This window comes from Furipterus horrens, unplaced genomic scaffold (genome assembly GCF_987537825.1).
Source record: "Furipterus horrens unplaced genomic scaffold, mFurHor1.1.pri manual_scaffold_10, whole genome shotgun sequence".
Classification (NCBI taxonomy): Eukaryota; Metazoa; Chordata; class Mammalia; order Chiroptera; family Furipteridae; genus Furipterus; species Furipterus horrens.
The window spans coordinates 64,200,258-64,270,763 of NW_028327180.1; the positions used below are offsets into that span (position 1 = coordinate 64,200,258).

At 47.6% G+C, this 70,506-nt stretch overlaps 2 protein-coding genes and 1 pseudogene across 10 annotated transcripts; 2 read left to right on the forward strand and 1 right to left on the reverse strand.

Moving 5' to 3' along the window:
* Positions 1–6,778: 6,778 nt before the first annotated feature.
* TMED9 (transmembrane p24 trafficking protein 9) lies at positions 6,779–11,807 on the forward strand. Its single transcript, XM_090287992.1, has 5 exons — positions 6,779–6,966; positions 7,146–7,246; positions 8,191–8,316; positions 8,900–9,046; positions 9,980–11,807. Exons 1-5 carry the CDS (start codon positions 6,783–6,785, stop codon positions 10,127–10,129), a joined length of 708 nt encoding a protein of 235 aa, XP_090144118.1. The 5' UTR covers positions 6,779–6,782; the 3' UTR covers positions 10,130–11,807.
* Positions 11,808–13,303: 1,496 nt separating this feature from the next.
* B4GALT7 (beta-1,4-galactosyltransferase 7) lies at positions 13,304–21,666 on the forward strand. Of its 9 annotated transcripts, none has more exons than XM_090287994.1 (9): positions 13,464–13,682; positions 13,794–13,837; positions 14,509–14,598; positions 15,128–15,284; positions 16,993–17,355; positions 18,764–18,989; positions 20,014–20,097; positions 20,358–20,462; positions 20,955–21,666. In XM_090287994.1, the coding sequence occupies exons 3-9, from the start codon at positions 14,580–14,582 to the stop codon at positions 21,108–21,110; spliced, it is 1,110 nt and encodes a 369-aa protein (XP_090144120.1). In that variant the 5' UTR covers positions 13,464–13,682; positions 13,794–13,837; positions 14,509–14,579; the 3' UTR covers positions 21,111–21,666. The 9 variants fall into 9 exon arrangements, with proteins under 9 accessions (XP_090144127.1, XP_090144124.1, XP_090144122.1 ...); XM_090287993.1 differs by having other exon boundaries at positions 14,528–14,598; XM_090287995.1 differs by having other exon boundaries at positions 13,794–13,829; positions 14,528–14,598.
* Positions 21,667–44,536: 22,870 nt separating this feature from the next.
* Positions 44,537–46,195, reverse strand: LOC150000514 (heat shock cognate 71 kDa protein pseudogene; annotated as a pseudogene).
* Between the last annotated feature and the right edge of the window lie 24,311 nt (positions 46,196–70,506).

Consider the following 70,506-nt stretch of genomic DNA (forward strand, 5'->3'; position numbering starts at 1 on the left):
ACCACTCTAGGCTGGATAGAGCGAAGCACTAGTGCACTCCTACTGGCTGAGAGCAAACCTCCCTCAAGTGGGGGTCGGGGTGGGGGACAACCTTGGAGACCAGTGACAGGTTCATTTTTGTCTAGGCTATTCAGTTACACATGAGACAGTGTGGTGAGAGGTTGTGTGCTGCTCTATATAGTGAATCACATTTTGAAGTGTAGTCCAAATTCTTGTCCGTATACAAGGAGTTAGCAGAATTTATTTTTTTATTTACATACGTACTTATTTCCTTTCCTTCAGATCATGTCTGCCTCTGCTATTTCTCATCCTAAGTGCCTAAACAACCCTGATTCATTTTGTTATATCTGTGGCAGTTTCACCGTTCCCAGTCAAAGGACAAACAGCAGCACATTTGTCAGACAAGCCTATTTTGTATATTTTAAAGTAAAACTTGGTGATCATGATAAGTCTTGGGACCCTCACAAGGTGTGTAAGCAGTGTGTTGAGAGTTGATGGATGTGGACGAAAGGAACACGTGATAAATTGCCATTTGGTATACCTATAGTTTGACGAGAGCCCAGAGATCACTCAAGTGACTGCTACTTTTGTATAGTGAAAACGTCAGGATATAACAAGAAAAATAAATGTAAAATAGAGTATCTTAGTCCCCCATCAGCTCTATGCCCAGTGCCTCATTCAGCTGAAATCCCAGTGCCAGTTTTCCTTGAACTATGCTCTTTCAAAAAACAGGAGTATGGTGAAGAACTAAGTGACAGCAACAATGAAGATTTTGAAACTGAAGATGACTCAGTTTGTAAGGGATTTGATCAGCATGAGCTGAATGATTTGGCATGAGATTTGGGACTATTCAAAAAGGTTTCAGAACTCCTAGCATCATGACTGCATGAGAAAAACTTGCTTAAAAAAGGAGCGAAGGCATCCTACTTTCGATTAAGAGAACGTGCATTTCTGCAGTACTTTTGAAGTGACAGTGGCTTTGTGTATTGCCATAACATACAAGGTTTAATGGAGGAATTGGGAATTCCAATCTATAATGCAACTGAATGGTGACCGTTCATCAATAGCTCAAAGTGGAGCTTGAAGTGTGTCCTCCTCCACAATGGCAATTTATTTGGTGCAGTCCTAATTGGCCATTCAGTTTGTTTTTGTGAAGTATATGAAGATATAAAGAGAGTCGTTGATTTGTTGCAATATCACAAGCACAATGGGATCATCTGTTTTGATCTTAAAATGGTCTGCTTCCTTCTTGGTCAGCAATGCGGATACACCAACTATCCCTGTTTTCTGTGTATTTGGGACAGCAGAGCTCGTGAGAAGCATTGGGTGGAGTCGAATTGGCCTCCAACATCTGACCTCAAACCTGGAGATCAAAACATTCTATATGAGCCACTCGTTGACAGAAAGAACATTATATTCCAACCTCTGCACATAAAACTGGGTCTCATGAAGCAATTTGTTAAAGCTTTGCCAACTGAAGGAGACTGTTTTAAGTATCTCATTTTGGCATTTCCTAGTCTGCCATTTGAAAAGATAAAAATACCTTAATATCTATGTTTGGTAGCAGAACTTTACTACTTGTACACAATTTGACTTACAGTAACAATATATAGCCTTTATATGAATCAGATAACTCTTAATAAACAGTATATTCAGGTAATTTTTTTCTTTATTTTCCTTTGTATGTACATTTTGTATGATTTTTGGGACAAAGGGAGGGTATCCTGTACCTTAAAAAAGTTCATGTGATAGAGAAAAACTGGGGTCATTTTTAGAATCAGATGCCAAAAGTTAGTCAAAAACAAGTGTCAGATCTAACCCAATGAAAATTGTGTTCCCCAGTGTAAATAAATGAATCGCTCTAATCACTCCCCCAAAAATCTATCACTTAATTTCCACAAAATTTTGAATTTCCCAACATTCTTTCTGTTACTGATGTTTGACTTCATCTCATTGTTGTCAGAGAAGATACTTGGGATGATAGCTATCTTTCAAAATTTAATGAGACTTAATTTATTTCAATATATGCCTAATATTTCATCTATTCTGTAAAATGTCCTTGTGTACAGAATGTGTATTCTGTTGTTGTTAGGTAGAGTGTTTTGTGTATGTCTATTATTGGTACATAAATTTATAATTGTTATATCTTCTTGTATTGAACCTTTTACTGATATAACATATTTTGTCTCTTGTAATATTATTTAAAAATTTAAAGTCAATTTTGTCTGATTTAGTATAGCCACTCCTACTATCTTCTGGTAACTGTTCGCATGGAATATCCTTTTTCATTCTTTTACTTTCAGATCTGTTTGTGTCTTGGATTTAAAGAGAGTCTTTTATAGACAGCATAGTTAAATCATGTTTTTTATTCATTTTACCAATCTTTGTCTTTTGATTGGAGAGTCTGACCATTTATATTTAAATTAATTACTGATAAGGAGGTACTTATGTACATCATTGTGCTATTTGTTTTTATTTGCTTTATAACTTTTTTGCCCTTCATTTCCTGTAGGTACTGTTTTCTTTTGTATTTAATTTTTTTGTAGCGAAACATTTAAATTCCTTTCTCATTTACTCATGTGTATATCCTTTAGTTGTTCTTTGTGGTTACCATGGAGATCACATTTAACATCCTAAAGTTATAACACTATAATTTGAATTTATAACAGCTTAACTTCAATAAAATACAAAATTTCTCCTTTAACAGCTATTCTCACCTCTTTCAGTTGTTGATAGTACAAAATTATTGTCAGAACATGGTGGCAGCTGGACTGCCACCTGGACTTTTGATGTATGCAAATAAACTGTATGCAAATTAACCTGGACCTAGCCCCTCTCATAGGAAATAAAAATGAACTTTTCTCATTCTCAGAAGAAATGTTGATGGACCTAGCATGACATATTGACTGGCCTGATGGGGGAAAAGCAGGGAGATGTAAATAACCTGCTGAATGTGTTGATAGGTAAACTCACTCTAACCGAAATGTGTGCTTGGCAAAGTGTGGAGACGGCACCTGCAGACACACAGGCAGGTGATTCCTATGGGCTTGCCTAGGTGACTGGGAGTCTCCACCTCCTCTTTCCTTTTTTTCTCTTCCTTTCTCATTCCTTTCCCCCCTGCTTTATGGGCCCTTGAGTTGGTCCAGGAGTTTTCTCTTATCTTTAACCTCTTTCCCTCTCTTCCTTCAATAAACCTGGTGTGAAATCCTAGACTGTTCTCTGAGTGATTTCTCAGAGCAAGGCTACCTGACAATTATATCTTTATATATTCTGTGAAATGACTTCTTTTTACTACAAAAGGAAACTAACTGTTGACACAGGCAATGAGCTTCAATCTCTAGAAAATTATGCTAAGTGAAAAAAAGCCAGTCTCAAAATGTCACATACTGTATGAATCCATTTATGTAACATTCTTGAAATGGCAAAAGTATAGAAATGGAAAATGCAGATTAGTAATGTTAGTGTAGGTAGCTAGAAATTAATAAAGGGAGAAAAGGGAATCAGATGTTAAGAAGCCTAATCTACTAGGAAGCTACAGCTTCACACATTCCTCAGAGGACTGCAGCATTGCCCCCCCCCCCCCCCCATGTAGACATAAAGGACCAGCTTTCCAATCTCCCTGGGGAATTGCTACCCTGTACTGGATTACTGAGGAGGGGAAATTCGTTTGTTGGGCACACGCCCAGCAGAAGCCAAGATGATGCAGGGGTAGGTGCTTCTACTATTAGACATGTGCAGTAGGAGCCAAGATGGCAACCATAAAGGCCTGGGAAAAGAATTGGATTGGATAAGGGACACAGAACTCCAGAAGATCTAGGAAATGGATTGGTTAGGGGGAGGACCCAATGCCAGCGTGAGAAAGCTTGGGAAGTTGATTGGTTATTTTGAAAAAGCACCTGGTCCTTCCCAAGCCCAAAATAATATAACCAGCCTAACAAAGGAGCTCTCTCTCTCTCTCTCTCTCTCTCTCTCTCTCCCTCCCTCCCAGTAACATGCGCTTGCCCTGGGCTTGTGCGTTCTCTCTCCATAGCAGCCATATGGCCCTAGCAGCTGCCTGGTGTCCAGCAGACACACAGACCCCAACCGCAGGCTCCAAGTGCAAGCCTGGGCACAGCAGCACAGCAACAGCCAAAGTGCAGCTGGGACAGACTAAGCTAGCCAGACAGGACAAAGGCTGAACTGGACTGAGCTTTAATATGGACTAAACCAAGGGCAGAGAATCTCTGGTCCTTGGCCTTTGTTCTGGGCCTGCTGAAGACAAGGCTGGACTTCTTTCACAGCGGGAGGGACAGAAATGGAACACTGGGAGCCCAGGGGCAGTCTTTTGATTTTGCTCCTACAAAAAAACAAAAAAACTAACTATTAAATCCTATCCTCCCATACGTGGGTCCCTGGAATGCTTTCCTGGCAACTCTGTGCAAGAGCCCCATTTCTACCAGCAAGAGTAGTAGTTGTTGTCTGAATATAGAGGTAGCCAGGATGCAAACTTAGTCAGAACAACAGGATATGTTTATTAACCTGGTGGTGGTGGGGCGACAAAAGGATATGTTAATCAACTGGTCAGAATGGCAACAAGAAGATGCAAGTGATCTACTGAATATGCTGATGTGACAAATTCAGCCTCACTGAAAAGTGCGGTTAACCGGCAAGTTTAAAAAGTGCGCCTGCAGAAGTCCTGGTGGGACTCCCATGTGCCCAGAAGGACTGAGAGTCTCCATTCTCATTCCCTTGTTCCCCCATTCCACTGCTCTTACAGGCCCTTGAGTCCATCTGGGAGTTGCCTCTCCCCTGCACCCCTTACCCTATTTTCCCTCAATAAACCCACTGCCTGCTTCCATAGTGGTCTCTGGGAGACTTCTTAGAGCAAGGCTGCTCTGAATTGTCTGGGGTTAAGGAGGGTTGAGGAAGTAGGGAAGTGGTGTGGCTATAATAGGACAACATGATGGATCCTTGTGATGATGTTCTATTACTTGACTGGATCAGTGTCAATATCCTGGTTGTGATATGGAGCAAGATGTTCCCATGGGGGGAAATGGGGTAATGGTACACTGGATCTCTTTGCATTATTTTTTACAACTGCATGTGAATCTATATCTCATTATAAAAAAGTTAATTTAAAATACCTGAAACTAATATCATAATGTTATCATTTATTGATTCTACAATCATTTGTTAATTCTGAATACTAATTCCATCATCAGTAATAATCTGTAGTTATAGCAGCACTATGAAAAACCAACCAGCAGTTCCTAGAAGAAAGTAAATGACCAGAAAAAAAAAGTTCACCATCTGAGGAAATAAAAATGAAAAGGATAGTAAAATGCAATTTTTTCATCCAATGATTTTGCAAAGATTAAAAAAGGCTGAGAACATGCAATAAGGGTGTGGGAAAGTAAGCATTCCAACGCATTGCTGGTGGGACCATAAATTGTTAGTTTTGTGATCTCATCAACAAAATAATGCCCAGCTGCAATGCTTTTAAGTAAATAAACAATAATTTTGAAGATTTATTTATTTGTTGATTTTAGAGAGATAAGAAGGGTAAGATTTATATATATATATATATGGAGAGAGAGAGAGAGAGAGAGAGAGAGAGAATCACTTTTGTTGTTCCACTTATTCATTCATTAGTTGATTCTTCTATTTGCCCTCACTGGGAATCGAACCTGCAATCTTGGCTACCAGGATGGCACTCTAACCAACTTAGCTACCAGGTCAGGGCAATAAGTGAACAATAATTTTTATTGTAGAATTATTTGTAGGAGCAAATAATTAGAGTAAAAAATCTTAACCACTTTCATCACAGGAATGCTTAAAACAATAAGGTACAATCATATTATGAAATATTGCTATTTTTAAGAAAAATGAGATAAAAGACTTCCCAATGAAAGGGAAATGTGAACACATTCCCACTGAACCTCCCTCCCTGGAGTCAAATGAAACAAAAACAACCTCAAATATAGGGAAAAAACCCTCCAATTTCTATGAAACTTTGAGGGAACACAGAATAAATTGCTAGCTCCTTAGAGCTTCCAAAATACACTGAAATTTGGGTAAAATTCAGGAAGGACAAGAAGGGCAGGGCCCAGACCTCTGCCGATCTCACACTTACTGCAGCTCTCCAACACTGGGCGGTTCTTCCCAAGAATCCCAATAAACAGCCCTTAACCTGCCAGCCACTGGGGCACCGAGCTCGGTCCGGCGATGAGCCTTCAAGGCTGGAATCCGGCAGCAAAGCCCGCGTGTAAGATATGAGTGGTAATGATGATGGGATGCCTGGGACCACAGAGACCAGGTTTAAGAGTGATATAGGGGTTGGGGGTGCAAAGAAGTGTTAAAGGGAGACCCTGGTTTTTCTTTTCTATTTTGAAACAATTCTGAAGATAAATCTGAGCATCCCTTGTGTCATTTTTTTAAAAGTCGAAGTTTTAAAAACAGAAGCGAATTATAATGGCAGACAGATACTATCTATGCTAGGAAAATCTGGGATCCTGGGTTCGAATGCTGTATCATTCAGACAAACTCCGTTAGTTTCACCATGTGTAAAAAGTTGATAATCAACAGTGCCGGGCCGTGGCGAGGGTCCCCGGAGAGTTTTCCCTTTTAGGCTCCAATTCGGTTCCCGGTAGAAGCCGTGCCCAATCAGGTGCTGCCGCGCCACTGCGGCGAGGCATTTCGGGACTTATATTCTCACCCGCAGAACTCGCTGTCCCGATAGGCCCCGCGGCGGCGGCAGGGCTACGTGGCACGGCTGGCTGCGGCTGCGCGGAAGGTGGGGCAAGATGGCTGCGGAGCAGGGCGCGGGGGTCTCCGGGCTCTGGCATGGAGCGGGGCTGGGCCGGGTGGTTCGGGCCCTCCTACTGCTGCTGTGGCTTGTGGCCCGCGGAGGCGCACTCTACTTCCATATCGGGGAGACGGAGAAGAAGTGCTTTATTGAGGAGATTCCGGATGAGACCATGGTTATAGGTGCGGGGGTGGGGAGGGGGGAAAGAGTTGGGAGCCAGACTTTGGTATCGGTGCTCGGGGTGGGGGAGAGCCAGAGGCGCTCTAGAGTCTGGAGCAGCTGGCCTCGCTGTGCTCTGGCTGCCATGACCCTGGGGCCACCTCGCGCTTCTCTGACCTGGTCTCGTCCGGCTTTCCTCCAGGAAACTACCGGACGCAGCTGTATGACAAGCAGCGGGAGGAATACCAGCCGGCCACCCCCGGGCTGGGCATGTTCGTGGAGGTGAAGGACCCGGAAGACAAGGTTAGCTGGCCCCTTCGCCCCGCTGAGCCCTGCGCTCTGCACTTCAGCGCCGGACCAAGCAGGCGCTGGGTACTTCCCCTTTTAGTTTCCACAGCATCTAAATTGGTAAAACACGGTGGTGTGGGAAGATGCTGGATTTTCACTCCAGGCTACCCTCTCCACTTCTTACGGAGTGCTGCGTGACTCCGCCAAGCCAGTTAGTTTTAGTTACCTTCTTCCTCTGAGACATTTCCTGGTCTGTGTAATGGAAATTCATCTCTTTCTAGGTGGGACAGGAGGATTAATTGTGGAGCTGGAAAGCAAAAATTTTGCCAACTCTAAAGCTGTGACATCTACCCTGTAGGATTTCATAGAACAATGTACGTTCCAAAAAGAATTGAACAGCTTAAAATTCTTTTTTAAAATCCTCACTTGAGGACATGTTTCCATTGAAGGGAGAGAGAAACATTGATGTAAGAGAGAAAATGGATCGGTTGCCTCCCATACACCCTGACTGGGATGGAACCTACAACTGAGGTGTGTGCCCTGACTGGGAATCACACCTTCAATCACAGGATAAGGCTCCAACCAGCTGAGCCACGTGGCCAGCAGGGCAGCAGCTTTACATTTTGACAAGTAAAGATGAAAACAAACAAACAAACAAAAAAACCAAACCCTTTAGCTGTGACCTTTCACTTAAAAGAAGACTTACACCAAGATAATGGAAAGCGCATAAGCTATGAATAAAGGAAAACTTCCCAAGAAAGGTCACATGCTAACCTAATGTCTGATTTTTCACCTCTGTTCCAAGTAGTTCTCAGACAAGCTTTTGGTAATTGCTGCTGTTCAGCTTTGGCCCATTTAGTGTTGTGGGATGTTAAAGGCTGTCAACTTTTGAGGCACTTAGAGCCTTAAGCACCATCTAGCTCCATGCGGTGACACTCACTGAAGCCCTTTGTCCCCAGGTCATTCTGGCCCGGCAATATGGCTCTGAAGGCAGGTTCATGTTCACATCCCATACGCCTGGCGAGCATCAGATCTGTCTTCACTCTAACTCCACCAAGTTCTCCCTCTTTGCTGGTGGTATGTTGGTAAGTGGACTCACGCGGGGCTGGTAGCTTTTAGTCTTTAGCTCCTGGTCAGGACTGGGGTAGTGATACTGTGGGTGTGAAATGAACATGTTGAATTTTGTGTCTCCTTATAAGACTGGGTTTCCAGTGAACACCCAGGGCATAGTTGTGTTGTGGAGCTCTCTGTATATGTTGGTCAGAGCATCAGTCAAGGCTTACTCTTTTTCTCTTTTTTTTAAAGATCCTATTTATTTGAGAGAGGGGAAGGGAGAGAGAAAGGGACAGAAACATTGTTGCAAGAGAGAAATATCTATTCGCTCCCTCTCCTAGTGGCATTGAACCTGCAACCCAGGCATGTGCCCTGACCAGGAATCGAACAGGCAGTCTTGCTTTGTGGGATGACACCCAGCCACTGAGCCACACTGGTCAGGTTGCCAAGGCTTATTCTTTCCTGTGTGCCTAGAGCCCCATAGAGCTGGACACGGAGGAGGCCTCATCAGTGTTGTTGGCTAAATGAACTAATTAAGGAAGGTGAGGGGACCAGCTGTCAGTCCCTGACAGGAAGAGCTGCCTGGCTGTCTTTATCTTCCTTGTCTGTTCGCAGAGAGTTCATCTGGACATTCAGGTGGGTGAACACGCCAATGACTATGCAGAAATTGCTGCCAAAGACAAGTTGAGTGAGTTGCAGCTACGAGTGCGACAGCTGGTGGAACAAGTGGAGCAGATCCAGAAAGAGCAGAACTACCAGCGGGTGAGTGCTTAGGCTGGGATCAGTGGGCTTCTCATAAGCCGCCCACTGGCTCAGGCAGGAGTTACACGTCAGATTCATTATGAAACCCAAGAGATTCCTGATTTGTGCTATTTGCAAGTCTAAAAGGTGGGGTAGCTATTACTAACTCTACTTTGTATTTGAGGAGACAGTCTCTTAAGAAGCTATTATTGCCCTAAGTCACACAGTTATACAAAGTGACAGGAATTGATGCTAACACCTTGGGTGCTACTTCCATGGCTCTAGATGCTTCTAGGACCACGGGTTCCAAACTCATCTGTGTCCAGAAGTCAGTTCCTTGAATGGATCTATGACCATAAGGATTAGTAGGACAATGACCTTCCTAAACAGGAACAGCTACTGTTGTCTGAGGGCAGCCTTGCAGAAATGCTAGCTAGCCCTAAGTTTTAAGAGGAGCTAGAGGGTGAGGATTTTTATGTGAAAATTTCCTGGGTTTTAAGTCTTGGCATAATACCCCGTGAGTCAAACACAACACATATTTGGGCCCGATCCAGCCCTTGGGCCAACAGTTTGCAACCTGGGCCCACAGTCTTCAAGGAGCAGTTTGGGGGACTTGGGCAGAGCGCTCAGAGCAAGTCAGCTCCTGAATGCTTCAGATCAGCTCTGTCTGATGATGGTATCGCAACTACTTCAGCTTTCTTCAGAGAACCAGGGTAGGACCAGGTAAGGGCTGTACCCTGACAGATGAGCAAACAGACTTAAGTTGCCTGAGGTCATCTTACTAGTAAGGGTGAAGACAGTCTGCATATGGGAGTGGCTCTTTGCAGGCACTTGACTGAAACCTATGCAAAACTGGTTGGCCCTGGGGCATCTTCCAGGGAGGAAACCCAGCAGTTCTAATGGCCCCAAGTGGGGCCCAGCCAACTAAGGCTCTTCCATTTTTCCCTCCCACAGTGGCGAGAGGAGCGCTTCCGGCAGACCAGCGAGAGCACCAACCAGAGGGTGCTGTGGTGGTCCATTTTGCAGACCCTCATCCTTGTAGCCATTGGAGTCTGGCAGATGCGACATCTCAAGAGCTTCTTTGAAGCCAAGAAGCTGGTGTAGCCATCCTTCTTCCCAGGCTGGGGGAGAAGGGGCCTCCTGGAACTGACTTCTCTCTGGCAGGAGGACTGGTTCCCAGCTATGGATGTTCTGGAGAGAAGAGGGGCCACAGGCACCCCACGCATAAGCTGAGGGGAGCAGCTTGGCTGGCTAATACTGAGCAGGTTGTGGTGCAAATGCCTGCCCCTCTCCCTGGGCTTTTGGCCTTTTGCAGGAATCTCCTAGGGGCTGTTGAAGCCACTGGAAGCCCCGCTGGCACCTCAGAATCAGTGTTACTGATCAGGGATGTGAGGCTGCTCTCTGGGGTGGCTGCAGGGAGGGGAGTGGGTGGTGGGCAAGCCAGTTTTCTTTTTGTCTTCCTTTGCTAACTGGGGATTTTGAGCAGGTTGGGGTGTAGCTGTGGTTTTCTGCTACCCTGAGAGCCTCCTTGGGTCTAAACCCAGCCTGCTGATCTGGGGTGTGTGTGTCAGTTGAGGGTGGGATGGAGGGAGTTCAATGTGGGAAAGTGGTCCCGAGATTGACCCCAGGTTCTTCACCTGGTTGTCCTTTTTGAGGCTTGAGGAACTGGGCTCAGGGCAAGCAGAGGTCTTGGTGCTGGCTAGGGGTGGGGCCTGCAGAGTCTTAGTTACTGATTTCATTTTCAATAAGCCTAGGTTTGTTACATTGGTTTCCCAATTAAAAAAAAAAAAATTCTTGTTCAGTGTAAAGTTACTGTACCATCAGAAGGCATAATACTTTGGGGTGCTTGAGCAATGTCAGTTCTTCCAAAGGGCAAAGCACTTAACATTCCAAGATGAACACTCACCTGTGAATTTCATTCTTTTCATCTCCATGCCTTTCTGCAGCAGGAGGAAGTGGTTTTGCCCAAGACCATCCAACACATACATTGGGTTGGTGCTTAGATCCACACCATTTCCTCTGTGCCAGCTCCCTCGTGAAGTGCCCTCCCTGCCTTTCCAGAGTGGGTAGGCACAGAATAGAATTGTCATGGTGCTGCAAGAAGTGCCTAGTTAGAATAGAGTACTTTAAACAGGAATGCTACAGGTGTGTGAAGGAAAGAAATCCCTAGGCTGGGAGGGATAGAAATATTGGTGGGCTTCACCAGTAGCATGGAATTTTAGCAAGGATCTTGAAGGAGAAGAAGGGTTTTGATGGAAGGAGGCAGGGCAGGGGTGGTTGGGGAAGTGGAGACAAATAGCTGGTATGGAAACTGATGGGTGTTGTTTCAGCTGGAGTTGGGGGTGGGGGTTTTGAGAAGGCTGGGAAGAAAGGTTTAGAATTCGAAGAGCCCCAGGTAAGAGATTTGTGGGCATTACCCACTGTTCAACAAAGCTTTGTGTGAAGAATTCCCTGAAGATAAATTTGAGCAAGGTTGGTCAGCAATGTTTGAGAAAGAGGTTGGGGAGACAATTTGGGGTACTACTTGAGTTGCTGGGAGGATGTAATCTGAGCTAATATTACCATCTATACCTCTACATTTAGAAAAAATAAATTTTAGAATTATAAAAACTTGTGAAAATAGTTTCCCCTATTAATAATGTCATGTATTAGTATGGTACATTTGTTAGAAATGAATGAATCTAGCATTACATTATTTTCAAAGTCCAGTATTTGTGACTTAATGTCCTTTTTCTGTTGCAGGATTCCATCTATGAAATAAAGTGCCCTTTTCATCCCATCATATCAAGGGTACTTATAATTAACATGATTGTTGATGTCACAGTTTAAAATTAGTTAATTTGGATTTTTATGTGAAATCTCTTTTCTTGAGATAAATCTGATCTGACACTAGTGGGACTTCATTTTGGTGTAACAATAATAAGCTGGACACCCTTTAGATGGGCTTGTGTTCTTCAGGTTACAGTCCCACCTCCCTGCTTCCATCATTGACCTTACCTGACTGTTCTCTGTAGGGGGTCAGCCTCACCTTTGTCATTACCCAAATCTAAGCTGGGTTTGCCAAGGTTCTAGTATAGGGTGCAGTGCCCAGGGAGAGTTCAGCAGGACAGGGATCAGTGGGGTTGTATGCTGCAGTGCTTAAGGAAGAAAGGGGGGTTACTGGGAATGATTAACTCTCCACCCATAGTGAAGTCCTCTTGGAAGCAGAGTGGTTGAGACCATAAATTGTGCAACCAAACTACTGGGCTTATATGATAAATTGCCTCTGTGCCTTAGTTACTCCATCTTAAAGGTGGCATTTGGGGTGATGAACACAATACAGTGTACAGATGTGGAATTGTGCACCTAACACCTGTATAATCTTGTTATCCAGTGTCACCCTAATAATTAAAAGGAAAAATAAATTTTTTAAAAAGCTGGCATAATAAGCACAGTACTCAAGGATCGAATGAGATAACAGCAGTAAAGAATTTAGAACAATGACTGCAGGCAATAAGAACACATTAGATGTTAGCTCTATTGGGAAACTTAAAATTTGCCTGGAAGAGCCGAGATCAAGTTTAATAACTGCCACACACTTTTCCCAGGTGGGAAGCTGACCCAACAGGAGCGCAGGTCCTGCTGTGACAGGGCAGATACGGGAACTCAATCTCCTTACAGGATTCCCTTTCTCAGTTCTCACCTCATTTCCACCAGAGTACACCCTCTCCTGAATGATAGCTGTCATTTATGTAGTATTGACTAGTGTGCCTATCGCTGTACCTTTAGTCCTCAGAGCAACCATGTAGGTCAGGAACCACGTATATACGCAGGCGAGGGAACAGATACAAAGAGATTGTGCCTTGCTCCAAAACACAACTGAATTGGCAGAGTCAGTTTCCAATCCAGGCATTCTGTCTTTAGTGCCTGGCTCCTAACTCCATGGGGTATCAATTTAACCCAAGCCCAAGCCCTGAGCTTGGCTTCGCCTCTTCCAAGCTCGTTGCGGAGGAAGAATGCCCCAGGGTTGAGAGCTGGAATGCCCAGATGCTTCCCGCCTTCCCTCTGGAGAAGGCGGAAGATACAGTTACCCTAGGGCGCTGGTTTGCAAGTCTGGCGTCTAAGTCCAGTCCCCAGCCCAGTGATTTGAGCCCCCTCGGGGGCCTAGTTTCTTCGGACGTTAAGAGGGAAGGGCAGTTAGCATTCCGGCGGTGGGAGTGCTCACGTGTTTCTCGACACGCGGAACCTTTGACGCCGTAGCTTCGGGGAGCAGGCGGCGCGGCCGGAGCGGACGACCCGCAGGACCGAGGGGCGGGGCGGGAGGCGGAGGCGCCGCGTAGGCCGGCGAGGCCGGCCCTCCCGGCTGGGAACTCGAGCCTCATGCACAGCCGCATCCCTCTACGATGTTCCCCTCCCGAAGGAAAGCGGCGCAGCTGCCCTGGGAGGACGGCAGGTGAGCGGTGGCGGCGGCCGGCCCGCGCCCCGTCCTCCGGGTACCCATCTTTTCCGGGCCGCGAGGCGGAATCTAGGAACCCGAGGCCGTCGCGTCTCCTCTCGTCCCGTCCCTGCGGGGCTCTCTGAGGGTCTGTGGTTCTCCTTGAGGGTCACTGGCTCTCTCAGTTTTGGGTTGGCTGTCTCTACCAGTGTACGTCACTCTGCAAGTCTCCGTCACCCGCGGGTTTGTATTTCTGCGTTGACTTCCCTTAGTGAGTTTCTGTCTCTCTCTTTGCAAGTCACTTTCTCATTATGGGTTTCTCTGTGTTTCTCCACTGGCCTCTCGTGACCTTAGGCTCCGTTGACTTCTCTAAGTGGATCTCTGTCGTTGGTATGAGGGTCTGTATTCCCCTTTTCTGGTCTTTGCCTCCCTAGCACATGCATGTAGCCTCAGACTTCCCTTTCCTTTGCTGGCCACACAGAGGAACACAGCTGGCACGCAGTAGGCACTCCTCACACAACCGTAGTTCATTTCCTCTGCAGCGGTATTTGAATGGGGCCTGCCGCATGGTAGGTACGGGCTTGGCCCAGATCTTAGCTAATGATGTTTCCCTCTAAAGCAGAAATGGGGAGTGGGAGCTTTTTGGTTGTCTACATTTGGGAGGACACTTAAGCCTTGAGCCGTGTCCCAAAAACTCTTCTCACCTAGAACACATAGTGGGTCTCTACCCAGTGAGTGACACCTCATTCCCTTTAGGTCTCTTAAGTTCGCCATGTGCCAAAAGATTCTGGAACATAGTGGGCACAACTCTTTACTTTTGGGATTTTTCAGATTTGGTGTTGAAGTAAGAAGACAGGAATCTAATAGAAAGAAATCCTGAACCGTAGAGTCAGCCTTGGGCTTCTTTAATAGCCATATGACCAGAAACAGATTACTTAATCTGTCTGACCTCAATTTCTCCATCCCTGAAACCGGCATCATAAGAAATACTTTGTAGGGTTGCATGAGGATCAGACAATACATGTAAAGCCCTTGACACTGTGCCTGATGTAGAGGTGGTCTCTTCCAGTCACCTTTCTTATTTGTAGGTGCTATAAGCAGAGCATCTGAGTATTCAAGCCTCATATCACTAAGACTTGTATGAGAGAAGAAAGGAAAGGTAATGTAGGAAAATTTCCATCTCCTGTTCCCTTTCCATAAACCTTCGGAATGTAACTGCGGCCCGAGGGAAAAAGTTACTGAGATCTATTCTTGCTTTGGCCCAGGAGTACAAAGATCCATGCAGCAGATGAAGGCTGATGTGGCAATTAAGAGTGCTGGCTCTGCAGCTAGCCTGCTGGGTCTGAATCTTGCCTTTTCTAGCTTTGGGCACAGGTTGAGGAAGGCAAACCTCATCTGGTCTGTCCCTCAGAGCAGGGTGGCCTGGGCCTGGGGCAGCTGGGACTGCAGATGTGGCTTTCGCCACCAGGTGGCATCAGGAGCCAGTGTCCTCAGAACTGTCCCTGTCCTGAGGAAATTTGAACTAGGTTGTTCAGCAGTTTGGGTCTCTCACAGCTCAGGATGAAGTGCCAGTGGGGATGTAGCCCTCGTAGGATGGGAAGGTTAGACCTGGGGACCGCATGGGAAAGTGCACAATGCCCGATTCATGCCAAACCCCTGGGTAATGGTCACTGCTTCTTCCTCTGAAGGTGGGCTAAGTGCCCCATGCTCATCTCCCCGGTCTCCATCCCACCCCCAGAAAGAGCTCAGAGGGAGGATCTGTAGAGGCTCCAGCCTACCTAGGCCATGGGCAGCATTGGGTTCTGCTCCTCCCCAGCGGAAACCCCGTCCACAGGACAATGGGGGGTAAGTCAGAAGGCCCTGCAAAGGTGTCCTCCAAGCCATCTCTGTGCTGTGTGTGGGACGCAGACCTGGCTTCAGGGCAGCTGGCTTCCAGGTGGGCAGTTGTTCTGCTACAGGCAGGCGCTGGTGTGGCTCTAGTGTGTCACTGAAAGGCGAGCCTGCTTGAACCCTCCTGTAACCCACTCGGCATGTCCTCTGCTGTGTGACTTGTGCTGGGGCCATAGACAGGTTTGCACAGTCTGATTACCTGCGGCAGAGAGAAGCAGGGACTCAGGTGATCACAAAACTCTTTAAGTGCCGCAAAGAGTGAAGTATCAGATACCGTGGGGACACAGAAGGAGGTGCACGTATCTCAGTCTGTGTATGTGGGGAGGTGGGTGATGCGGCTGTGATGTTGGAGTTGGGCCCTGAAGGGTCAGTGAGGGGCTTTCAGGAGATAAACTAGGAAGCACACCTCGGGCAGAAGCAGCAGGCTGTGTGGGGGCTGCAGCAGGAAGGAACGTGTGAGCGGAGAAGCTCAGGGTGGCCCGCCCTGTGGCGTGTGTGTGTGGTGGGAGGTAACTGGTGATGCGCCGGGCCACAGAGCGCTGTGACTGTCAGACCAAGGAATCTGGTCTTTGTCTTGCAACCAGAAGAGGGTCGTTCTTGGGACCCCAGGGGTCTGAGCTGGGCAAGGACTGAGGAGACCTGAGCTGAAGAGAGGCAGTGGGTGAGGAGGGGTCAAGGGGCACTTAGGAGGTGGAATATATGGGCTGGTAGCCACATGGCGACTCTATAGGTTGCACAGCTGGTTGCCTTGCCGATTATTTCATGGGGAGTTGAGCAGAGGGAGCCTCCCTTTCTTGGATTCCTTGGCTCCTCCTTCACTGTGCTCAGGAACTTCAGAGAGAGGGGGCGAGAGGATCAGGGGAATCCCACTTGTTCTTTGTCCTTTCCAACCCAAAGGGCAGGCTCTCAGTGCCACCCCAGTGTCGAGTGTCTCCAGCTTCTTCCCATTTTCTGCAATGAGCCCGGTGCTGGCCCAGTGCCAGTCTTCCGTTCCCTCCTTCACCTCTCAGCTCTCGTCAGATGGGTGGCCTGTGGGACTGGAGCTTTGAGACTTGCTCAGGGAATGGCCCTGTCAGTGTGGGCCTTGCATTGGATTGGGGCAGACCCGATCTTCCCAAAGTGAACAGAGGGCTTTTCACTGGGGACTGGGCCACGCAGGCACAGGTCTAAGGGAGCTTTCTGATGTGAGAAGCAGGAGGAAGCCAGCGTTTCTGCTGACGGAGAACCTGCTAGGTGTGGGAGGCAGTGGGTGCAATCTCTAAGTGGGGGCTCTTGCCATGAAATCGGGACAGGAGCCACTGCCTGGGGAGGGGCACATGCAAGAGACCAGGAGCCCCATCCCTGCCCTCGTGGTCTGACCACGGCTCACTCATAGTACCTAAGAAAGCAGCAAGGAACTGGGGAAACTCTGTGACGAGGAGTGATCAGAGGGCGTCCTGGGCGGGGGCGCGGGCGAGAGATGGGCTGGCCCTAGAACAGCAAGCAGGATTCTGACGCACAATAGCAGCATGAGCTAAAGTATTGAAGCTGCTTCTGCACTAATTCCCAGGTGCTTGGGGCAGACCAGTCATGTGTGCCCTACTTGTGGGGGAGCCGAAGAAGGGGTTTGTCACAGGGCCCTGGCTCAGCCCTGTCCTTCTGACCCTCCCCGCTCTTGTCGCAGGTCCAGGCTGCTCCGCAGCAGCCTCCCCCGGAAATGCTCCATCTTCCACTTCTTTGCTGCCTGTCTCTTACTGGGCTTCCTCTCCCTGCTCTGGCTGCAGTTCAGCTGCTCTGGTGACATGGCCTGGGCAGCCAGGGGACAAGGGCAGGAGACCTCGGGCCTACCCCGGGCCTGCCCCCCAGAGCCGCCCCAAGAGCACTGGGAAGAAGACCCGTCATGGGGGCCCCACCGCCTGGCAGTGCTGGTGCCCTTCCGCGAGCGCTTTGAGGAGCTGCTGGTCTTTGTGCCCCACATGCATCGCTTCCTGAGCAGGAAGAAGATCCCCCACCACATCTACGTGCTCAACCAAGTGGACCATTTCCGGTAGGTACAACCTGACCCAGCTCCCTGCTCTGTGGGGCTCCCCTTGCCCAAGGCGTTCAGGGCCTGCTCCCTTTCCTGGCAGCAGCCCATGCTGGTGGGCCACAGGCCTATGAAGGGCCACCTGGGTCAGTGGCAGGAGAATGTGAGGTGAGACCTCTGTCACTGGGGGTGACGGAAACCTTTGGGGAGAGTTTGGGGCTGGGGAGAGCTCTGATCTGATTTCCATGTAAAATGTGGGTGCTGTGGGTGGAGTAGATTACCCCAGGACAAGAGGAGGATCAGGGAGAACGGTGGGTGTTCACCAGCATCTGAGCAGACGGGGACGTGGCCTGCATGGTGGAAGGAGTGGAGGAAGCACAGGCAGGGCTGGCCAGTGGAATGGTCGTGAGGATTGGGGAAAGGGAGGGTCAAGGCTGCAGCTTTAAAGTTGTTCACAGCCTGGCCTTATCCTGAGACTCTTGCCCTCACCAAAATCTGCTTTCCTCCACGATCGCCATCCAAGCATCTCACCCTCATCCCCACCTTTCCGTCCAGTTTGCTCCCTCCAGAGACGTCAGCAGTTCTTGGGCCCCATCAGGCCCGTTAGTCCAAGATGCTCCGACCTCCCTGAGCTAAGTCATCACATTCTGCTGCCTGAATATCGTTAGCCTCTCACTCACCTCCCTGCTTCCAACTCAGCCCTCCAGCCTCTTCTCAACACCCCAACTTGAGTGATCCTGTTGTGCCCTAAGTCATGGCACATCATGTCTTTGCTCTAAGCCCTCCAGTGGCTGCCATCTCATCCAAGGCCAAAGCTGAGCCTGTCAGGGGCCTGTCACCCTTGGACCTCATCCTCTACGCCCCCCTCACTCCCTCTGCCTGCCCATGTGAGTGTCTCCCTGCCTCAGGCCTTGGCAGGTGCTGCTCTGCTCAGAGCCCCCTTCCCTGATTCCCAGAGGGCTCATTCCCTCCGGCCCTCAGTGTCTGCTCCCCCGTCACCCTGCTGCCCTACCCTTCCCTGACCACCCATCTCAGAGAACAACTGCCTGCCCCCAGCATGCCTCTGACCTCCTGCTTTCCCCTCTCCAGAGCACTCACCACTGTCTGGCTTGTTAAGTATTTACTTATTTGTTCATTTTCATCTGCTATCATTAGAATATCAGCTTTTTATGGGCCGAGCATTGATTTCTTGCTCTTCTATCTCCTGTGCTCTCAACGGTTTCTGGCACATAGTAGGTGCTCAGTAAATATTTGGGCAATGAGTGGAGAGGCAGACGTGCCGTTGGGGAGTTCTATGGTGCAATCAGCGTTGGCGTGGAGGGCAGCATAGGCCCCAGGGTGGGTGCTGTAGAAGGACAGGCTCTCCTGCAGTGTCCTGGGGAGTCAGCTCACTGCCCGCAGCCTGCCCAGCCTTGGCTACTCTGCGCAGGTTCAACCGGGCGGCACTCATCAACGTGGGCTTCCTGGAGAGCAGCAACAGCACGGACTACATCGCCATGCACGACGTGGACCTGCTCCCTCTCAATGAGGAGCTGGACTATGGCTTCCCTGAGGCAGGGCCCTTCCACGTGGCCTCCCCAGAGCTCCACCCCCTCTACCACTACAAGACCTATGTGGGCGGCATCCTGCTGCTCTCCAAACAGCACTATCAGCTGGTGAGGCCCAGCTAGCCTGCTCTGCTGAGCCAGGGCGTGCCCGCCTGCAGGGGTGGGGTGTGGGTGCTCTGGCAGGAGGAGCAGCAGTTTTGGGACCCAGCAGGGAACACAGGAACAACCAGAGACAGGAGAGAAGAGCGGGAAGGAGCAGGTTGGTTAGGGAGGACTTAGCCACAGTAACAGAAAGTTTCTGAAAACTGGCTTCAGAAGTGAGGGTTCACTGGGCCTCAACCTGGAAGAGTCTGGGTGGGGCTGAGAGGAGGGTGTGGCTCCCTCAGTGGCTTGCCCAGCCACCAAAGATGGTGTCACCAGGGCATCATTCCTCTTTCCATCTCTCATTTCTGCCTTTTTTTAGACTAGATTTCTTTCCAGACACCCAGGACAAAGGGTGGTGGTTGTACTGCAGTCCGTATCTCTCTAGACTCAAGTCCACTGAAAGAGGGAGCAGCCTCCTCGACTGTCAGACAGGTGTCCCCAACTGTACCACACTGGCTCTTGATTGGCCTGATGTGGGTCCTAGCCGTTCCTGAATCCATAACTCTGGCGGAGCGGGGGGTTGGAAGAATTGAATAGCTTAACCCTGGGACTCCTGCTCCCCACAAGACTAATGCCAGCTTTATGTAAATGAAACTCCTAGTCTGGTGGCAAACATTGGTGTCTGCCATAGAGCCCCACACAGAGGAGGAGACCAGGGCAGAGCCACCCCAGGAGAAGCGGGAGGGGGCAAGCAGGGACTGGCACTCTGCCTATCACCAGCTACTCAGAGAGGTGCCCTCCTGCCAGCCAGATGTTTTGGGGAAATGAACCATGTCACACAAGTTCAAGGCTCCAGTAGAGCGGGCAAAGGGCCTGGAATGGGCTGACTGACCCCCTAGTACCGCAGAGGTTATGGGAACTGTAAGTGTCTTGTGTCTGTTCCACACTGCCAGGGGAGGAGGAAAGGGGTCTGGTACTCCCAAGTGGTAAGAGACCAAAGAGTGCCCTGGGGGAACGGGGCAGGTGACGCTGCCTGTCTCTATGTCAGTGCAACGGGATGTCCAACCGCTTCTGGGGCTGGGGCCGTGAGGATGATGAGTTCTACCGGCGCATCAAAGGAGCCGGGCTCCAGGTAACACCCCGGCCACCCCCCTACCACAGTCATGTCTGCTTGAGGCTCCCTTCTCTGCCCTCAGCTAAGTTCCTGGGGCTTGCAGATGGCCTCACTGTGGCTGGTTCTAGCCCTGCCCTTAGCTAGCACAGCTTGTCTTCATGAAGGGAGCATAGGCTCCTGCCTGTGGCCCGTGGCAGCAGTGGGACCCCAGAAGACTGGTGGGGAGGGCCAGGGCTCCAGAAGGGGAGGCCTGACCCAGCTTCCTCTGGTCTCCTTAGCTATTCCGCCCCTCAGGAATCACAACTGGATACAAGACGTTTCGCCACCTGCATGACCCAGCCTGGCGGAAGAGGGACCAGAAGCGCATTGCCACTCAAAAACAGGTGCTCAGTGGCCTCCTGATCAGGGATGAAGAGGTGGAGACGTGGGGGCGGAATCAACAGGCCCAAGCATTTCACCAAGTTCTACTTGGGTCCCAATGGCCCTGCCCATCACTGTTGGGCTCAGTTCTGTTGGTAGCATATTGCTAGGGCACCTTGCTGTGCTTGGTCGATGCCATGGGTATGTGGGCACTGGGTCAGCCAACCCCAATGCAGGCTGGGTGGGGAGGATTCAGCCAAAGGTGCTGGAATCCCAGGCAGCCCTGCAGCCCCCATCTCTCAATTGGCCTCTTCTCTAGGAGCCTTATTAGTCATCTGGGAACCCCTGCTTCCCTGTCACTGGGGTGGACAGCTGTGGGCCAGAGCCCCCACGGCCGTTGGCTTCACTCTTCAGTGGGGTCACACGACCTTTGAAGACGAGGTCACGGGGGCAGCAGCAGATAGTCAGTAGCTGCAAAGCCCTGAGTCCACTCGATCTACCTCTTTCCTTCCCAGGAACAATTCAAGGTGGACCGGGAGGGAGGCCTGAGCACCGTGAAGTACCGTGTGGATGACCGTAAAGCCCTGTCTGTGGGTGGGGCCCCGTGCACTGTTCTCAATGTCATGTTGGACTGTGACAAGGCTGCTACCCCCTGGTGCACATTTGGCTGAAGTGGCTGGACAGGAAGGAGGCCTGTATCTACAGGCCACACTCCTACTCAGGCCCTGGACAAAGCCTCGGCCCTGGGCCCAGCTCTAACAGGGCGTGGGGTGGCCTGAAGCAGCGGGCAGCAGGCCCTGTGTTTGCAGCCAGGACAGAAGAGCTGCCTGGGACGCTGCTAGCAATGAACAGTGATGGAGAGAGGCTGGGAGGTGGCTCCCAGCTGGCATGCTGCGCCCTGCCTCTGCCTGCCCTGCTGTGCCCTCTGCGTGCTGAGACCTATGGGCTTGGGCTCCTTCCCCCAGGACCACCTCATGCGGAGATGTGGTTTAGAGGCGAGGCTGCTGCATGAGTGGCCGGGGCATAAAAAGGCTTCATGTGTAGATACCAGAGTGCAGGCCCCATAGAAAGGGACACTGAGAACAACTTGAGCTGGTTGTCACCACGTGGGAATGAGGGTCTAGTGTTGGCAGATCTGATTTTTCAAGAGAAACTAGAATTCTGGATTCCTAAGTGAAATCAGTTAATTATGAAGTGATAGCAACTAATTAAAAATTTTAAAAAGTACGGCAGTCCAAACAACATGTATTCTGGACCACCAGTTTGTCACTGGTGGCTGAGAGGAAGGGATGGGACAAAAGATGACATCTCTCCCAGTTACAAGCTGGCAGGGAGGTGGGTTAGGGCTGGGCATTGCGGCCAGGGGCAGCTCAGGTGGAGAGGAGTGGGAGGCATGGGGCTTCCGCCTATTCCCCCCCCCCCCCCCACCTCTGGAATCTTTGCTGCCCTGGGGCAGTCAGAGCACAGCCAGGCTCCTGGGCTCTGACTCTCTGAGTGGCTTCCTCTCCCTCACTGAGAGGAACAGGAACAGGTCCATAGGACTGGGCTTGGCAGATAGGATAAGGTGTCAGCAAGGTCCCAGTCTTGGCTTGAGGGAGCAAGGACCAGGTTTCTGAGGTGGGAGGGAGATAAGAAGGAGAGTCCCTGGGGTGTTCCCACTGCACAAGGAGGTCAGTGTTGATCACCCAATACCACGGAGAGACAGAGGAGGGGAGCCCATGAGAGCCTGGAATTGGCGAGCTATCCTGGAGGGAATCTGGGGCTAATCAGAGAGGGAGACCAGGGGCCCTGCAAAGTGGATTGCTTCTTTAAGGTGTTTGACTGCTAGAGACTTGGGGCAGAAGTAGAAGAGACTAGACCAGTTAGGGCTGCTTCAGCAGTAGACAGGACAGCTGGGATGCTGAGGTAGAGACTGAAGTCCTAGGTCTAGTTCAGGAATGACAGCAGCTCCGCCTTTCAGCATGTTCTCAGAACTGCTGTGAGCAGCTGTGTGGGGTGTGCGCTGTGCAATCTCAGCATAATCCCAGAGATGTAAGCAAAGAAGAGTGGAATGAAGCTTCAGGCTCCGTGTAACTACATGTTCATTCAAATGTGTAGCAGTGTTCTTGTGATCCTAAAGTGGTCTTTAGCCAGTGGTTCAGCTTCACTCACCACAGCAAGGGTCAAACCATCAGAGACTACAGTGCAAGGGTGAGACTTGTAACAATGAGGCCCAGGAGAGGTGAGTGGCCCACCCTCTGTGTGCCAGTCTCCGAATAACACTGGCTGCACCATCTTGCACTTATCTAACAAGAAGTCAGAACTCCAGCATCTTGGTGATGGTGGACATGGATGTGGCATCAAACCGCCATCTCTGCACTCATCGAGCACATAGCAAGACCTCTATACCTGCTCCGGGGATGTGGAATGAGCAGTAGGAAAGCAGGACCAGCTGACTCAACCGGGCTGGGGCACATCTCCATTCCGGGACTGCACTACCCCGTGGCTGTTGCTGTCACCTCTATTATCAAGGCCCCTTCAGGCACCCAGGCCAGCCTGATGTGGCTCCCTTCCGCCCCAGCCTGGGCCTCTGCTAGGCTGCTCCAGGAGAGGGGGAGTGAGCTGAGCAGAGGTTTGCAAGGGGAAGAAACAGACAGCTCCCCTGCTTCCTCAGTGCCTTGGCTGCCTCTTCCGTGGAGTAGAGCTGATGTCCCTGTCCCATTGGCCAGGCGTGGGGGAGATGAATCCATGATGAACCAGCACTTGCTGAGCATTCACCACACACAAAATTCTTTGCAGCACGTTATTTCACATAGGTCTCTCCACCCAGGAGCTAGGTCTTACTGATTAATCTGTTCTGTAGCTGCGGACGCAGAAGCACAGAGGTAAGTAGCTTGCCCAAGGTCAGCTGATATCTGGCAGAACTTGGAACTTGGCCTTAGAGCCAGGTTCCTGCATCCCTGGTTTATATAGCAGGTGCCTGAGCACAGGTGCTCCCCCCTCCAGACTCTTCCTCCCCTTTTCAGCTGGCAAGGGCTGATGGGGAGCACTGGCCAATGTGGTCTGGTGTCCCTTTTGCTGCTGGGATGAAACCAGGGCCATGGGTAAGAGACAAGCGTCTGCCCATGCTTCTTGTGCCTGGAGTAAGATGGGGATTCGGCTACTGAAGGGGTCTCTTGGGGCATCAGTGGGACCAAGAGCCTGACGCTGTGCCTGAAGCATGCACCAAGGTGCTGGTTGGGGGGAGGTCTCCCCGAGGAGGTGTGGTCTTGTTGGTGGAGTCAGTTTGCCTTCAGGATGAGTGTGTTCTGGGGGGCTCAGTGTGTGCAAGGCAGAATGGAGGGTGCGTGTTATGTTCAGGGGCCTGGAAATCATTCCAGGTGTCCCTGGTCTGCCAAAACAGTGCTGGAGTTGGGGGAGCTGGGCCGCAGGGGGAAGGTCAGGTGAACCTTGGGGACCTGTGCTTGCCACCCTGAGCACCCTGTACTTGATTATCTGGGTTCAGGGTTTCAAGCAGGAGGAAGTTGGGCAGGGAAGATAAAGTCAGGTCTGTGCTACAGGAAGACCCAGAGGTCAGGATCCAGGCAGACCATAGGGAGCATCTGGCAGATGGAGAGCGCCCCGGCCAGATGAGAGACGATGATGCCAGAATGGGGCAGTGAGGGCGTGGGAAGTGGAGGTCTGTAGGAGCCAGGGTCCACGGCACACCTTCCTTCCTAGAGGGACTGCTTCCCTGCACACTTCCCCAAAGGCCAAACGGATATAAATGGCCTAACTGCCATCTTGGCCCTCATGCCTTGAGAGCGTTTTTAAAAAACTGACACGAAACGAAAAGCGACTTCCACTTTCAGCTTCAATGTGTAAAGAGTTTGGAAGTCATTGTTCCCATCCTTTCCACAAGACAAGCACTCAAACTGAAAAGCAACTACTTTTCGTAGTCCCATCAGAGAACTGAAATTGTGGACATTTCCCCCAAGTGGGGAGAGCTGGGCAAGCACCATCACCTCCGATACAAGCTGGTCTAGAGCAGACAGTGCCACAGTCACCCTGGTAGGAATGTGGAAGTAGTAATCATGACCAGTTGATATTTCACTCACTTGCTGTACGATCTTACTCAGGTCACAACCTCTCTGAGCTTCTATTTGGCCAGAGGTATTGGAGGATTAAAAAACATTCAGCTCTGGCTGGTGTGGCTCAGTTGGCAGGAGAGTCGTTCCATAACCAAAAGGTGCGGGTTTGACTCCCAGTCAGGGTACATACCTAGGTTGTGGTTCGGTCCTTGGTCTGGGCACTTATAGGAGGCAACTGACTCATACTTCTCTCTCACATCGATGTTCCTCTCTAAAAGCAAAGAAAACAAATGTCCTCGGGTGAGGATTTAAAAAAAAGTAAAAAAATATTCAAAACCTGAAATCCAAATTTCTTTCTGTACTTAGTGTCTTAGTCTGTTCACACCAATAGAACAAAAATACCATAAACTAAGATGACTTAACCAACACATACTTATTTATCACAGTTTTGGAGGCTGACAAGTTCAAGATCAAGGGTCTGGCAGGTTGTATTCTGGTTCATGGGTGGCTGTCTTCACATTGTCCTCACAGGGTGGAAGGGAGCTTTCTGGGGCCCCTTTCTCTGGACAAAAGCCCCATCATGAGGGCTTCACCCTTATGTCCTCATCGCCTTCCGAAGGCCCCACCTCCTCAGGTATCACCTTGGGGGTCAGGTCTCCACAATGAACTTGGGGATCATAAACATTCAGTCCATACCATTTAGTTACCAGGGTTTTACCACTGTCAGTTTCTTAGTTTTAACCAATGCCCCGTGGTTATGTAAGACATTAACCGTAGGGGTTGCTGGGTAAAGGCTATACAGTCACTTTCTGTAATATCTATAATTTTTCTGTAGATCTCAAATATTCCCAAAGGAATAATTTTTTAAAAGATAACTTACATATGAGCAACATAGCAATTGCTCAGTAAATGATAGCCTCTTGCCCTTCCCTTCAGGCCAACAGAGCTGAGAATTTCATCTGCTACTGTCTCTATAGTTAAGCTGAGTTGTGGACTCCCCAGGCTGTGATACTGGACTAGAAAGAAGTAAAAGGTAACTATTTCATTTTCTGACAGAGCAGCACCAAGCATTTCCTTCCCAGGGAAGGAATGTAGGAGACACTTGTCTGTAATGAACTCCTTGCCCACCCCGTGTCCCCTCCTTCCTAGAGGCCACCTGACTGCCTATTCTGGAGCTCACACACACAGTCACAGCACCTCATTTTACTGCTCCCACAGCTATCACCATTAACTGAACTCTTACTTATTTTCTCTCCCCTGCCCCTCATCCCAGGAGAACATCATTCCCTGAGTGCAGCACTGGCATGTGAGGCTCACTGCTGCGTTCAGTGCATGCATAGGACCTGCTGATCCAAGGCAGCCGTGACATGGAATTAATTGGAAATTCCCTGGCAGCTGCTCAGGCCTCCTCTGCCCTAAGGCCCGTGTGGTGCTGTCCTGCCCTGAAGGCCCGGGACCACCCCTTCCCCACATCTGACTCTAACTGCTCTGTTCATTTGCCCTTTGCATCTCACGACTGTGTGCCAGCTGCTGCTACACTACCTGCCAGCTTTCATTCTACTTCATTGAGCTCATTTGCACCAATTTCCTTTTTTAGAACAATCCAGCAGTGCCCTGAGGAGCCACACATGTGGCAGGTGTTCCCCTGTTCCTAGAGAGCACAGGAGAAAGGGTAGTGAGAAGCTAGGAAAATTCCTCGGTGAGTGGAATAGGGATCTGGGAGAGATAGCTGAGCAGACTGGCCGAGCAATTTACAGCCAGGTGCAGATGGTCACCTGGGCAGAGGGCCCCCAGTGCCTGGCAAACTGGGAAAACAAGGACCTCCCCCGCCAGGGTAGCCTCACCTCCTCTGTCCTTTCCCCCAGAGATAATAACATCTAGGCTTCATTTGTGTTTCAGCTCCAGGCCCAGAAAGGCAGCAAAACCAGGTGGGTGACACCAGGACCCACTGCAATGACTAAAGACCCCCTGCCCTGTCCCTGACCAATCAGGGGAGACCACGACCCTAAAGGGGCACACCTGGAGAACTGATGAATATTCTGTGGAAACACTCCCCTGAGACCTCACGTTAGATTCCCTCCTGCAAGAGAGAGAGAAAAGCCTAAAGACAGAGGACCCAGAACACGTGCGTGCATGCGCTCTCACTGAGGGGAGCAGCCAGCACCATTCCCTTTCCCTTCTTCTCCCCTCACTTCTTTCTTCACAGGCACAGTCTCCTAAACTCTAAGGCTGATCCCCTTAACCCTTCCCCGAAGCCCCCCTTTCTCTGACTCCTCCACAGTGAGCTAAGGCAGCCCAGCCTGGGCTCTGCTGTTGCTTCTTCTATCCTAGCCCTTCCTTGTTTCACTGTCCCCAGCTTTAATAAATGTACCCTCATAGCCACCTTGGGCCCATGTTCTGAAATCTTTCCTGCATGAAGTCAAGAGCCCACACGCTATCACTGACCCTCGGCAGACGCCGGGCCCCTGTGTGGTAACTTCAGCTGTCTTATGTTATAATGCTCAATACTGTGTTATCAAGGTGATAAATGAAAGGGATAGGAGCTTACAAAGCAGTCCCTAGAGACTTTACATTCTTAACTTCCCAGCCAGTGTGAAGTGATAGGTATCTCTTAAGATAACAAGTTCAAAAGCTAAGAAAACTATGAGCGAGGGCATTCAGTGGCCAGTGAGTGGTTACATGGTCCATCAAAACAGTATTCTGCAGCCTTGCTGGAGTGGACAATACTGAATATTGTTAACTAATACCTGGGCTGATAGGTACTGATCCATGAGTTTATGACTTTTACTTTAAAAGGCTCTCCAACTTATACCTTATTCACTTGATTGAACACCCAAGCCTATAGGGGACCTCAAATTAGAGTTATCCAGAGCTTGACTTTTGCCTTGACAGTTTTACGTCACATGTTGTATCTTTGGGTCCACATTTACTTTGCTGAAATCAGATCATTATGCTAAGAAAATGTTCTATTCTATTGGCATTATTTCTTAAGTAATTATGAATTCTGTTTTTATGAATAGATATAATTAACTCATAGACCAGCAGCTTTTGTTGAAATTCATTCTCTCTTCTCCTTCCAGAGCTTATTGTAATCTCCAACTGTAACTTGTAAACGTCTGTCTATAATTGATGGAATGACACTGTTTGGTCCCAATCAGCTCAGCAACAGAGACTGTCATGCTTAGGAACTAAGTACCACAGATGTCAGTAAAAATTAACAAAGTAAAGTATTGTAGAGGGAAAACCTCACAGGCAAATCCCACTAAAGATATGCTTTATGCAAAGTTGAGACTTTAGAAAAGAAATATTGAAGAAAAATAATTACTAGAACAAAAACTTACACATGTGGTTAAAACACTTCATAGACTGAAAGCAGGGAGCTTTCTTTGAGGATTAGTCTGAAATATAATGTGCCAGAGACTCCCTCTTAAGTGTCCTCAAGCCCTGCCTGCTCCCTCTGTGACAACATAAAAGGGTAGACTTGAACCCAACATGTCACCTCATCCTTTGTGCCTCTGCAGAAGTCCTTTCATCCAGAAGTTTTCACGTGTTTTCGCAAATGTAAATTAACCAGCCTCATCATTACTTCTCTCCACAGAGCTGGTTCATTTCAGTAGCACAGAAATTTACCCAAACAGCCTACTCAAGGTACCCTGAGAGGTCCTTTGTGGGATCTGCAAGCGGATGTCCAAAGTGTAAAAACACCCTGCAGCTTCACTGCAGATCCAAACTCATCACATCCTTAGCAAGTAGCATTGGAGGGAGGGACGGTGGATCATCTTGAATCTTCAGAGCAAGGCTCCTTCCAGTTGGCCTTTCCTCAGCCTCACCAAGCACCCACATACCTGGGAACCCAGACTTCAGCCTCCCTCCTTCCTGTCTTATCTGCCCCAAAAGCTGAGTGAGGACAGACATGAATTTATAAAGATACATTATGAATCATTTTGATTAAAGAAATAGTTGGCCATATTGTTCTTGTTCCCCTAAACTCTTCTATTAATCAAGTGAACAAACATTTATTAAACACTTACTTTGTTGCCACTCACCGTGCTAGGCACAGCAGCCACTGCAGTCATGCTTCTCCCTTCATGCGAAGTGCAGACAGCGAACAAGAGCCAGGTGCTCCGTGGTCAGTGCCGTGAAGATGACAAACGTGATGGGCTGGGTGAGGTGGGTAGAAATGGGTGGGTCAGGGAAGCCCTCTCTAAGCAGGTGGTGTTTGAACTCAGATCTGTAATGTGAGAATAAGTCAGATTTTTCATTTTCATTTTCTTTTTTTGCATCTGGCATATTTTCATTTCTAATAAAGTAAATATCAACACTTAATATCATCATTTAAAAAACCTTTGGGGGGACCTTTTAATTTATTTTTTTTCCTGAGTCAAACAGTTATGAGACCAAAAAACCACTGCAGTTTATCCCCAGCCAGGGGTCCACTTCTTGCTCTGATCTCATAGGGCAGCATGTGATGGGTCCCATCGGCAGCCGTCCGTCTCGAGAGACGATGGTGTAGCTTCTTAAGAGTCTATCTGCACCGCAGAGAATGGCTGTGCAGTCCGACTCGGGAGTGACACAGTATTTGTCTCCTCCCGTGTTAAATCGACATCTTGCGATGACGCTGGAGTATCCTCTCCAGTGAAGCTGAAGCTACAGAGCCTGGGCAGGGTGATATGGAGGGTCTGCTGTTGCCCATGCAGCAGACCCCCCCTCTCTTCGCAGCTGAAGGGTCCAAAGGAAAGACGGAGTCAATACAGCTTGGCTTCAGGTGCGCCGCAGGAGTTGCCAGTGTTGACTACAACGTCAAACCGCCTTAGGGACTCCGGCTCCGGATTTTCTGTCGGGGTTTACTCCCTTAGCCTTTCCCCTGAAGAGGTATGCCGCAAGGCAGCGGAGGTCCCAAATCACTGCTATATAAGCAGTGGTGGGGCTGAGGTAGTCTCAGTCCGTGAGAGCCCAGGGAGCTGATTGTGGTGACCTGTGGGATGTGGACTAACTTGCTTATTTTCTCATTTTTCTTTTCCTTCCATTTATTTGCTTTGTTTTTATCATTTTGGGTTTTCTTTTTTCTTTTATTTTACTTTTTACATTTTTATTTGTATTTTTGTTTTTAAAAATGTTTGTTTTTATTATAAAAATTTTTATTTGTATTTTCTATTTCATTTTTATTTTATTTTTCTCTATTTTTTATATTTTATTTATTTTATTTTACTTTTTACATTTTTATTGTATTTGTATTTTGTTTTTAAATGTTTTTATTTTTATTTAAAAATTTATTTGTATTTTCTATTTTGTTTTACTTTACTTTTCTCAATTTTTTGATATTTTATTGATTGATTGATTTACAAGTCATCATGTCTAATGACTTTGTAGCCACCTCTGGCAATAAGCTGTATAGCACTGATGATTATATAACATTGAAAAGCATCGGCACCTATGCTGAGGTGCAACTGGCCCAGCACATGCTGACCGGGACTGAGGAGGCCATCAAAACCATTAGTCAGTGGGGCATCTCTAGGCAGTTTCAGGAGCTGCAATGTCTCAAGAGCTTATACCACCCAAATATTGCAAGCCTATATGAAGTGATTAGCACCCGAGATAAACACATCCTCATCTTGGAGCACGTCAGCAGAGGGGAGTTATTCAACCACCTGGAGTAGTGCGGTCGTAAAACCGAAGAGGAAGCCCGAGCCATGTTCAGACAGATGGTGTCCGCCATCCACTATTGTCACCAAAAGGGGATTGTGCATTGTGACCTGAAACCGGAGAACATCCTTCTCAACTGCGACGTTAATATCAAGGTAGCGGATTTCAGATTCGGGAGGGAATTTACAAACTACACCCTCACCACCTTCTGCAGCACCGTCTCCTACATGGCCCTGGAGGTATTGCAGCGTCAAGCATATGACGGCCCCAAAGTCGATATGTGGAGTCTCGGGGTCGTGTTGTACAGGATGGTGACGGGTGGTGAGCTGGTTGTGGGGGACAACCCTGAGAAAGTGCTGAAGGAAATACACAGGGGGAAGCTCCGTGTTCCAGACTTTATCTCTGTGCCATGTGAACAACTGTTAAGCAAATTGTTGACTGTTCACCCCAGCCAAAGGCCGAGGCTAGAAGACATAATGCAAGACCCATGGGTCACCATGGGCCAGAAGGAGGAACTGAGGCCGTACACTGAGCAGCCCTGGGGCAACATTGACCTCCAGGTGACAAAAATAATGAAGGACATGGGGTTTAAGGAGCGAGACATTCAGGAGTCATTGACACAAAAGAACCATGACAGGCTGATGGGAACATACTTGATACTCAGAACGACGACAACCAAGATGAAGGACTGCACCATGAAGGTCAGGCCCTGCCCCTCCCCCGACCCCAACAGTGGTGCTTCCTCCAGCCAAGAGATTGAGCCTGCCATTCCCTCAACCGTTCCCCCACCCAGCCTGGAATCCAGCTCTACCACTCCCCCAGGCAGTGAGGAAGCCAGGAAGAAAGATACTCCAGCCAGAGTGGGTGTGATAATGGCCGCTCCTGCACCCAGCCTGGAATCCGGTTCTATTACTTCCCCAGCCAGCCAACAAGAGAGGGTGACCGCTCCCGGACCCAGCCTGGAATCCAGCTCCACCATTTCCTCATCAAGTTTGGAAGAGAGGGTGACCGCTCCCCTACCCGGCCTAGAGTCCAGGACCGCCACTCCCAGCCCAGCCCTCCAGCGTGGCCCTCAGGGCTCCTCCACCCACAGCAGCAGCACCAGCAGCGCTGGAGGAGCCCCAGAGGCTGCACCGCCTGATGGTGGGGCCCCAGCCTCTCCCACTGGCCCCAGCCACGGCCACTGACAGGGGGTGGCTAGGAGGGTCCTCAGGTTCCTTTCAAAATGTATATGCTGTCAGCTGTCCACCAACAAGCAGCGTCACAAGAAAACAAGGGTCAAACCAATATGACTTTTTAAATTGTGGATGGCCGAGGTAGGGCTCCAGTCAGACACTGGGGAAAAGAAGCTGTATTCCCTGCATCTTATTTTATTTTCAGAATCTATTTTCTGAGTCCACTGGGACTCAGTCCACATGGTCGAAGTGTCTCCCTTCTAATAAAAGCCCTTAATTGGACTTTCCAGGCTCCGGGTCCTTTCTTAATCACCTGGGCTACCTAACATATACCACTGGTGCCTTTCAAGCTGCTATCTCGGTGCTGGAGCTCAGACGGAGTGGGTCTGAGTAGGTGAGTTCGTGTGTGGGTTCTTTAAGAGGAACTGTTTGGGGCTCCACCAGTTTCTTCCACCGACTCAATCCCTGCTGGGTTTTGCACCCAGAAGTAGTGGGGACTCATCTTCTTGGCACTGGAACCCTGGGCTGGGAAGCCTGGGGCCTCTCACTCCCGAGACATCCCCCCTGAATTTCTGTCCACCACATGTAGGAGAGAGACCAGCCCATCTGTGTCTGCACACCTCCTACCAGTCTGGATGGATGTCATTTCTTTAATTTTGTAGTTGTCAGACTTCCCTTCAACTATTTCTGATGGTGGGTCTGCTGCATGGGCAACAGCAGACCCTCCATATCACCCTGCCCAGGCTCTGTAGCTTCAGCTTCACTGGAGAGGACACTCCGGCGTCATCGCAAGATGTCGATTCAACACGGGAGGAGACAGATACCATGTCACTCCTGAGTCGGACTGCACAGCCATTCTCGGCGGTGCAGATAGACTCTTAAGAAGCTACACCATCGTCTCTCGAGACGGACGGCTGCCGACGACGATTTCTGATGGTTCTGAGTGATGATTGCTCTATAATTTAGTTGTAATTTTGATGCGGTTGTGCGAAGAGGTGAGCCATGTCTGCCTATGTGGCCACCTTGCCTGAAGTCCAAGGCAGTTCCATTTTCAAATTTTTGAGTTACCTCCATACTGCTGTCCACAGTGGCTGCACCAGACTACATGCCTGCCAACAGTGTGTGAGGGTTCCCCTTTCTCTACATCCTCACCAGCACTCGTTTGTTGATTTATTGATGGTGGCCATTCTGATGAGTGTGAGATGATATTTCATTGTGCTTTTAATTTGCATCTGATGATTAGTGATGTTGAGTATCTTTTCAAATGTCTATTGGCCATCTGTGTGTCCTCTCTGGAGAAGTGCTTACTCAGGACCTCTGTGTTAAAAATGGATTGTTTGGGGTGTTTTATTTGAGGGGGTGGCATATGCCGTAATTCTTTTTTTTTTTTTTTTTTGCCATAATTCTTAAAACACTGTTTTTACATTTCTTCTATTTGCATTTTACTGAGCACCTAGAATTATGGAAATGGCCTAGATTTCTCCAGCCCTCTGAGTGGATGGCAGCTCTAGTGTCAGGAAGAGGAAAAGGTTCCTCAGCCAGGAGACCAGGTGTCCTTGCCAGGCCACTGCTGAATGTAGGTGTCTGTGTGCATGTGGCCTGGGGCGGGCTGAGCTGTGCCAGGAGTCCAGGCCCAGGCAGTGAGTCCCATGCTGACAGATGCGCAGCTGCGTGTGTCTGCGGAACTCCGGGAATTGGATTCCTGTGCTGCATCCCATGCTTTTTCCTCTTTGCCATCCCCATGCTTTCGGTAGAGCCACACCTGCCTGGTAGACCTGTATCTCTCCCTGCACTGAGAAGAGAAGGTCCCGCACCCAGCTTGACCAGAGCGTGGTGATGGGCAGGCTGGAACCAGAGTGTCCAGGGCACAGAATGAGCCCATAGGCCAGCTGCTCCCCATCCCTTTGCTTCTCTAATGGAGGCACTGATTTGTGGAAGGAGGAACCTTCTCTGCAAGAAAAGCCTTCAACGATCAGGGGAAGCTGGAAACCGGAGGAACGATCAGGGGAAGCTGGAAACCGGAGGACCCCCGGGTTGGGCTTCTATTTGGGGGCTACGGGAGGGTGAGGGATCTAAAGCAGGCTGCCTACACCCTCCGGCCTGAAAGAGACGTGGGAGGGAGGGTAAGGATGGGGGCATCCTTGCGGCGGGGGGGTGACCATGGTGCCTGGTAAGCTGCCTTCTTGAGCCCCTGGGTGCACAGCCCTCAATCACAAGGGTCTCATCGCTGTTCTGTCACTTCCCGGCCTGGACTGGGATGAGCCGCCTCTGGCCTCCCACCTGTGTGCTGCCTTCCCTTGTGTCAGATGCCACTCTTCCCCACACTCTCCACTTCCAGGGTCAGGGCCAGGGCCTCCTGGGACCCAGCTGAGTAAACCAGCCTCCACCCTCCCACCTGGTGCCACTTCGGTGGATCTCAGAGCAGCCATGTTTCTCTGTGAAAACAGAAACAAAGCAGGTCTCACAGGGGTGCCTTTGGGGGCTACAGGTATGAACGTATGACTAAGACACGTCTAGTCCCTGGTGCAAGGGACATGGCATAAAGTCACCAACACAGGGTGTAATGCTACTTAGAAGCTTAGATCCACCACTTAGAAGCTAAGGCCCAGGTTTCTGAAAAGAATTGTTCTGCCTTTGTATCTGCCCAGGAATCTGGCTCAGGGCCAGTAACTAGGTTCCACTTGTCAGAATCAGCTCTGTCCCTGTGGGGACCCTCAGAGACTGGCTCCCTCTGGAGCCTCAAGCCTCTTAGCCCCAGAGGAGGCACTGCCACAGCGGTGTGGGGAATCCCCACCACAATTCCAAGACTAGTTAATCAAGTCTAGGCTAGACACACAGCAGGCATTCAATAAATGTTTGTGAGGGATCAAATGGAAGGAAACCAGAGCTGGGAAACTCCCTTTGTCCCAGGCACGCCCTCCCTCCTGTGCTCTGTTGCACCCAGCACACCTCAGAGGCCAGCGCTGTTGCCTCCCTGGCTGAGTCCTGTGGTCCAGGGTATGTGAGGCATCAGCCCTGCCTCACAGGCTACATAACCCCAGACCTTCTGTTTGGCTTTTGTTGGGTAGCCTTGCTCTGAGAAAATTCTCTGGAGACCACTCTAAGCTTGAACAACAGGTTTATTGAGGATAAAACGGGGGAAGGTGGGGCAGAAGAAAGAAGAAACTCCCGAACTGACTTGAGGGCCCAAGGACCTGTAGGAGCAAGGGAAGCAGGGAGAAAGGTAACTCCTGGTCCACCTCGCAGGCCCGTGGGAGCAAGGGGAAATAGGGAAGAGGGAAGAGGGAAAAGAGAAGGAAGGGGGAGTGGAGACCCACAATCACTCATGGGGGACCCATAGGAATCACCTGCCTGTGTCTCTGCAGGGGCCGTCTCCACACCTTTCCAAACACACATTTTGATTAAATTGAGTTTACCCATCAACACTTTTGGCAGGTTAATTTGAAAATGATTCATTTGCATACATCAAAAGTCCAGGCGGGCAGTCCCGCTGCCAACATGTTCTGACAGGTATGGCCTGGTATCCGTGCCCCTGGCTATCTCCACCACTTTCAGAGCCCCTCACACCCTGCCTAGGACCTGCCTTGGCTTCCTTCAGTGTAGGGCCAAGTCCTAGCCCTGAGAAGGCCCATGAAGCCCTGTCCCATCCAGCTCTGCCTCACCCCCCATTGCTGTTTTCTCCATCCCACAGACTCACAGGCTCCTACCCTTGACCAGCAGGCCTCCTGGGGAGCAGATCCCTGGGTGGCAGAGGCCATGGGATCTGGAGCTGGGTAAGAGAGGCCACAATACCATGGGGGTTTCTCAGATTCCTTCTTGGCTGCGGTCCGGGGCCCTGGATTGGACTGGGCATCCCATGAAGGGGGGATGCCCATCAAGAATCCCAATATCATTGGAATCCAGGCTATTGTCTGGGAGGAGAGAGCTGGGTCATCAAGAGGTCCCTAGCAGCTGAGCCTAAATGGGGCAGACTCCACCCAGAGACTTCTGGCCACTGGGCCAGGGCAGGGCAGGTCAGGGTTTGAGCTCTCTGGCCAGCCTGTAGCAACTCACAGGAAGGTATCCTCATGGGCTCTCTGCCAACTTCACCCCACCCCCGACCGTAGCCTTCTTCCACTCCTGGGAGGTCCACTGAGTTGGCCGTACCCTCAACCTGAGGCTGTTCCTGTCCCAGCCCTTCCCTCTCCATCCCTGAGCCTCAGCCTCAAGGCTGCCCCCCAAGGGCACCTGCTCCTGCTGGAACCTGCCAACCCATGGAGGAAAAAGCACTGTGATTTCTTCTGACCTTGCACAAATGTGGCTGGGCACAGAGGCCCTGGGCATGGTGCCCTGACCGACTTAGGCCTTCCCTGATAGACACCACCACTGGGTGTGGTGTCCCAGGCAGCAAGAGCTAAAGCCTTCCCCCACAATGCCCTCCCTGTCTGTGTCTGGGCTGTGGCCAAGGGCAGAGCAGGGATCATAATTCCCATAGTAGTGATAATATTGTTAATGGCAAATGTTATTTTGTATTACCTTCTGAGTGCCAGGATGTTTGTTAGGTGCTGGGGAAACAAAGAGGTAAGATAGACATAGCCCTTGCCCGCATGGATCTCTTGATCCCAGCCTGAGGCAGGCCCAGGCCATGGTATTTGGAGAGTCCGCAATGTGTATTTGCGGAATGGGTAAACAGTGCATGAACGGAGCGGTCTGGTTATACCCAGCTGCACAGATGCCAGGGAGATGTGCAGTGAGCAGTGAGGCTATAAGGGCAGAGGCGAGGCACCACCTAGCTACCACCACCCCACCTTGGAGAAGGCTCCCAGGCCTGTACCTGCCTGTGACTTGGTGCTCCAGCATGCTAGGGATTCTGCATCATATCAGTTCCCTAGGACAAGGCCATTAAGAGTGAAAAGAAAATTCTGAGGACTTCCTGGAGGAAATATTTGAATGGAATGGATGTAGGGTTCCTCGACTGAGCCACTCATTAGCTCCCCATATGCTACCCCATGCCACCCAAAATGCTTCTGCTCCAGCGTTTCCTTCACCTCAGAAGTGAAATCAACAAATCCCAGGCATTTCGATATCCTCCCCCGATGTTGCCCTAGTGTCGAGCTTACCTGGAGGATCTCAGTCCACTTACTGCTCACCATTCTTGCAATCACAGCCCAGTTTCACAACACCACTGTGGCTCACCTGGACAGTCCATCCTGGCCCACCGCTTCTGCTCAGCTCCCTCCACCCATCCTGCACTCCACAGGTAGAGTGACATTTTAACAATGTGATTATGTCCCTGCTCTTTCCAGATAGGAGCCCCTCAAAGGTGTCCCTGCCCCAGGATAGACGCAGATCTCACCAAGGCTACCAGTCCCCTCACCCAGCCCAATGGCCTCTCTCATCATGTGCATCCTCAAACTCGGGCTCCAGCACCCTGGGCAGCTTGCCATGGCCTTTGACCATGTCATTCTTCCTGCCTGGAACACTCCTCTCTCCAAAGAGCTCCCCCTGAAAGCACTCTGTGGGCCCGGCCTGAGCCAGGTCCCCACACAGACCCCACAGCTCCCTGTGGATGAACTTCAGACGTGCAACTTGACATGGTCCATGTCTCCTTCCTCCTCCGCACTGCCTGCCCATGGAGGGGAGCTGCCTCTGTCCTGTTCGTCACTGTGTCTCCAGGTCTAGCCCAGGGCCTGGCACCCAGGACCACGATAGGGAGTGGGAAACAAAAATACAGGGAGGGAGAGAGGGAGGGAAGGGGCAGAGAGCCAGGGAGGGAAGGAGGGGGGATGTACACCCCTCACTACCGTGGCTTCCAGCAGCCCTCACTAAACTCACCCTGTGTGTCACTTAACAACTAAACAGCCACCTGGAGCAGCCACAACCCTCCTTTCCCCAAATCCGTTGTGTGGACAAAGCCACACCTCCCTTCTGGCGATCACTCTGTTGTGTCCATTCTGCATTCATTTCACAAGCACTTGCTGGGGCAGTTGAGCTCCTGGTGGGGATACAGGGACCAGGAATGTCAAAGGAGCTCCTTGTCTTTCAGGGAACAAGCAGGAGAACAGGGGCCCAACAGTACCCTTGTCCAGGGAGGGAAGGGCCCAGCGCTTTCCAGCTGGGCCAGCCTACTCACAGGAGGTACTGTCTGCCGAGTCCCAGTCCTAGAGATGTTCCTCAGGCTCAGGCTCAGGGACGGACTGCCACCTGTGACCTTAGCATGGCCAAGAGCATTGCCAAATGTGGTCCTGTACCCGTGCTACCCCTAAGTGACATCTCTGGTGGATGGGCCCTCAAAGCAGGCAAGACTTGTCTCCCTACCACCTCCATCCTAAGGCAAGGGCTGGTGTCTCTTTAGAATGGACAGCAAAAAATATCTGTGCTGCATGGATAGGTCACTGAATGAATGGGAGGGCCGGTGGGCTTCAGGCTTTCCCTCTACACAGAAGCCCCCTCAGCCTGCCCAACCCTGTCTTCCCCCTCACCTGTGACCCTTCCCTGGGGAAGGCTGGCCTGACTGCTGATGCCACTTGTTGGCCTTGGCAGCCATCACAGCAGCTGGAGGCCTGGCCAGGGTCTCTGAACACCTGTCCCTCCATACCATAGCAAAGTTCCCAGGATTATCCAGTGCCACACAGAGGAAACTATATTTACTGACACCATCTGTACCCATCAACATATTCAGCACATAGCTGTTCATAGGATTATGGAACCAACCCTCCCCTCCAGGTTTCTCCCATTGGGGACTGAAGAAAACTAGGTTTGTCCCAAATGACCCAGCGCTTTGACTCAAGGCCAAGGACAGAGGGCAGGAGGTGCAGCTTGAGTGGATCCACCTAGTGGCTTCAGTATCAGGGCCTCCCAGTCAGTCTGGCCTTAGAGCCCGGGGCAGGACCCTGGGGAAGGAAAAGAGAATTTGGCAGCATCCCCAGGGGCTATGGGGCCAGCCCTGAAAAGGGCCAAGTGTGTCCCCAGAGACTGCACCCACCCCAAATTCTTGAGCCCATTTGGTGAGTCAAAATATGAGCCTGGTCCCAGAGACTGGCTACAAGTCCCCTCCCAGCTGCCTCCACCAGGGACTCTGCAGCCAGAGACAGCAGAGCCAGCACAAGCTGGGCTGTCATTACAGGGTGGAGAGGGGTGGCCCGGGCCTTTGGAAGCTGTAATCACCCAGCAGGGCCAGGCAGGACCTCATGGCAGAGACAGCGGCTCTACTCCTACCTGTCCTCCTGCCTCTGACTTGGGAAAAAAGCTTCCAGGCTAGTGCAAATGCCCAGAGGGTCAGAGTTATGTAGCTACAGTGCTTACAAATCCTGATATTTTGATGCATAGACTGTAAGCATCCTTTAAAAAATTATTATCACTATAACACAGAAGCCCCCTTCTCTCCTGGCTTGGCCCTCCTTCCCCAGCCTTGAGTCCAAATGGGTACTGGGGGACATTAGAAATGGGTGTGGATGAGGTGAGGGTTGGGGATAGCTATTGGACATCTGACTCCGCTACTGTCTCAAAGGCTGCAAGTCCAGTGGTTTGACTATGTTTTCGGGACTTGTCAAAATGTCAGGAAGCCAGGACAGCCGAGGATAGGGGAGAAGTGAGGGTGAGGCTGCAGAGATCCCAGGGCCAGATCACAGAGACCTCATGGGCTACAGAAAGGGGCTTAGATGTGAGGCTGAAGGCAGCAAGTGCCACCCCAATGTTCAGGTCAAGGAGGAGCAGGATCTAATTGGAGGTTTAGGAAGAGCACCCTGTCTACCTGTTGTGGGGGAGGGGAAGGAGGAGGAGCAGGGCCTGGGGTGAGGGGCTGGGGGACCCTGCCAGAGTTGGGATGAAAGCTGTGGTGACCCGAACTGGGAAACGATAGTGCCTATTGAGAGGAGTGGGTAGAATTAAGAATTAATAAAGACGAGGGCTGTGTGTCCACTCCCGCAGCCATTCATTCCACAAATACTCATACTGCATTGCACTGGGTACTCTGCCCCCCATTCTGAGCTCCCTCTTCCAGATGAGACCCTCCTTCTCCCCTTTGGCTCCCTCAGCCCTGTCACCCACAAGCAGGCCTTGCTAGAAGCAGTCAGTGGCAGCCGCCACAATGCAAGCTGGCTACCCCCAGAGAACACGCCAGCACATTGCGGGGTTCCAGACAGACACGGAATCCTAATCACAGCTTCTGGTTCCCTCAGTTGCCTGACTGCTTCCACTACAAGGTACCCACCCATTTAATGACATTCTCCTCACTAGCTCAGCAACACCACCATGCCCCCCACCCCCACCTTGAGCCTCATTTCCCCCTTCCTCTTGCTATAGTGATTCCTGTCTGCAAGTCACCTTATATCCTTTGTGGAGTGAGTTGGGAGAGTCAGTCCATCCATGGGTGATCCTAGCCTGACCAAGTTCTGCAGATTCTGTACTGCACAGGCCTGGGGCTCCATGCCCATTGCAGACATTGTAGAATTCTGTTCATCATAGCAACTTGCCAGTAAGTGAAAATAAAGTGAATTGGAAAGGGATACCCTTTGCTCACTTGTACAAAACCACTACCTCCACATAATCACAGGAGCCTGTCATCTGGGAGCCTCAAGGACCCCAGCCCCTCTGTGGGCTCTCTCCTGCCTTCCACTGTTCTGCCTGCACCAGCTCTGGTTGTGGCGCTGACTCTCCCGTCCCTTGAGTAGACACCAGACTTGCTGGGGATCCGGGTCTCCTGCCCCGTGGGCTGCTGCCCAGGATGCTGGCTCCGCCCGGGGCCGCTAGGGCACTCATGCCTCCAGGGCCCTGACTACCCGACCCCACACTGACAGATCCCACACACCACACCCCATTTAAGTACATCTTATGTTTGCCCAATGAGAATGTGGCGGAGCTACAGCTGACTAGTTTCAGGGAGAAGGTCATATCTGCTAGCATTTAGTATTGATATTTTCTTTTGTGTAGTCTTCTCCATGTCTGTCCTGTTCCTCTGGGACAGAACAACATGGCCAGCCTGTATCAGCAGGGTCCTTACCCACTCGACACACACACACACGTACACAGGGGTGTGTGTGCATGGGTGAGCTTGTGGTACTTGACTTCTCCCATGAGGAGGAGGAGGTTCTGGGCTCTATCCACTGGGTCTGCCTTTAATCAGGACTCTGAGTCAGAACCTGATGCTACTCTGAACCAGAATCTGACCTTGTCCCTGACCCTGAACCAGTCTGCTGAGGTTTGGAATCAGGAAAGCGTCCACCTCCAACATCTGTACCAGTCAGAGCCCAGGGGTAGCAGGGGTGGCTGGGACAGGGCATCCTTCTGGCTGACACGAGTGACCCACGTAGTTAAGGGGACTGGTGGCTTTCTTGCAATGGCTGGGAGTCAGGCTCTACTGTGAGTCAGCAACCTGTGGGGGAGTTGTGTCCTTTGACCCCAACAGTTACCTAACAGCTCCAGGCCAGGCTGACACCTGCCCTCGTTGTCTGCACTCCATCCCGGGACACCCGCAGAGGTGTGTGTCCCCAGGGAAATTCTGCTGCGGCCCTGGTCCTGCCAGGCTGCATCTGCACAGATGATACTGGCCAGCAGAGGGCGCACGGAGCCCACCGCGGGGCACCCATCAGAGGCGCAGTCCCAGCCTTGCTCCAAGAGCCCTGGCCTGATCCTGTGCCCTCCTCCTCCAACCTGCCAAGGTTTAGCTGGGACCTCTGTCAGTAGTTCATAAGCACCAGCAACGGGAGCAGATGGAGGTGTTTACCGGGCCACAGCGAATGACCTGGAGTAATGGAAAAGGCAGGGAGGATGCTGGGGGAGGGTCCCAAGCCCCTCACTCAGCCGGGGAGGTGGTTGGGGATGGGGTCGGGGAAGGCGACCAGGGCCCTTCACAGCCAGTTTAGGCGGCTTGCAGCCTTGGGGAGCGCTACTAACCAAGGGCCGGAAGGGCAGCGAGGTGAAGTAAGGGATGGGAAAGGCCATCGGCAGGACGCAGGATCCCTGGACTCTCCTGGCTCCTACTGAGATGAGCCCCTGGAGGAGGGGGGTGCTGAGGAGTAGGAGCAGGCAGGCCTCATCTGGGCTTCTCTGATGCTCTGAGCTGCTCCTGCGATGGGCAACTAAGCGTGGGGCCCTTTCCCTGTCCCAAGTGTGACCTAGCCCTTGACAGACGTCCTCGGTGCTGGATGGCTTCTGCTCACCCATTCGGGTCCCCTGGCTGCTGAGCTGCGCGAAGACATCAACAGGATCTCCTGCCTGGTGGCTTCCAGGTGGGGTGGACCAATGCGCAGCGCCAAGGACAGATCAGCCAGAGGGAGGAGACGGGCTCTGGGGACGTTGCCTGCAGCGTACCCTGGAGAGCCCGGCTCGATGACCTGTCCTGTCTGTGAGCCTCCCCAGCCACGCTGAGGGGTGGCGGGGTCTGTGTGCCCTGGAAGGGCTTCCACTCTAGGTCTCTCAGCTCAAGGCCTCAGGGCCCTCTGCACCCTCACTTACTCATGTTCAGTCAGTCCATGAATATTTGCTGGCACCCACCTCTGCTCAGGCCTGGGACCCAGACAGGGATGAGTCTGACAAAAGTTTGCCCCCCACGGAACTTAAGCGATATTTTGGAGAGTGAGGGGAGAAAGGGGAGCAGGGACACAGATGAGGAAGCAACAGTAAATCCCAGGGGCTGAGGGTGACCGCGCAAGGGCCTTCTCCCTTGCTGCGTGGTCAGGTGAAGGGGATGTGGTGTGGGTCTCCCCCAGTACTCAGCCAGTGGGATCCCAGGGGGTTTGGGAGATGGAAGGAGCAAAGCCTGTGGTGTGGGAATGGCTGATTCACAGGGAGGCCTGTGGTACCAGGCAGGGCCTCATTGCACCCACTGGACAGCCAGTATCTCCTGCTTGAACTTCACAGACTCCCACCAGTGTTCGTGGGATGGCATGAGCAGCCGGGGCCATTTTGAACTTGTGTTTAAAAATTTCCTTAATATTAGGTAATTAGCATACAGTAAACTACACATATCTTGAGATGCAGCTCAATGTGTTTTGTACACATGCAAATTCATGTAACACCCACCTAGATCATGATATAGACTATTCCCAGGATACCGAAAGGCTCCCTTGTGCCCCATCATAGCCCACCGACCCTCCCTTTGCCTATTTTTGTCAGGATTTGAACTTTATGAAAGTGGAATTATACAACATATACTTTCGCGTCTGCTTCTTAAACTCAACATTATGGTTGTGATAGTGTTTGTGATAGTATGTCATTCTAATTCATCGCTGATAGAATTCCGTAGTTTGAATACACAATTTATCCACTCTATTGTTGGTGCACCTTTGAATTGTCTCCACTTTTCAGTTACTTTAAGTTAAACTGCTTTGTATGTTTGCACATGTCTTTTGCTGGGAATAAGCACTCATTTATGCAGCACATAAACCCTGGTCATAAGATTTGCATATAGTTAGCAAAAGTAGTTGCTTCCAACCATTTTTCTCAATGGTTGCACAAAATTACACTCCTAGCAGCAAAGTATGAGAGTTCCAGTTTCTCCATATCTTTGCCAATATCTGGTATTGTTACCCTTTTCAATTTCAGTCATTCTGGTGGGAGTGGAGCAATAGTTCATTATAATTTTGAATAATATTCCCCTGGTGACTAATCATTTTGAACACCTTTCATATGTTTATTGGTTATTTCTTATGACATGTCTGTTCAAGTGTTTGCCTATTTTTCTGTGTGGTTTTCTGCAGTTTTCTTTTCTTTTTTTTTTTTTTTGAGCAGCAAAGCAAAGCATTTATTCCCGGGTCTGCAGAATCAGGTGCACCCTCCGGTTTTCTGCATTTTTTTTTTACTGATTTGTACTCTTATGTAGATTCTGGATGTAAATCGTTTGCTGGATATCTATACATATCAAAAATTCCCTCTCAGTCTGTGACTTGACTTTTCATTGCCTGGATAGTGTCTCTTGATGAACAAAGATTCTACATTTCTATAAATTCAATATATCAATATTTTGTTTTTTGGTTAGAGCTTTCTATGGCCCATTTAAGAAATCTTTGCCTATCCAAGGTTATAAAAATGTTCTCCACGGTTTATTTAGAAGTTTTATTGTTGTGGCTTTCATAGCTAGGCCTATCATCCATCTTCCATTAATATTTGTGAATGACATAATGAGGAATCAAGGTTCAAATGTATATCCAATTGACCCAGAACTACTTATTGAAATATCATCTTCACCTCACTGAAATGTAGTAGCGCCTTTCTTTTAAATCAAGACATTGGATACATGTGCGTTTGTTCTGCATTTTTCTCCTCTATTAACTTTTTATTTAGGCATTCTTTTTTATTTGTTTAGAAGTTTGATTATAGATCTCAATATGTAAACTTAACTTACTAGAGTATATAGATTAAATTAGAACTTTCATAATTGCCTAAAACAATGCAAGAAACTTACAACGGATGAACTCCATTGAATCCCTTCCACCTCTGTGCTGTTGTCATGTACATTTAAATCCTACATGTTATAGACTCTATAATTTATTACTGTGAAATGATACATTGTCATTATATAGTCAATAATTATTTATTTTAACCACAGATTGACCCTTTCTGATGTTATTCAACTCTTGTAGTTTCATATTTTTATAGGGGATTATTTTCCTTTAGTATGTTTTATTGTGAGGTTCTACAAGTAACAAATTCAGCCTTAGTTTGTCAGAAATGTCTTTATTTTGCCTTCACTTTGAAGCATATTTTTACTGAGTAAGGTATTCTATGTTGGTAGGTTTCTTCTTCCTATAATTTAAAGATGCCATTCCATTGTCCACAATGAGTTAATAGTCTCATAATAGCTCCATTAAAAGGTAGTATGCCTGTTAATCCCCTCTTTGACTACTTTTAAGATGGTTTTCTTCACAAGTTTGGCTATCATGTGCCTGCACGTAGTTCTCTTTGTATCTACCTTACTTGGGATTTTTTTTTAGCTTTTTGAATTTGTGGGTTGATATCTTTCATTGGTTTTGGAAAATTCTTTGCTATAATCTCTTCTAATATTGATTTTTTTTATGGTGCCAATTTTAAATAGTTTTACTTAAGACATCACATTTTCCACTTTGAAATAGAGTACTTATAAAGGCATTATTTCCTTTCCCTGTGCACATAGTCCATATTCAAGTATTGAGAATGCTCAGTTTTATTATACAGCAGCTCAGCTTTTAAAACTGCCATGGAATTTGCTACAAATTTGGGTCCTTCAATATTTTGTGTGGAACAATGCTAAATCGATCTATGCAAGAGGTTGGCTTAATGCACTTCTTCAATGGTGGGCCCAGAGGAGGCACCCCCAGATGGAGGGGCTCCACCACCAGACAAGACCCTGGGCATTCCTCCTGGCATGCCTCCTGCACTCTGGTACAGCTTAGTGATAATTGGGTTGCAGACTTTTCCCAGCTCTTTCTGCTGATGTTCAAATTCTTCCTTTTCTGCAGTCTGATTCTTATCAAGCCAGTTGATGATTTCATCGCACTTGTCAAGAATCTTCTGTTTGTCCTCATCATTGATCTTGCTTTGCAGTTTTTCATCTTCAACTGTTGCTTTCATGTTGAATGCATAAGATTCAAGTGAGTTTTTGGGAGACACCTTGTCTCACTGCTTCTCATCTTCAGCTTTGTACTTCTCAGCTTTCTGGACCATGCGCTCAATATTTTCCTTGCTCAGGGGACCCTTGTTAATAGTGATGGTAATCTTATTCTCTTTTTCTGTACTCTTACCCATAGCAGAGACATTAAGGATGCCATTGACATCAAGATCAAAAGTGATTTCAATCTGAGGAACACCACAAGGTGCAGGAGGTATCCCTGTGAGTTCAAACTTGCCAAGCAGGTTGTTATCCTTGGTCATGGCATGCTTACCTTCATAAACGTGAATAAACATGCCAGGCTAGTTGTCAGAGTAGGTGGTGAAGGTCTGTGTCTGCTTGGTAGGAATGGTAGTATTGTGCTTGATGAAAACAGTCATGACTCCACCTGCCATCTCAATGCCAAAGGAAAGAGGGGTGACATCCAACAGCAGCAAGTCTTAAACATTCTCAGATTTGTCTCCAAAGAGGATGGCTGCTTGGACCGCTGCACCATAAGAACAACATCATCAGGGTTGATGCTTTTATTCAGCTATTTTCCATTGAAGATATCCTGCAGGAGTTTCTGACCCTTGGGGATATGGGTAGAATCCCTCACCAGGACAATATCATGGATATGGGACTTGTCAAGCTTGGCATCCCAAAGGACTTTCTCTACAGGGCCCAGGGTGCCACAGAAGAGGTCAGCATTCAATTCTTCAAATTGGGCATGGGTGGTAGAGGTATAGAAGTCAATTCTTTCATAGAGTGAATCAATCTCAATACTAGCTTGGGTGCTGGAAGAGAGAGTACACTTAGCATGTTTACAAGCAGTATGAAGGTGATGAACAGCCCGCTTATTCTCACTGATGTTTTTCTTGTGCTTGCACTTGAACTCTGTAATGAAATGGTTGACCATTCAGTTGTCAAAGTCTTCTCCACCTAAGTGGGTGTCACCTGCTGTAGATTTTACCTCAAAGATTCCATCTTCAATAGTGAGAATTGACACATTGAAAGTGCCACCTCCCAGGCCAAAGATCAGCATGTTTCTTTCAGCTCCAACCATTTTGTCTAAGCCATAAGCTATAGCAACGGCAGTTGGCTCATTGATGATTCTAAGTACATTGAGACCAGCAATAGTTCCAGCATCTTTGGTAGCCTGATGCTGAGAATCATTGAAGTAAGCAGATACTGTGATGACAGCATTTGGTAACAGTCTCTCCAAGGCAGGCTTCTGCAATTTCCTTCATCTTTGTCAAAACCATAGATGACACCTCTTCTGGATAGAAACTTTTTGTCTCTTTCTTGTATTCTACTTGGACCTTGGGCCTGCCAGCATCATTCATTGGTAAGATTCATTACAACCTGATTCTTTGCAGCATCGTCAATCAATCATTCGGTATCAGTAAAGGCGAAATAACTTTGGACAGTCCAGTTTCCCTGACGTTGGCAATTATTTCCACCTTTCTGTGCTGGAAGACACCCACACAAGAATAGGTGGTGCCAAGATCAATGCGAACTGCAGGTCCCTTAGATATGGTTGTTTGTGGGTGCGTGCTACTTGCAAAGACATGGACCAGAATAGCTCCCTCGTGATCAATAAGATGACTTTTTTAAAAATCATCTCGGGGCTTCCGGCCAAGATGGAGGCTTAGACGGACATGCTCGGCCTCCCTCTACAACTAGAGAGGAATACAACTACTTCAAAACAAAAGATAACTAGAAATTCCAGAAAATAAAACTACACGGAAGCCCAACGTATGAAGTTATAAACCAGCGGCGCTCTTTGGGCAGGTAAGAGCGAAAGGGGGCGGTGCTGTTTGCGGTCGCACCAGGGACAACGGCAGGGAGGACAATCCCAGCGGCAGGGAGGACAATCCCGGCTGCAGTCAAACCCCGGCGGCTCGCGACCCCAACGCTGGGAGAACCAGCCACCACATTGCCTCGAACAATGAGGTCCAGGGGGCGGGAGGATGGATCCCAGTCTCCTAGCGGAATAACTGTGTGAATCCATCTTGGACTCCCGCCCCCAAAGAAAGCGCCACAGGGCTGCGAAATAGGTTGCGGATCGGCGCCAGTCGCTGGGCTGTGACGAGTACACAGGCACTGCCCCCTATAGCCGGCCCAAGAAAACAAAACGCATCTGTCAAAATGAGGCAGACAACTATAGAAATCCCGGTGGCGCAGCTCACCAGGCAACAGATGAAGAACCTGACAGATGAACAAATAAGAAAGCTGTCAGAGGCTCAGTTCAGGGCCATTGTTATCAGGTGGCTTACAGAATTAACAAAAGATCTGGAAAAAGATGAGAAAGAATTGAAAAACACTCATACTGAAAGGAACAAAACCACATACGAGACAGATGGTGAGGAAATAAAATCCAGAGTTCAAATCAACAAACCAGAACACAAAGAAGGAACAAATAGTCAACCAGTGCAGAAAGAAAAAACGGGAAGCAAGGATGAGAGGATCAGAAACCTCTGGGACAGCTATAAAAGGCCCAACATAAGAATCATTGGTTTGCCAGAGGGCGAAGAAGATGAACTAGAAATTGAAAAATTAAGTGAAAATATAATAAAGCAGAACTCCCCAAACTTGGGGAAGGAAATAGACTTACAAGTCTAGGAAGCACAGAGAATTCCAAAAAAACTGGACCTAGGGAGAACCACTCCAAGACACATTATAATCAAAATGTCAAAAGTTAAAGATAAAGAGAGAATTTTAAAAGCAGCAAGAGAGAAGAAAAGAATCATGTACAAAGGGGTCCCAATTAGACTATCAGCTGACTTCTCAAGGGAGACCCTGCAGGCAAGAAGGGACTGGCAAGAAATATTCAAAGTAATGAAAATCCAAAACCTACAACCACGAATACTCTATCCAGCGAAATTGTCATTCAGAATAGAAGGGCAGAGAAAGTGTTTCCAGGACGAAATAAAACTGAAAGAGTTCATTAGATCCAAACCACTGTTATATGAGATGTTAAAGGGACTGGTTTAGAAAAAGGAGGAGCAAAACTATGAAATGTAAAATGAAAACTGCATCACAAGAAACAACAACAGAAGCTAGGGAATTGAAACAAAGGCAAACTAAATAGGTAATGAGAGTGGAAAAAGAAGTATAGGTATGGGGAACATACTGGGGGGAGCTCAGCAGGGAGGGGGAAGGGGGAGAGGGAGGGAGATGATATAGGAATTAAGGAGCATGGTAGGAGGGAATGGAATAGAAAGAGAGAGGTTGAGAAGAACTATATGCACAACTAATGGACATGGTCTAAAAGTGGGGGACAACTGGAGGGAGGGGGCCCACCGGGTGGAGGGGAGAAGAGGGAAGGGAAATTGGGACAAATGTAACATTATAATCAATAAAACACATTTAAAAAAAATCATCTCTCTCTGAGTTGCCAATTATAATACATTAGCATGCCTGACAATGTCTCACATGTCTCTTATTCACTCCTGTTTTTGTTCTTTTCTTTTTACTTCACCTGTGTGTTGTGGTTTGGATAGTTTATAATTAACATATCCTATCTTCTGCTATGTTGCTTCTGCTATTAAACCTGTATTATGAATTCTTCATTATAGACATTGTATTTTTTTCTGTTGTATATGTCAATAATTCCATAGTCTTTTATATATTGCTACTGTATTTTTAAGTTCTCCAGCTTTTCACCTATTTAGTCCTTTCCTTCTATTTTCTTAAATATTTTAATTATAATTATTTGAAGTCCCTCATTTCTGAAACACTGTGTTCACTCTTTGTCATTTTTCCTTGATTATCAGTCATTTGGTCCTACTTTTTAGCATGTCTCATAATTTTTCATTGAATGAAACACATTTTGGTGAAAATTGGAAAGGCTGGGGGTGATTTTATCTTCAACCAGAAAAATAGGATTAAGTTCTCTTCTGGCAGCAGGATACTGATAGATTTCCTTACTCCTACCAAGGCTTGGTTTCATGCAGTGTTTAAAATGCAACACTCCACCCCTGGGTTCCTTCATGGCTGTGCATCAGCCTTGCCTTCTTCTGAATCTCTTTGTACCTGGTGAGGAGATGGAAGCAGAAAGCACTGCTGAGAAATCACTTAGCTATGAGGCTAACATTTGCTCATACTCCTCTCTCAAGGCTCATCTTCTAGTTTTCTTTCTGCCCAATGAAGACTCAGAGATGAGGCCACAGGGGCCCAATGTGTGGAAGAATCATCACCCACCACCCACTTATACTTTCCATCTTGAACCATAATGTTACAGCAATTTCCAAACAATGACCACTTGATTCATGTATAGGAGGTAATTTACCTTCTTCTAAGTTCACAGTTGTACTTGGAGTTTGCATTCTGTCTATTCTTAGAGCTCCAATGGGCTTCAAAAGGCAGATAACTACACCTTCTATTTTTTAAAGTATATTTTATTGATTATATTGTTACAGTAGTTTCAATTTTTTCCCCTTTGCTCCCCTCTGCCCAGTACCACCCCTCACCCAGCAATCCCACCCGCCCCCCTACCTCAGTCCATGCCCATGGGTCGTACATACAAGTTCTATGGCTTCACCATTTCCTATATTATTCTTTTAAAAATAATTAATTAATTAATTATTTTAACAATAAAAAATAACAATTCCTCCCTCTCAGACTTAAGACCCTTTATAATCTTATAAAGGACAATGGGCAAAAGTCTCGAGCTCCTCTAGGTGCTTCAAAATGGACATGGTTGTCATCCTACCTACACTTGGGTCCAGAAATCCCTAATAAGAGTGGGTGTATGGAGGGGAGGGTGGCCTTCCCACATGGGGAAGGATCTTTCAGACTCCAGGTCAGTTGGACATCCCCAGACAACGGCGTGCTTAATTTAACAGGCTGGCATCCTTGTTGTATTCTGGGGGCAACAGATTTGGCAACAGGGTTAAAACACATCATTCAATCCATAACCACTAGACGACAAAAAACAGGTATTAATTTTTCAATGTCCCACATTAGGGAAAAAAAAGGGCTTCTTTGGAGGAAGGTGTGCCAGGCACATCTCATCTGTTCAAAACCCTTTTGCCCATTATACTTAGTTTGGGCTGAGGAAAATAATTTAGGTTTCTCCCCTCTTGGACCTCTGGGTCCTTTCTGTCCCAGCCATTAGGATAGAAAAGAGAAACTAGTTTTAAAGTGAAGTCCACAGACCACCCCATTCTTCACCAACCCAGCCACTTAGTTCAGCCAAACTGCTGAGTCTCAGGAGGCAGTGATGCAGACAGGATTAAGTGAGGCCTATACATACAATCACTCAAGTAATGAGATCATAGGCTTATGCCCTTTGAAAACAGAAAACACATGTTAATTTATGCAACATAACCCACAAACAAGTCTCTATATCTGCAAAACTGTCTTATTGGAAAGACATCCAGTTGCAAAGCATTTGATATTCTTTTTGCCTGTAAATTAAACATCTTTGATGATACCACAGACCTAGTTTAACTTTCAAATGAAAACAAATTTTAAATGAAAAGAACTTTAAAGATGGTTGGCTGCACTACTTTATAGTCTACCACTGATCATTGTGATTTTCCTTGAATCACAATTTTTCTCCTTAAGATTACCCTCCTTGTCATTAAAGGGACTGAATTAAGTCAATTTTTAATTTTTCCTGTTCATTTGCATAAACACAACAAGAGCAGCAAATGATCACTTATGATCTTTAGTTCTGCTTTGCTGGAACTTACACAAGGAACATTTAGGGTGACCTTCAGTCTGGCCTTCAGGGCACAGAAGCTGAGCCACATACCTGCCATTCGGCCTTGCCTGTACACACCTGTCTTTTTCAAGTCCTTCTGGTTTTCCATTGTGCCTTAAGGTCCCTTCTAGCCATCTTTCAGGAAAACAACCTTCATTCCTTCCCTGGAAAGATTGCCATGGACCGCACAACCAACCAAGGTACCAGGTCTTTTTTATCATGGGATTTTATTACCTTTGAAAGTCAATCCTAGTTCCTCAGGGCTTTTTGGTAAGAACCAGAGCCCAAGCATGTCTCCTTTAGGCATGACATTTCAGTCAAAGTCTTGGTAAAAAAAACCTCTATTAACAACTGATCTTATTAGTTTTATGCAAAGAAACTTATGTCATTACTACACCTTCTATTTTATTTGTATGGCAATGTTATCTTTTTCCATCACTAAACTTTACGACACTCTAAGTCTAGAATTATCTTATTGAGACATTCTTTCTTTGGCACAATAATACAAAATGATTGGAGCCTTTTAAAAATGTACTGTCCTACAGTTTGTTTTGTAGAAATGAAAAGCATGCTCCCAAATTTGTTAGAGATATTGATTTGTTACAAGATACAAATTAGAAGCAGAAATATCCAAATGATTTGAATCCTGTTTGTCTGAGAAGATTCATCCCTGCCATTCCCAGCACGTGCAATGGAAGGCAGGCCACTGGCATTCTAGAATGCAGTAGGTGTGACTCCTAAAGGATAGAGGCAATAATTCACTTATAAACATGTCAGCGCTTCAAAATGCAAATTCAAGGACAACTACTCTCATGTCATCTGAAATGATTAGTCAGGATTCTACCAGGAGCAAGACATCCTAACTCTTGATTATTCCTTCTTAAAAAATTGTGCTATTTCTAGGAGAAGAAAAAGATGAAAGAAGACATTTCTTAGACCAATGTGCTCAAATGTATATGCATATATATACACATACACATCATATTGTGTATATCAGTATGCAAAATATTTGTATGCTTATATATAAGAAAGCAGCACAATAAGTCCTGTAAACATCCTGAAATCCAGTTGTCTGTTATTCAAAAAGTGAGCTTTAAAAATTAATAGCCAGAACTGGGTATACTATGTAAAATAAAATATAGCATATTATTAAGATTAATTTTACCAGTATTTGTTTTAAGTGTGGCTATTAGAAACATTTTAATTACATATGTGATCATTATATTTCCTTTCACAGCAGCAATGTGTAACAGAGGTTGAAAATTAAAGAAAGGTGGAAGGTAACACATGCATCTTCCCTTTTCTAAGTGAAAATATTGAATTGGAGCTTATTAATGTTTTAAGAGAGTAATGAAAGGAGAAGATTAAAATAACAAACCTTGTTAGAATAAATTCAGATGGGTGATTAGGCATTTTCTGAAGGTTTTGCAGCTTCTTGACTAATCATAGCCTATTATGACTTAAAAAGAAAAAAAAAGCTTCACATCATAAATAGTGTTTATTTATAAATACTTAATTGGGTGTTTCGCTTGTGTCTGACATACTGTCACCGGAGATCAGGGAGTGGAAGAACTGGAAGTTTTCATTTTGATATGATCACCCCTTGACCCTTTTGTAGGGGTGAGTGGGAGTCTCATTCTCTCCTTTTTTTTACAAGTGTATTTTATTGGTTATGTTGTTACAGTAGTTCCAACCTTTTTTCCTTTGCTCCCCTCTGCTCAGTACCCCTCTTCCCTCCAGCAAACCCACCCCCTTTAGTTCATGTCCATTGGTCATGAATATAAGTTTTTTGACTTCACCCTTTCCTATATTATTCTTAACTTCCCCCTGTCTATTTTGTACCTACAAATGATGCTTCTTAATCCCTACACCATATCCCCATTTCTCCCCCTCACCCCCCCAGCTGATAACCCTCCAAATGATCCCCATACCTATGATTCTGTTCCTATTCTGATTTGCTTAGTTGGATTTTGTTTTTATTTTTTAGATTCAGTTGTTGATAGTTGTGAGTTTGTTGTCATTTTAGTGTTCATAGTTTTGATCTTCTTTTTCTTAAGTAAGTCCCTTCGACATTTCATATAATAATGGCTTGGTGATGATGAACTCCTTTAGCTTTACCTTTTCTGGGAAGCACTTCATCTGCCCTTTCATTCCACATGATAGCTTTGCTGGATAGAGTAATCCTGGTTGCAGGTTGCCTCTCAACACATTGAATACTGCTTGCCAGTTCCTTCCTGCCTGCAAAGTGTCCTCTGAGAAATCAGCTGATAGTTCTATAGGCACCCCCCTGTAGGCAACTCTTCGCCTCTCTCTTGCTGCCCCCAGGACTCTCTCTTTACCTTTCACCTTTGGCATCTCAATCATGATGCATCCTGGTGTGGTCCCCTCTGGGTCCAGCTCACGCAGGACCCTCTGTGCTTCCTGGACCTGTATGTCCAATTCCTTCGCAAACTTTGGGAAGTTTTCCTCATTTTTTTCAATTCTTGCTTCCTCATTCTGCACTGGTTGACTGTTTTTTTCTTCCTTATGTTCCAAATCATTGATTTGAACCCCGGTTTCCTTCCCTTCACCATTGGTTTTGTGTGGATTTTCCTTTGTTTCACTTAGCATAGCCCTCACTTCTTCTCTTATGCGTTTGTTGTACTCAAGCATATCTGTCAAGCCTGTAAGCATCTTTATCACCAGTGTTTTGAATTCTACATCTGTTAGGTTGTCTATCTCCTCATCTGTTAGGTTGGCTATCTCCTCATCGCTTAGTTCTCCCACTGGAACCTTGATCCGTTCCCCCTTTTGGGTCATACTTCTCTGTCTCCTCATTCTGAAAGGCTACTGTGTTTGTTTGCCTCCATGTCCCAGGGAGAGCTGTCACTCCTGTTACGTTGTAAGGGGCGGAGCCTTAGGGATTCATCAGTACATGGCAACCTGTTTCACCACGTTGTGGCGCTGTATGTGGGGGAGAGGTCCGAGAGGGAACAATGCTGCGTGCCTAGCACTCACCCCTTTTCCAAGCACCGCTCCCACTTCTGCACTGGACTGGAGCCCCTCTAGCTGCTGCCCTGGCCATTGTTCCCAGAGTGGGTGGGTCTTCAGACGTTCTAGGACCATGGGGGCCCTTTAAACAAATGAACTCTGCTGAGAGACCGGCAGTTTCTGCCTCTGCCCCAACTGCCACTAGTCTGCACAGTCAGAAGCAATGAGGTTTGATTTTCCCTGGTGCTGGGACCGTGAGCTGCGAAGTCCGATGAGAAGCTGGGAATACTCCCCAGGTGTCCCTCCTGACTTTTTAAAATGTGTGACTGCACTTTCCGCTGGCCTGCTGCCACCGCTGCTGACACCACACTGTGTCCTCTCTGCCCCCTGCTCTGCTCCTCCTGCCTGTCTGGGTATTTCTTCTTTATATCTTTGCTTGCTGGACTTCCGTGTACTTTGATTTTCTGGAACTTCTGGTTGTTTCTAGTTTTGAGGTAATTGTATTCCTTTTTAGTTGTGGAGGGAGGCGCAGCGTGTCTGTCTACGCCTCCATCTTGGCCAGAAAGCTCATTCTCTTCTTCTTGAAGCACATTAACGGTGCATACGTGTGGCCTATCTCACAGTCAGATAAATGTGTAGGACATAAAAACTGAATGTGTGCTGATTTTAAGTAAAATATTTTCTTTAAACTTTGCATTATGGAGAATCTCAAATCTACCCAAGTACAATCCCGCAGCCCTCAGACACTGATACCTGGTCCATAGGCCCCGCCCACATCGCATCCCCCTTACACCACCCTCAGTTCCACGTTAATGTCACACATCACCCCAGTTAATTTCTAAACACTTCAGTATAGTTTTCTGGAAAACAATAACGTTTTATAGGGCCTTTTAAAAACGTAGTCGCATTAACATTATCATACCTAAAAAAAAAAAAAATTCCCCAGTAGCGTCAAATATCCGGTCAGTATATAAAAATTAACTACATCTTCATGTTCATTAACTAAATGTAGATTGGTATTAGGCTCTATAACTTACACAGTCTTATAATGTGCTCTAGGTAATTACCTGTTCATATTTCAGTACAGGAACTTCTATCATCTTCTCATGTGCTTATTTCTGAGGAAATAAAAATATAATTAAATGGTTATCTTATTATGTCTCCATGATTACAATGTTGTACAACATCTAAAATAGTTTATAACACTATCTATTAGAAACAAACTGAATTACATTATGATTATTAACTACTAGATGCCACAGTGGCTTCACACAAATGAAATCAACACAGCCTTGATCTGTCAAGAAAACGTATTCTAAGTATGACAATAAAATACTAAGTCAGAGTGTCAGTACTAGCCTAAACTTGCTTACACCTTGTAACAGAAGCAAGTGCTGGGCCATATATTTAAATATTTACCTTTAACTTTCATAACTGATCAAACTATGATATCCTTCCTTTAAACTAATTTGTATCATTTTCTGTAATTTTAAAGTCAATGTAGTACCTTCAGAGTGGTCTGGTGAATGGCTCTAAGTGTGTCAGATGTGGTTTCGGGGTGGGTGACATTCATGTCATCCCAAAGCCAGTGACACAGTCCCTACCAGAGCTCTACTTTGCCGTGAGTCCAGATGACACCTACGTCGCACAGCTCCAGCTCAGAGCAGGTGGCAAATGACTAACATGCTGCAGTTGTCAGATGCAGGCTTGTCTGAAATTGTTCAAGGATTCAGAGGACAGGGATTGATTTTGCACTTTTCTCTGGAAACTACTACAATTTTAAGAAGTTTTTTTGTTTTGTTGTTTTTCTCCAAACCTACTGAAGTGTTTCACAGAGATTTTAGCAGGTGGTTAAAAAGTATAACTAGTGAAACTTTCTTGCTTATACAAAAACAGCAATCCTATCAGATATATTTACCAGCGATATTAGAATTACCTACATTTCAGTATTTTCTCTTTCAACATAGTGTACACACCTAGCTATATTTCAGTATGCATTTATTATGTTTACTTTCTTCAATGATAAAGGGTTTTGATATAAATGGTCTCTTTACACCCCTCTTCTCCAAATAAATGTTTTCTTAAATTCTTTCTAGAATGTATTACTTCAGGTTTTGTTTTATAAAAAACAGTGCTTGGTAGAGATTTCCAAGATTTTACCTACCCTAAACTTTCTGTGTCTTCAAAATTAACATATGAGAAAATTACTTCACTGGCTTTGGGAATGCCAACTAAATAGCTAGAGGAATCTCGATGAGTATGAAATTAAACTCATAGAAAAAAAAACTTTCCCAATGCTCTACTTGCTACAAATGAGGAAGACACTGTGTAGGAAGGAGAAAATCATATTTTTTTTTCTTCCAGTCTGGAGAAGTCCCTGCAATAATGTTTCAAATGCTTATTCTGCTTCCACTCTTGTCTTCGTCCAGTTTTTTTATTCCCACAGGCCCTAGAGAGGTCCTTAAAAAACAAATAAAGGCCGTATCACCACTTTACTCTGTAGGGTCACCAAACAGTCCCTGTAAAAAGTTTCAATATGTAAGTACGTAAGGGCTTTAAATGTTCTTTGTAAGAAGTAGCAAGGACTTGCTAAAAGGCCCTGGAAAAAGGAATGTAAGAAGGAGTGTTATAGCAATTAGTAATTTACAAGCTAAAAGGACTTCAGCCTCTATCACCTCCCATTTGCTTGCTTGTGTCTGGTTTACAACATTTGTGAAGGTTGTGCTTTGCAGAATGTCTAGCCCTTTGAAAATAAATTGCTTCACAGGGAGTTCTTCCCTGGCTGAAGAGCTATACTGCCCTCAACCTTTAGCCTTGCGAATTTCTGTTCCTGTTACTGCCAAGACATTCCTGCAGTCCTGCCCAGCCCCCTCTTCCTAAGGCTGTTCCCTGCCAAAGAAGAAACAAAGAGACTGCACCAGTATAAAAACCCAGTGTTTAGACTCCATTGTAGGTTGGAGCATGTTAGAGACCTGCTCAGGGTCTGCCCAACTCCTGGCCATTATTAAAAATCCTTTGCTTAACTTTATACATCGCTTCAGAGTGTTCAATCTCGCCTATGTAGCTGTAACAACTCAACACCTCCATTGTTACTCAGAATAAATGCTAAAACCTTTACAAATGTCTTCAAGGCCCAAAATACGCACTGTCCAATACGAGAGACACTAGTTCCATGTGTCTATGCAAATTTGAAAAGGGGCTTGTCTGCTCTGGCTGGTGTGGCTCAGTGGGTTGAACTCTGACCTCTGGTCTGAAAGGTCACCAGCCGGATTCCCAGTTAGGCCCCCAAGTCACACATTGATGTTTCTCTCCCTCTCTTTTTTCCTTCTTTCCTCTTTCTCTAAAAAATAAAATAAAATCTTTTTAAAAAATTATTTAAGTGGTTATTTTGATTTGAGTTGTTCTGTAAGTTAAAATACACAATGGCTTTGGAAAACAATAAAAAGAATGTAAATTTTCTCACTAATGATTTTATATTGACTACCTGTTGGCCTGATAATATACGGATATGTTTAATTGAATAAAATATATTATTAAATTAAATTGCACCTTTTTAAAATTGTGGCTACAAGAAAACAATTAAACTCCATGTCTTGCATTTACAGCTCACGTTGTAATCCTATGGGACAGCGCTGGCCTAAATGACCACTAGTCACCAGCTCCCTCCAGATTCCACCTTCACTGGCCTCTTTGCTGTTCTCAGTGCACCACATCTCTCTCAAGCCTTGGTGTTGCTATTCCCTCTTCCTGGAAAGTCTTCCCTCAGATATCCTCATGGTTAGTTTCCTTGCTTCCTTCTGTTTTCCGTTAGAATTATCAGGAAGAACTTCTCTGGCCAGTCAATTTAATATGAACTCCAATACATGTAGACATCCATCATCTCTCTCCATTTTTTCAAACACTTATAACCCAGCCTCTGTACAGGGGGATAATCTCTCTTTCAGAGAATATAACCCCCATGAAGTCAAAGTCTTTGTTTCATTTGCTGCTGTTTTTCTAGAATAGTCTATTGCTTATGATAGATAATAAGTACATGTTAAATGAATGAAAGGATGAACTATCACAAAAAATAAGTAATGTGATATTTAAGAGATCTTATTATAAGGAGGACATTGGAAAATGAGAACTAACATTTCCTGAGTGCCTACAATAAAGTACACACTGTGCCAAGCACTTAAGATATATCCTAATACATCCTTACAGAAACATATTTACTGATGAGAAATCTAAAACTTAGATAATTTAAATAACTTATCCATGGTCACTTTGCTGGTACAAAACATCATTTCAATGCTTTCATTTTATTTCAATGTCTCCACCTGCCCCTCCTTACTCTGAGGCTTAATAAGATGCTCATACAAACACTCCCTCAGCAAATGGCTCTGCATGGTCCCCTCACATCATTGGTCACACTGTAGCTCATTTTGCCGTGTGGTGTTCAATGGCTGACTTCTCCATGGCACTGTGAACTTCACAATAGGTGACAGTGAGTATCTTGCTGACATTTCCATGTCCAGAATCTTCCACCATGTCAAACATTTAATCTCTAACACCTATTTGTTGAATAAAAGAATGAATGAAATTAATTTTCTCCCAAAATGTTATAACAGTTGATGAGTGGGTTATTTGTGCTCAATCAAATGAATAATTTTGTAGATCAACTATATGAATGGCACCCATTCAAGTAAAACCTAGTAGGATATTGCAGGGAGACTATGCTGGTGTGTCAAGGGACTATTTGTTCTTGACAATTTACCGTAGGTAACGGGACCAGATGATATGGGTTTCCTGACAATGTGCTGTCCATCATGGAGCTCCTAGTCACTAAGGCTATTCAAATCAAAGTTAATTAAAATGAAATAAAATTGAATAATCATTTCTTCAGTCACACCAGCCACATTTCAAGTGCTCAATATCCATGCATGGCTAGTGGCTGCCTTATTGGACAGCACAGGTAAAGAAAATCCCCATTAAGGAAGAGTTTTATTGAAGAGCACTGTTCTAGAAAGTTTAAAATGTTCTTGTGAAGATATATTTTTATACCAGAAGGGATCTGTTAGATTAGTTTTGTATTCTAAATAAAATTAAACTGTGAGAAAAAGTCCAATAATCTGTATCACCACGTGCTCCTGGTTAAAACCTAGACATTGAAAAGGAGCTTTATGGTCCACAGACAAAACGTTTAGTGAGACGTGCTGAGGCACAGCCGGCGACTGGTATGGGAAGACCCACTCCTCCCCGGCTCTGGGCAGGCCCCCTCTTCCAGGGTCACTGCTAGCCCCGTGCTGGGTGGAGCCCTGTGTCTAATGCCATTCAACACCATCCCTTTGCATTTGATGCACAAAACATAATACTGAAAGGTGAGGCGAGGAAAGGGCTTAGGATACCAAATGCACCTCAGACTACAGTTACGTATATTCACAACCTCTGGGGAGAAATTGTTCAGTGCTCCCTTCTCCAAAATGTCACGTATCTTCATTCAGTTCATTTACACAAATATGTCTTTCAATGATTTTGGCCAATACAGTTTTACCCACCCACACCCTTTTTAAAAAAGATTCCGTTCCTGGAGATTTTACCTTCCTAATTAGAGAGGTAAAACATTTCCTTTCATTGCCTTCGACAATAAAGTGATTTACTGTATAGATAAGAATAAAAATTATATTTTATTTTCTGATTAAGTTCACTTATGGGGTTTGGGCGGGTAACAATCTTCAGGGTATTGGCCCTGTAATTTGCTCACATTTCTCCAGTCTTACTGAGCCAGTCTTCTACCAACACTGAAAATAGTTCATGGTTCTCACTTCTAGACAAGAGACCAGTAGGAGAGGTGGGGAGGGGAGCACTGGGTAGGTGAGCACTGGGTAGGCCCTTATTTCCAACTCAACAGGTGGGAACATAGAATTTTTATGTTCTTTATGGGGTACAGTCCCTCAATCCCCATGACCTCCCCCAGCCGTTTAGGGTTAGGTCTTTCCTATCCCTCTGAGATTCTGTAGGAGGAGACACCAAGTGACAACGGTGCTTTTGTGGAGAGGGGGTGCAGGATGCAGGTAGGCACTGGGCAGTTAGTGAAGTCCGGGAGGAAGTGCTGAGATGGGATAGTTGGTCTCCTGAGCGGTGAGCGGAACAAGGAGCCAAGACAGAAACCCGAAAACGATCGAAAACGCAGAGAGGAGCGTGAGTAGACCTGGGTTGGGGAGAAGGGGCAGAATGGGTCACGGAGGCACTTACGGGCCGTGGGCTGGGGGTGACGAGGCCGGGGAGACGTGGGCACTCACCCTGGGCTCAGGGAGCCGAGCTCCGCAGATGAACTCAGTGTAGCTGGCGCACCGGGAGGAGAGCAGTGGAGTCCCCTGGACACTGGCGCCACGAGGCTGGCAGAGGGACAGCAAGGGACGAGAAATGGGACAGAGAGTAGTGGCCGTGGGAGCGGGACGAGAGGGCGCTGGAAGCAGCAGGTGGCCTGACTGGGATCGTTTCATTCGGGAGCGGAGGCGGGTCTGGACCCAGGGGTTGACAGGGGGCGCCCGAGGGCAGAGGACTGGGCGGGGGGTAGGGGGGTTGGGGGGGTAGGTTGTGAGCCCGAGGACCTGCGTGCAGCCCTGTAGCCCCAACTGTCGCGCGCTCCTGCCACCGGTGGGTGAGCATGGTCTTGGGGCTGGCGCCGGCTTCACTGCCATGTCCTGGCTCATCGCCCCCAGAGTGGCCGAACTGAGCGAGAGGAAGAGACGCAACTCCAGTCTGCTTCCACTAGCGAGCAGCAGTCACTTCGGCAACGTCACTGCCTCGCACCTCCGCCCCTGGGCTCCCGAGCTGCTGGGGCCGCTGCTGCGTGTGTCAGTAGCTGGGGTAGCCAATTTTCGGAGCAGCCCCTGTCAGCAGCCATCTGCCCTATAGTTAAGGCGAGGATGCGAGCCTGAAGGCGCGATGGGGCTCCCTGGCCCCCAGAACGGAGGTGAAACCCGAAGAGGAAGACGGGGGCGGGGCAGCGGAGAGGCTGCTGGCGGAGGAGTCTTAGGTTCAGTAAGAGCCTCACAACCCCCACCCAATAAGTTGATTAGCGGAAAGTAAAAACTACAAACAATGGCTATTGAGCAGTCCAGTGAAAAGTTCCTCAAATCTTGCAGAACACCAGTAGGAGGTAGAAAATTTTTTACTCCCTTATTCTATTCTTCTCTCCAGCAACATGCCCAATAAATCACCAAGTACCTTCTCCCAACAGAACACCAAGTGCCTCGTTGTTCCCACCATTGTGCACGCCGTTACCCCCAGACTCAACCTGCTAGAAATAAGGACATAGTGACTCCCAAACCAGTAAAAAGTCATTAGTAACAAAGGGCAAATGTAATTAGAGGGTCTCTGAGAAGGGAGCTGACAGCACTGGCATATCTACAAACCACAGAAGGGGCATTTAGATGCACGCGTTAGATTGTAACTCCGGAGTAACCAGTAATGGAGAAACGGGGAAGAAGGAGAGGGGAGGGGGAGCTAATTGCATTAGGGCGGGAAGCTAATCGCTCTCACTTTAGGGCAAGGAAGATAATCACGTTAGGGTGGCAATTTTAGGGTGGAGAAGATAATCACTTTAGGGTGGCAATTTCAGGGTGGGGAAGCTAAGACTATAAAACCAGTTTCCTTTGTCTACTTGGCGCGCACATTCTCCTGGCTGTGAGGGTGCGCCCGGCTCTGCAGACTCATGAATAAAGGCCTGGCTTTACTGCTCAAGTCCTGTGTCCCAGTTTTTATTGTGAGTGTTTCTCACAAACCCATTGTTCCTGCCGTTACCCCCAGGCCAAACCAATCACTAGGCGCCCCGATAGCCTGTTCTAGTCATCTATCCCTCCCGTTAAAACCTTGTCAGCCTGTACGCCAGCTTCTGTTCTCTCCTTTGAGACAGCCCGGCAGGTTCCTCTTAATAAATCTTGCATCTCAGCTTCCTTGGTTTCGGGTTTTACTATTTCTAACAAGGAGTAGCCGCGACGGCATCCGATACTAGGGCGCCGCAGCCCCGAGCTTCCGACCCGAGATTTCCTGTACGTGGGGGTGATGACCGCGCAGAAGTACCAAGGAGCCCCGCGCTGGTGGCGCAGCGGACTTGGGTGCGCTTCATCCCCGGCCGCGTGGAGTTCTTTTCCAGCCAGCAGCCCCCAACGCCGGGCTTGGCCAGCCCCCGCCACCTCTGCCTGTCATCGAGCTGCTGGGGGTGGACGACTCCTACCTTCCCCAGGAAAAGTCCTCCATGATGATCAAGTACATGCACGACCACTACCTGGACAAGTATGAGTGGTTCATGCGCGACGACGACGATGTCTACATCAAAGGTGACCTCCTAGCGCCGGTGCCCAGCCTGCCCATCTCCTTTCCCTGCATCCAACCCCAACCCCTGTCCAGCCCCCTCTGCTCCTCCGCCAGCACGTGCTCCGGGCTCCTGCTGCCCCCAGCCCGCCACCCCCACCCCTGGTTCGCTTCGCTCCCCCTCCTTTCCTGCGGTTTGGGCTGTCCTCACACCTGCCCGGTTTTATCCGCCTTCCTCACCCTTGCTTTCTGGTTTCCGCCCAGAGCTTAGCCCTGTTCTTTCCGGTGTGGGAGAGGTGAGGACCGGCACCTTCGGGCTCAACAGAAGGCAGTTCCCACTCTGCCCGGATCTGAAAGCCCAGGGTGATGGCAGGCTCCCATATCTGTCCAGAGGGGCGTGTCCTCGTTGGAGGAAGGGAAGGCAGTGGACGCGGGTAAAAGCCTGTCTGGAGAGCCCTGTTTTTGCTTTGTCCCCCTGCCTTTTTGCTGTAACTGGATCTAGCGCAGTTTCAGAACTGGGGAGACTGAGGAATCAATCATCTTCCCTACCCCGGACCCTCCCCGTGCCTTTCCTTCCCTCTCGAACAGCCTGCCACGCACTGGGAGTCCTTGAGCATCCCTATCGCCCACACGCAGCTCCTTCCAGCTACTACAGTGCAGCACCAAGCCACCCCCCCCCCCGCCCTGTCACACCTCAGGTAAACCCCCAGGCGATGGGTGTATTGTCACATTTGGCGGTGGGAAGAAAGAGGCAGCGTCCTCAATTGCCCTGACCCTAGGAGATCCAAGCTGTGCTAGTCCACACCAGTATGGATCCTTTTCAGTCCATCTTAGTGGCTGCGGAGGTAAGCAGAGGCGGGAAGTCCCTCAAACCAGGCGCAGCCACAGCATGAGAAAACTGTCAGCTTTTTATTTTATTATTTTATTTTTTAAAATATGTTTATTGATTATGCTGTTACAGTTGTCCCAATTTCTTTTCCCTTTGTTCCCCTCCACCCAGTGACATCCCTCCTTCCAGTTGTCCCCCCCCTTAGTCCATGCCCATTGGTTATGCATGTAGTTCTTCTCAACATCTTCCTATCAACTTCATTCCCTCCTTCTATGCTTCTTAATTCCTGTAGCATCTCCCTGCCTTTCCTCCCTTCCTCCTCCCTGCTGATCTCCCCCCATAATATTCCCCTGCTTGTAATTCTGTTCACACTCTCATTGCCTACTTAGTTTGTCTTTGTTTCAGTTCCCTAGCTTCTGTTGTTGGTTGTTGTGATACAGTTTTCATTTTAATGTTCATAGTTTTGATCCTCTTTCTCCTAAAAAGTCCCTTTAACATCTCATATAACAGTGGTTTGGATCTGATGAACTCCTTCAGTTTTACTTGGTCCTGGAAGCACTTTCTCTGCCCTTCTATTCTGAATGACAGTTTCACTGGATAGAGTATTTGTGACTGTAGGTTTTTGATTTTCATTACTTTGAATATTTCTTGCCAGTCCCTTCTTGCCTGCAGAGTCTCCTTTGAGAAATCAGCTGAGAGTCTAATTGGGATCCCTTTGTACATAATTCTTTTCTTCTCTCTTGCTGCTTTTAAGATTCTCTCTTTATCTTTAATTTTTGACAATTTGATTATAATGTGTCTTGGTGTGGTTCTCCCTGGGTCCAGTTTTTTTGGAACTCTCTGTGTTTCCGGACCTGTAAGTCTATTTCCTTCCCCAAGTTAGGGAAGTTCTGCTTCATTATTTTTTCACATAATTTTTCCATTTCTAGTTCTTCTTCTTCACCTTCTGGCAACCCTATGATTTGGATGTTGGCCCACTTATAGCTCTCCAATAAGTTTCTGAGCCTCTCCTCACTTTCCTCACTTCTCATTCCCTGTTTCTGTACTGGTTGACTGTTTGTTCCTTTCCTATGTTACGATTTGTTGATTTGATCCCTGGTTTTCTTGCCCTCACCAGTAGTTTCATATGTGTTTTGTTCATTTCAGCAGGACTAGCCCTTATTCCTTCCCCATCTTGTTTAAGATCTGCTGTTAGGTCTGTAAGCGTTTTTATAACCAAAGCTCTGAACTGTGCCTCAGAAAGATTTCCCGTCTGCTCTTCATTAGATTAGAAGTTTGCTCTCTGGTCAGCTGCGTCACTGGGATTTCTATCATGATCTGTGCCATCTTGAACAGTTTTGTGTTTACCTTTGCTTCCTGGGCAGGGCTGTCACACCTCCTACACTATAGAGGGTGGAGCCCCGTGCACTCGTCACAACTGGGTGACCCATCTCACCACGCTGTGGCGTTTTCTGGGGGAGTAGGGCTCCAAGATGGAGTCTTGCTGTTCACTCTGCTGAGAGACCGGGAGCCTCCTCCTCCGTCCCCACCCCCACCGGGCCTCACAGTCCAAGGCAATGGAGGTCTGCATTCCCTGGCTTTGGAATCACAAGCTGACAGGTCTGGTCTGCAGCTGGGGGTACTCCCCAGGCACTTCTTGCCTCCCCTTTAATACGGGTGTCTGTGCTTACCGTGTCCTGCTGCCGTCGCTACTGTGTCCGCGGACAGCACAGCTTTAACTCTCCTCCCTGGCTTCACCCCTCCTACCTGTCTGGATGAGCACAACTTCTTTATAACTTTATACATTGGACATCCATTTATTTTCTGGAACTTCTGGTTATTTTTGGTTTTGCAGTAGTTGTATTCCTTCTTAGTTGTGGAGGGAGATGGAGAGTGTCAGTCTAGGCCTCCATCTTAGCCAGAAGTCTCCTGTGTTTGCCTCTGTGTCCCAGGGAGAGCTGTTGCTCCTACTACGTTGTAAAGGGGTGGAGCCTTAGGTAATCGTCAGTAACGGGACACCTGTTTTGACACGTTGTGACGCTGTATGTGGGGTAGGGGTCTGAGAAGGAACAATGTCACTTGCCCAGCACTCACCCCTTTTCCAGGCACTTCTCCCACTTCCGTACTGGACTGGCACACCTCTAGCTCCTGCCCCGGCTATCGTTCCCAGAATGGGTGAGTCTGCGGACATTCTAGGACCATTGGGGCCCTTTAAACAAGCAGACTCTACTGAGAGACCAGCAGTTTCTGCCTCTGCCCCCACCCCGACTGGTTTGCACAGTCAGAAGCAATGAGGCTTTATTTTCCCCAGAGCTGGGACAGTGAGCTGCTTTGGTGAGGAGCTAGGAACACTCCCCAGGTGTCCCTCCTGACTTTTTAAAACGTGTGACTTCACTTTCTGCCGGCCTGCTGCTGTTGGCCGCTGCTGCCACCACCACACCGTGTCCTCTCTGCCCGGGCTCTGCCCCTCCTATCTGTCTGGATGAATATTTCTTCTTTATATCTTTGTTTGCTGGACTTCCATGTACTTTGATTTTCTGGAACTTCTGGATGTTTCTAGTTTTGAGGTAGTTGTATTCCTTCTTAGTTGTGGAGGGAGATGCAGCATGTCTTTCTACACCTCCATCTTGGCCAGAAGTGTGTGTCAGCTTTTTAAAGAGGTGCTATCCCTCACCGTGAGTGTGGGTGGCTGTGGCCAGAGATATCTAAACTCAGCATAGAGAGGCTCCTGAGAGCTGGAGTAGAAGGGCTGCGTGGAAGGAGGACTCTCTGTGCATTTCATGTTTCCCAGCTTCTTGAACTAGGGGGACAGCACTTCCTTAGGTTCTGCCTCTCTACTTGGAGCCCTGATCCTGGTAGCAGCACCTTTCCGAGGGCTCAAGGAAAAGCAAACATTTCTCTTAATGCTTTGAGAGACTGTCCTTTAGAACATTGAAATGCCATATTCTTTCTATTTCTATTACAGTGAAAGGCATTTTGTATTAAGAACCCAATAAGAGCAGAAACTCATTGAGATCCAGGGGGAGTGGCCTGGGATCAAGATAGTGAGTGCAGATGCTGTGCTCATCAGAAATGATGGTGAAGATGCTGATTGGGCATTCAGGCAGGTGACTACTTATTCCAACGCATCATTGCTAGAATGTCAAATGCCTTTGAAGTGTGTTACCTAATTTTAAATAGTTTTTCCTGATAAACTCACAAATGATAAGTAAACCAATTTTATTCTTTAATGTTTTATAAATTTTATTGTAATTTTTCCATTACCACTTATCCCCCTTACACTCTGCTCCCTCCTGCAGTCTCCACACTATTGTTTATGTCCACGAGTCTGTTTTCTTTTTTGCTCTATCCCCTCTCTCCCTAACCCCTCCCATAGCTGTCAACCTGCTCTGTGAGTTGGTCTCTATTTTGCTTGTTATTCTTTAATTTTTTAAGAAATGTTTATTCTTTTTCCCAAAAGGGTGCTTTTCAAAGTTCCAAGGTTAAATTTCAAGGCAAGTTAAGGACAGAACACTAAACCAAATCAATTGTCAATAGAACAATAATTATTGGGTAGTAACACTGTCAGTCAATGCTAAATATCAACATTTCTGGGAATTTTATCTTTACTTTCAAATATACTAAGAAACCTATTTATTCTTCATATCATTATTTCATCTTAAAAATATCAGATGATTGTTAGTCTTATTAAGGTTTTTCAGTGACCTTGACCACAAAGTTGATAAAATTGTATTATTATTTAATAGCTATGAATTAGTATCTTTAAATAATAGAATATTCAGAGAGGTTTTTCTTCTTTTTAGTTCTTTAAGACTTATAAAGAGTTCACACACTATAATGGAAGTCCTGTCCCTTTGTACATGTAACTGATGATGAAATTAGGAGCAGGAGTGATTGTTGCCTGTCTCTTTGTAGGTGACAAGTTGGAAGAGTTTCTTAGATCACTGAATAGCAGCAGCCCCTTTGCCTGGGCCAGACTGGCCTGAGCAATGTTGAAGACCTGGGAAAGCTGGGCCTGGTGTCTGGGGAGAACTTCTGTATGGGAGGGCCTGGCAGGACCCTCAGTTGGGAGGTTTTGAGGGGGATGGGACCCCATATTGGTGAATGCCTCAGAGAAGTGTACACGATGCATGAAAACGTGGAAGTAGGAAGTTGTGTTTGATGGTTTCCTGGGACTTGGTATGTCTGGTCTTATGAGGTAAGGCTTGAGCTGTGATGAAAATGTTGGCATATGACAGGTGTGTGCCACTTTACAGTCTGAGCAGCAATTCTGCATATTCTCTCTGTAGCTTTGCATTTGCCTTGAAATGATAGCACAGCTGGTTATGGGCACATGATGATTGTGGGACATACCTTTCTTCTTAGAGCAAAAGCCTCTCTGAGGTTTTCTCATTAGCGGTGTGACTGTAAGAACAGAGTCGCTCAGATGACCATTGAGATGTAGCAGGCATGAAAATAGAAGTTTATTGGGAGAATTAGCAAGCACGGAGGGAGCCCTGCCACAGGTGGTCAGGACTCTGACCTTCTAGGGAAGAAGGGGGTTTCTTTATAGGGGGAAGGAAAAGGGGTTTTTGAGCTTTGTCAGTCATTTGGCTATCTGGCAGCTGCAGATGCAATGGGCTGATCAAAGCAGAATGTGGTTTAGTTTATTTTCACTTTGAAGCACCCTGTTATCTCCCAGGCAACTGCAGGCTGGGGGTGGGGTGGGGGGCACGGGAACCGATGCTGTTATTCTAGCCCTTTTGTTTTAATACAAGGAGGTGAGGGGTGGAGTTTTTTTGGGGGTGGCAGAGACCAGTTGGGAGAGGGGTCATCGATTCTCTCTTCTATAACGACTTCCTGCGGAGTTAGGGCAATGTGAGGGGGTTGACTGCCGGCTTGGGATCGTCTTTGCCATGGGTTGATATCTGAAAGATCTTAATGAGAGTACATTATAGATGGTAGAGGCTGTCATGGATTGGGCCATTTTTTGAATAAAGTTAACTAGCGATTTGAGGAAGCAAGGGCCAAGGGCGAGGAATAATAGGCGGAGAAGCAGTGGGGTTATGAGAGGCACTAGGATCACTTTGAAGGGAGAGGAGACGTATGAGAGGAAGGTTTCGAACCAGGATTCTCCGTATGCCTGTTCCCTAGCTTGGGCAATAATGTCAACGTGTTTTTTAAATACTTGTAAATTTTCTCCTATTATTCCTGTACTGTTAATGTAAAAATAGCAGGTTTTGTTTAGCATGGCACAGGTTCCCCCTGCTTTGGCTGTGAGGGTGCCTAGGGCCCTCCTGTTTTGGAGAACTACACATCTATTAGGCTGTTTAGGGATTCCTGCTGTTTTCCTAGGGCTTGGAGGGTGGTATTCCAAGTTTCTTGAAGGGATAAAGAGAGATTTCTCTAATTTCTCTAATTAGGGTATTCCTATGAATCAGAAGAAGCCTCTGTATATGGAGTGCCCTATTCCCAGTTGTTCAAGAACAGGGTTGCTGTACGCATGTCCGCTTAACTCAGACAACTGCCAATCTTGTTTGTGTCGGGGGTGGGACAAGAGGGAGGTCTCGAGGAAGGAACCAAGGTTGGAGATTGCCTCGGAAGTGGCCATTTGCTGGGGGCTTAGTATAGAGGCATCTCGTATTAGAGTGACTATCATGCAGATGCCAGTCCAGTAAGGAGGAATTATTAGGTATGCTTGCGTGCTATATAGGAAGTGATATCCTGTCCCTTGTAGGGAAATAGCAGTGCTATGTTTTGCTTTGGTGATGGCAATGCTGCTGTGGTGAGTTTTGTTTTTTATTGACTGGCACCAAACATTATGGAGGATTTTGTGAAAAAATGTTTGGTTGTATTGGTTAAATAAATAATCCGTGATCCATATAGGGGTAGCAGGAAAATCTGAAGTGTTGGTATGAGGCAGAGGTGCCTCACACACCCTAGGCTCGGTTGGAAGTTGCTCTGTCCAGCAGAGGCTTTGTGACCTTTGCGGAACAAACTTTTACCCAGGACATTTCATTATGTCTGGGGGAAGGAAGGTGACTGCTCTCTCTAGTGGAGAACAGCAGCTAAATCTTTATCCCTCATGCCTTTTATTGAGGAGGATACATACGAGAGATACAAGGTCAAAATTCATAAATCATCAATAGCTTTCAGGCATTTGACAGTAACAGATTACATGTACCAATACAGGGATCACAGTGACCGGTCTGTGTCAGGGTCTATAAAACATCTTGACCAGGTGCAAAGTTTCATACACTCCTTGCTAGAAATTGTTTATATTATATTAATGATAAAGAAAGCAGAGCAAGTTTTAAAGCATAATAAGCATTCTTTAATTCAATTCCCATGGCAACCCTCTGAGTGGTCTTCGGTTATGTTCCACACACAGCCTTATGTTGAGACTTAAAGACAAGCACAGCCGGAATGCCGGTGGCAGTCATGCTCAGGCTGGGGCTACAATTCCCCAAACCATGAGGAGTGGTTGCTGACATTGGTATGATTGTGAATTTGGGCTAACATGTAAGGACGGGTAGGAGCTCTTGTTTTGCCTCCATAGTGTATGAAGGCTGGGTCTAGGGTGTGGTTGCAGAAAAGGGAGTGGCTGAATGTGCCCAAAGAGTGAGGCTGAATGTGGGTGACATGTCTGAAGCAGATGCAGAGAGCAGCACAACCTATAATATGAGTGACAGTGGCTACTGGCTGGGCCGCTCCAGGGAGATCTGCCGAAACTGTGTAGTAGGGGGTTGGAAGAAAGTGGGCAGTAAGGTTATATAGGGTGGTGAGATTGGGTGGGAAGGCAGTTAGCTCACTGTCTGGATGGTGGGAGGAGTGGGGGCAGATCCAGCAGTTGGTTTTATTGATTAAGCGCACTATTTGCTGTATTGTGGGGGCTAGAGGATGTCGATATGAGGTAACAAAAGTTAGAAGGGCAATAGCCATAATTGTGAGGGGAATCAGCATGCTCATGGTGATTTGAGTAAGTGAGGGATAGAACTAGGATGAAAGTGTATAAGTAAATTTCATCAGGGGTGTAGTCACTGAGAGCGCCCTGCAGCCAGGCATTCGAGACGCGTTCTAAAAACTGAGAGACAGTCTAGGGGGGCTTTTCGTATAATAAAAGTTCTTGTGAGATGAGATGAGTAAAGAGTAGGGCCTGTGGAAGGCTCATTTAGAGGAGGGTTGGGCTCGGATGATTTTACCGTAAGGTTTCCAGTGGGGGTACAGGAGTACATGGGTGGTGTTGCTTGTGTTTATTCCTGGATGGGGCCGAGCTGGGTGATGGTGAGTTCAAGATCTGAGGTTAGAGGAGATTCAGGTATCTGAGGAGCAAAATTGAGATGGGAATAATGCACCCAATATGGGATATTTAGGAGTTTAGCCACTGTAGGGGTGGTTAGGAGGACTAGATGGGGGCCATACCCCCAAGGAGTGAGAGCTTTTGGTGTAAGGGCTTTAAGATAGATGTAGTCTCCTGCTGTAATGGGGAATTCTTGGTGATCAGTGGATGGGATGGATAGGGTCGAATTGGCCTGGCTTCAGGTGTGAGAGAATAGGGAGGCAGTCTCCATAATCTGACTTGGTAGGAGGGGTGTTGCCTAGAAGTAAAGGCTGCCATACATAATTTCAAAGGGGCTGAGCATGTGGGGCTTTTTGGGAGCTGAGTGAATTCAGAGGAGGGCTAGAGGCAGTAATTTGGGCCATGGGAGATGTATTTTGGTGCTAAGATTGGTTAGGTGGATTTTTAATAGGCCAATAGCTTGTTTTACTTTCCCTGATGACTGGGGTCAGTATGGGATGTGAAGCCACCACTTAATGTTTAGTGCCTGAGCCACCTGCTGGGATATTTGTGAAACAAAGGCAGGGTCATTATCTGTCTGAAGAGAGGA

Excerpts from the sequence above, each read along its gene's own strand:
- TMED9 (XM_090287992.1), top strand. The coding sequence starts at position 6,783 with ATGGCTGCGGAGCAGGGCGCGGGGGTCTCCGGGCTCTGGCATGGAGCG. Across the intron at positions 7,247-8,190 it reads TGAAGGACCCGGAAGACAAG|GTCATTCTGGCCCGGCAATA; the intron begins GTTAGCTGGCCC and ends CTTTGTCCCCAG. Across the intron at positions 8,317-8,899 it reads TCTTTGCTGGTGGTATGTTG|AGAGTTCATCTGGACATTCA; the intron begins GTAAGTGGACTC and ends GTCTGTTCGCAG.
- B4GALT7 (XM_090288001.1), top strand. The coding sequence starts at position 13,408 with ATGTTCCCCTCCCGAAGGAAAGCGGCGCAGCTGCCCTGGGAGGACGGC. Across the intron at positions 17,356-18,763 it reads AACCAAGTGGACCATTTCCG|GTTCAACCGGGCGGCACTCA; the intron begins GTAGGTACAACC and ends TACTCTGCGCAG. Across the intron at positions 18,990-20,013 it reads CCAAACAGCACTATCAGCTG|TGCAACGGGATGTCCAACCG; the intron begins GTGAGGCCCAGC and ends TCTCTATGTCAG.